The sequence below is a fragment of the Pleurodeles waltl genome, chromosome 1_1 (genome assembly GCF_031143425.1).
Source record: "Pleurodeles waltl isolate 20211129_DDA chromosome 1_1, aPleWal1.hap1.20221129, whole genome shotgun sequence".
Classification (NCBI taxonomy): Eukaryota; Metazoa; Chordata; class Amphibia; order Caudata; family Salamandridae; genus Pleurodeles; species Pleurodeles waltl.
In genome coordinates this window covers 934,445,176-934,517,264 of record NC_090436.1, presented here as the reverse complement: position 1 = coordinate 934,517,264, position 72,089 = coordinate 934,445,176, and positions in this window count along the sequence as shown.

Genomic DNA, 72,089 nt, shown 5'->3' with positions numbered 1-72,089 from the left:
AGATATGTCTTTTCACAAGCAAAATAACTCAGTGGTTGGGGTGTGATTTGGCTACTTGCGAATGATGAAAAGGCTTCTGCATTTCCTTTGGGTTCCAGATAGTATTACAGTGATTTTGATCCTAGTCATGCCAAGATTAGACTATGCCAATGCTTTATATGATGGTCTGCTGCAATACCTACTAGGGAAATTACAGACTATGCAGAATGGTACCACCAGGCTTGCCTTCAGTCTTCCTGGAAGAGAGCATGTTGCCGAACATCTTCACAATTTGTACTGGCTTCCCACATACAAGTGGATTCTGTTCAAGACTTCTCTGTTAACTCACAGCGCATTGCATAACATACCCTACTATAATCCTGTTAGAGCCTTGCATTCCACCAATAACAATTTAGCACGATTCCAAGATCTTGTCTTGCTGAAGCAGGCATGCTTTCCTATTCCTATCTGGGGCTGGTAGACAAGAGCAATCTTCCTCTGGATCTGCGCTTGAGGGACGAGGAAGTTTCTTTTAGGAAAAAGCTTAAGACATGACTTTGTTCAGTAGCCAGCCTTATTGATTTCATGTGCACTTCACCACATAGTGCATGGACACTCTCCTGAGTAACTGTGCTCTCTACAAACTTCTGCACATACAGAGATACGTGCAAAGGACTTTTCCGTCTCAACATAGATTTGCTATTGATGAACTCATAAATGTCCTCACATTGATGAACTACAGATAAAATGCACAGTTCAAAAAATTATGAGTGGGGCTTGCAGTGGTGTTGGAACAATGATCTGGGAGGGGTACTGCAGAGTGATGTCAGGCTGTTAGCATATTGAAGTGCTAGGGTTTTTATGTACTAGTGTGACAGAAATACCAAACTGCACAAGACAAACTAATCCAGGGCAGCATCAAACTATATTATTGTTGCAATTAACATCATAGCACTATTTTAACACACATATTTTCAGTCATATTGGTAAAATATATTAGTTAGAAATGTGGTAAAGTAGTGTGTGGTGAGCACATGTACAATGAAAACGGAGTGTCATCAAACTATCACTAGCCAGACATCAAACAGTTTTACCTACAGCCAAAAAGCTGGCAATCTGAGAGGAAACTTCCAATCACTGTTGAAGGAAAGTCCATCATAAGCATGATTCAGTGAGAAACACTGATCCCGAAAAATACTGTGATCTGATTTCAAAACACAAAGGTGTGCATGGGAAACATTTCAATCAGAATCACTGAGTTCAATGTATAAATACTTCTCGATAAAACCTGTGCAGTGAAATGGTGACCATGAGAATAATGGTCCACAGAACAAAGGTCCTTATCAGGTCAGTGCCCACTTGTTAATTGGCCTATTGTCGGTAGGCTGGAGTACTCATCATAGTCGTCTGCTAATATATGACTATAGCACAGTATATCGTTATTATCTGAATAGGTTTTAGGTCCAATTCAACAGTTTTGTTTTTAGGTGTATTGTTAATGTTGAAGTCTTTAAAAATGCACAATTTGGGATGACACATTTTCTGAATACTAGTGATTTTTTTAATGATAAAGTCGAGTTGTAACTGATGAATTGTTAACAATGCACTTTAGTAGTTTAGTTGTGTGGGTGTGTCTGACCTTATTTTATTTTGTATTATTGTGATAATGTGACACATAAAGGGTAAAACATCTATTACCCAAAGAGGTCGACTCAAATCTTTGGACTCAGACAGGAGTGAGAGAACATCCAATCAAACACTGTGAACCAATGAACATCAAATACATCATTCACTAATTAAAATATTAAATTTCGAGTCAATATTTTATATGCACCATGACTTCTGTGGCTATGAGCCACCACACCAGTTCAGTAAAGTTTAAGCATTTATTTCCCTTGAGACACACCAAAAGATCAATGCAAATTAACATCAGAATCAAGTGGAAAATAGAAACAGTAGACATTGAGGCCCAGATTGATACTTTTTCAAGCAAAACTGTGCTAATGCAGTTTAGCATGAAAAAGTATCCCGCCTACTAGCGCCCTTCCAATGCGCCAACCGGATGTCATATTTGTGGAATGACGGTAGCCGGTGGTAAGGCCCGGCTAGTGTCATCAAAAAAGATGCTAGCCAGGTGGGGGAGGCGTAGGGGGAACAGGAGGTTGTGCATCAAAGGATGACGCTAGTATGGGCAAAGGCATGAAAATGCCTCTAACCAGACTAGCATCATTTTTTGACGTAAACCCCCCATTGACATGAATCCAGTCTTAGGAAACACAGGAGTCATGCCCACCACCCCGATGGCCATGTCCAGGTGACATACTTCCCCTGGGCATGGCCATTGGGCTCGTGCCATATAAGGGGCCCAAGTTAGCCCCCTGTAGCACTTTAAAAAAACAAGAAAAACTTACCTGTACTTACTTTACTTACCTAGGATGGGGTCCCCCCATCCTCTGGCGTCCCTCTGATGTGGGTGGGGGTGTCCCTGGGTCTAGGGAAGGGAAACTGTGGGCCCATTCCATGGTCTCTGACCATGGAAATAGGCCCACAGGTTCCCTAATGCCTGCTCTGCCCTAGGCATTAAATAATGGTGCTAAGCAAGCTTTTTTTTACGGCCCCCTTCCCCTCGTGCTTGATTTTAGCATGGGGGGATAAATATTGTGCTTTGGCCATATCGTCATTTTTGGCCCGGGAACTCCTACCTTGCATTTCATTGACGCAAGGTAGTTTCCAGCTAGCAAAACATGACTTTAACTCCAAAGTATAAATTTGGAGTTCGTTTTTTGCTTAATTTACTCAAAGAAAATGATGCAAATTCGGCGCAAAGCTAGTATAAACATGGACCTTAGTTTGTGCAGTTGAATTAATTATAATAATTTCATAAACAATCACATTTAGACATTAGGTCGGGCATCCCTAACTATTATTCTAATTGGAATGCATGTGTGGGCTTCATGCAAAAATAAAAATAAGACAAAAGTTAATTTGGAAAACATCTATGGTGCTAATCAAAATCATACAATTGAATTTTCTAAGGAAGAGAAAAACCTGCAAGGAAGACAAATGCACATTTGTTATACCTCTCCTAAATGGATCAGCAATCAGTTGTGTCTTCATCAGCCGAGCGCAGGAACATCAGGTCTTCATTAATCAGCATAAGGCTATGAAAGGGAAACAGTTCAGTAAAGTCAGGCCTAATATAACTGAACTGATAGAATCAAAGAGCTAAACAACATCTCAAAGTTCAGAAAATAGGGAACTGGAGAGAAGCTCAGAAAATGAAAAAATAACTTACATCACCTTAAGCTTTGCTATATTAAAGCGCCAAAAGTTACTAACTAAGCCTCTATTGGACTATGAGGTGGTTTTAGTGTGCAGCTAATAAAACAGCATCTGTGCTTCCGATGTATCTCTTCTTGTTCTCTACATCCAGGGTTGGTTTACGCTGTCACTTCTTTCTCATCTGCGGTCATCAGCTTCCGTGGTTAAATACATTGTAGACTGCAACATGATACACGACATTGAGCACTGAGGCCCATTGTTTAAAACTAACAATTTTTATCTTGAAGAAATATGCAACACGAGAAGTAAGAGCAGGACAGAAATTTCTACTGTGCAAGTCACACAGGATGTTTGAAGAAACATTATTTTGAAAAGTTAGCACACATTTAAACAACATGCTTCTGGAAAATTACTAAAACGTGAAGCTTTTTAACTAATGCTACACATAAATAAAATATCTCATTATAAATGTAAAGCATTAACCTTTTCGTACATTTTAATAATCATCATGTGTCAATACATGAAATTATGATTAAATAAAATACATTTTCATAAGACATAGGCCCTCATTCTAAGTCTGGCGGGCGGCGGAGGCCGCCCGCCAGACTTCCCCCCTCCAAAATACCGCTCCGCGGTCCAGAGACCACGGAGGGTATTCCAAGTTTTCCCCTGGGCTGGCGGGCGGCCGCCAAAAGGCCGCCCGCCAGCCCAGGGGAAAACAACCTTCCCACGATGAAGCCGGCTCGTAATCGAGCCGGCGGAGTGGGAAGGTGCGACGGGTGCTACTGCACCCGTCGCGTATTTCACTGTCTGCTATGCAGACAGTGAAATACTTGCGGGGCCCTCTTACGGGGGCCCCTGCAGTGCCCATGCCATTGGCATGGGCACTGCAGGGGCCCCCAGGGGCCCCGCGACACCCCCTACCGCCATCCTGTTCCTGGCGGGCGAACCGCCAGGAACAGGATGGCGGTAGGGGGTGTCAGAATCCCCAAGGCGGCGCAGCATGCTGCGCCGCCTTGGAGGATTCATTTGGGCAGCGGGAAACTGGCGGGAGACCGCTAGTTGTCCCGGTCCGACCGCGGCGTTACCGCCGCGGTCGGAATGCCCAAGGGAGCACCGCCGGCCTGTCGGCGGTGCTCCCGCCCCCGTTGACCCTGGCGGTTCTGTACCGCCAGGGTCATAATGAGGCCCATAATTTTTTTCATGTCAAACTTTTCTTGTGGCTGACACCAGTGCAATCACATTTCAGGGAACATGTTTATTTTTCTTAAGACACGTTTTTCAGTTAGGCCTTTTAATACATGCTATTTCACAATATGTTTTAGTGACACATTTTCATAAATAATGTTTGCTTTTTGTAGGAAGTTGGCTCTGTATATACTATTTCTAAGTAAGAAATAGTGTGCACAGAGTCCAAGGGTTCCCCTTAGAGGTAAGATAGTGGCAAAAGCAGATAATTCTAATGCTCTATTTTGTGCTAGTGTGGTCGAGCAGTAGGCTTATCAGAGGGTAGTGTTAAGCATTTGTTGTACACGTACAGGCAATAAATGAAGAACACACACTCAAAGACTTACTCCAGGCCAATAGGTTTTTATATTGAAAAATATATTTTCTTAGTTTATTTTGAGAACCACAGGTTCAAGATTTACAGTTAATACTTTAAATGTAAGGTACTTCACTTAGATACTTTAGGAACTTTGAATGAAAGCAATATCACATACAGTCTTTGTAAAAATGGCAATAAGCTATTCTAAAGTGGCCACAGTGCAAAAATCAACAGTTCCTGGGGGAGGTAAGTAAAGGTTAGTTTTGAAGGTAAGTAAAACACTTACAAGTCTCAAGTTTGGGGCAAAGTCAGCCCATCGTTGGGGGTTCAAGGCAACCCCAAAGTTACCACACCAGCAGCTCAGGGCCGGTCAGGTGCAGAGGTCAAAGAGGTGCCCAAAACATATAGACACCTATGGGGAACAGGGGTGCTCTGGTTCCAGTCTGCCAGCAGGTAAGTACCTGCGTCCTCGGGGGCAGACCAGGGGGGTTTTGTAGAGCACTGGGGGGGACATGAGAAGGCACACAAAGTACACCCTCAGTGGCACAGGGGCGGCCGGGTGCAGTGAGCAAAGCAGGCATCAGGTTTCAGGTAGGAATTAATGGAGGGACCCGGAGGTCACTCTAGCGGTGCAGGCAGACACAGGGGGGCTTCTTGGGACAGCCACCACCTGGGTTAGGCAGAGGTTTGCCTGGGGGTCACTCCTGCATTGAAGTTCGTTTCTTCAGGTCCTGGGTGCTGCAAGTGCAGTGTTGGTTCCAGGCATCGGGTCTCTTGTTGCAGGTAGTCGCAGTCAGGGGGAGCCTCTGGATTTTCTCTGCAGGCATCGCTGTGGGGATTCAGCGGGGTCATCTCTGGCTACTCACAGCCTTGCAGTTGCCAGGGAGTCCTCCCTGTGGTGTTTAATTTCTGGATCTCGAGCCGGGGGCGTCGTGTGCAGAGTGTGAAGTCTCACGCTTCCTCCGGGAAACGTGCAATCTTTGTAAGTTGCTTCTTTGTTGCAAAGAAGTTGCAGGTTTTGAAATGTGCTGCTGTTCACGGGAGTTTCTTGGTCCTGTAGTCCAGGGCAGTCCTCTGAAGCTTCAGAGGTCGCTGGTCCCTGTTGGATGCATAGCTGGAGCAGGTTTTCGAAGTTGGAGACAGGCTGGTAGGGCTGGGGCCAAAACAGTTGTCGTCTTCCTCCTTCTCTGTAGGCTTGTAGGTCAGCATTCCTTCTTCTTTCTTCAGGTTGCAGGAATCTGATTTCCTAGGTTCTGGGGTGCCCCTAAATACTGAATTTACGGGGGTGTTCAGGTCTGGGAGGGAAGTAGCTAATGGCTACTGTCCTTGAGGGTGGTTACACCCTCTTTGTGCCTCCTCCCTGAGGGGAGGGGGGGGCACATCTCTATTCCTATTGGGGGAATCCTCCAAAATCAAGATAGAGGATTTCTAAAGGCAGGGGTCACCTCAGCTCAGGACACCCTAGGGGCTGTCCTGACTGGTGGGTGACTCCTCCTTGTTTTTCTCATTATCTCCCCTGTACTTGCCGCCAAAAGTGGGGGCTGTGTCCATAGGGGCGGGTATCTCCACTAGCTGGAGTGCCCTGGGGCATTGTAATGTGAAGCCTGAGCCTTTAAGGCTCACTGCTAGGTGTTACAGTTCCTGCAGGGGGAGGTGTGAAGCACCTTCACCCAGAGCAGGCTTTGTTTCTGTCCTCAGAGAGCACAAAAGCTCTCACCCCAGGGGGGCAGAAACTCGTGTCAGTGGCAGGCTGGCACTGACCAGTCAGTCCTGCACTGAAGGATTGGGTAAATTACAGGGGGCATCTTCTAAGATGCCCTCTGTGTGCATTGTGTAATAAATCCAGCACTGGCATCAGTGTGGGTTTATTATTCTGAGAAGTTTGATACCAAATGTTGCAGTATTCAGGTTAGCCCTTATGGAGCTGTGGAGTTCATTTTTGACAAACTCCCAGACCATATACTTAATATGGCCACACTGTACTTACAATGTATAAGAATTGGCTTAGACACTGTAGGGGCATATTGCTCATGCAGCTATGCCCTCACCTGTGGTATAATGCACCCTGCCTTAGAGCTGTAAGGCCTGCTTGAGGGGTGACTTACCTAGGCCACAGGAAGTATTTTGTGGGCATGGCATCCTGAGAGGGATGCCATGTCAACTTTGCCTTTTTCTCCCCACCAACACACACAATCTGCAATGGCAGTGTGCATGTTTTAGGGGAGGGGTCCCTTAGGGTGGCACAACACATGCTGCAGCCCTTAGGGACCTTCCCTGGTCACAGGGCCTTTGGTACCACTGGTACTTTTTACAAGGGACTTATCTGTGTGCCACGGGTGTGCCAATTGTGGAAACAATGGTACATTTTTAGTGAAAGAACACTGGTGCTGGGGCCTGGTTAGCAGGGTCCCAGCACACTTCTTAGCAAAGTCAGCTTCAAAACCAGGCAAAAGTGGGGGTAACTGCAACAGGGCGTCATTTTTGTACACATGTCCCCCCCCCCCACCAGCCCACAGGCCAGGAGACTCAGCAGAAGCTTGGAGAGTCTTCCTAGTCTGTCAGGCGAGGAAGAGTAGGGAAAATAGGCTGGTTTGTTGCAGGGCCTTTTCTGCCTTACATCCTCCTGTTCAGGTCATTCCCTCTGGGGAACTGACCTACATCCACAGTGATAGGACCTAGTCTGAATTGCCTCTTGTCTGAGCTTTTAATGTCTTCACCCATTCTCTCTATTTTGGGGTTAGAGGTATCCACCTCTGCTAATCTTATTTTAGCCAGGGTCACCCCTAGCTTAACCAAAGAGGTTATCCAGGGCTGGAGTAACCCCACCACAACCAACAGGGTCAGGGGGCCTAACTTGCTATTTGGCATGGGGTCAGACCACCATGCCAAGGACAGTGCAGCCATAAAGGCTAACACCCAGCAGAGGCCACTGACAGCTGTCAGTGCCCAGAACCACACCTTTAGTTCTTCACCTACAAGGCAAGGGGCAACGTTACAGGCTTCTTTGGGTTTAGGGTGCCTGTCTGCTGTGTTAGTGTGTGAGGGGTTACTACATCTTGTAGTAAACACCCTTCTTCCACTCTTTCTTCTGTTAACTAAGGAGACACCCACTCAGGTTAAACAGTTGCCTGACTAGCCAGGACTTCTTGTGGGTCAGGTTGGACTGTACCAGTGCCACTTTTGGGGTTCTCCCCTACTGGAGCAGAATCTCCTTGGCTTGCTGGAACCTTAGCTAAAGGTTGCCCACCTTTCCTACACTGTTTTCTTTTCTTTTTATTCTGGTGCCTTCTTTCAGTAACTGCAGGGGCAGCAACTCCAGAATACTTGGGAGAGGACTGGCACTGGACCAGTTCCTCTCTTGGGCTCTGACTAACCTCTGGGTACTCATTTCCAAGGAGAGAAACAAGGGGGAGGTCTGTACTGACTACCACCCTTCTCCAGCTAAATATCCCACCCACTTCTATGGGCACAAAAGCCACCTGCCTATCAGTGACCCTGTCTTGGATAACTCTTGCTCTGGCAGTCTCACCTGGGATGTACTGGTTTGAGAACACCAGCCTGTCATGCACAATAGTGTGACTGGCACAAGTGTCTCTCAGGGCAGTGGCTGGGATTCCATTCACCAGTAGGTGGTGGAAGTGTCTACTTCTTTCTGGAATCTCCAACTCACCTTTTGGGCCCTTTTTCCAGTTGAAGGCTATGAAGACCTCCTCATCTGAGGAGTCATCCCCAATAGCTACACTGGTCACCCCTGGGATTTTGCTAGGGGGTTTGTTTTTGGGAAACGAAGTGTCCTTGTTGTGGTGCCCTGTCTGTCTACAGGTTTGGCACCATGCCTTAGTGGCATCCCAGTTCTTACCCTGGTACCAACCTTTATTTTGAGTTGTGTAATGGGGCCCACCCACCTGGTCTGGTTTTTGGGGGCCTACAGAGGACTCTTTTTCTTTATTTCTAGTGTCACCCACTTTCTCCTGGGGAGGCTTTGTAACCCTTTTCTTTTGGTCACCCCCAGTGGAAGTTTTGGTTACCCTAGTCTTGACCCAGTGGTCTGCCTTCTTTCCCAATTCTTGGGGAGAAATTGGACCTAGGTCTACCAAATACTGATGCAACTTTTCATTGAAGCAGTTACTTAAAATGTGTTCTTTCATAAACAAATTATAAAGCCCAACATAGTCATGCACTTCATTTCCAGTTACCCAACCATCCAGTGTTTTCACTGAGTAGTCTACAAAATCAACCCAGGTCTGGCTCGAGGATTTTTTAGCCCCCCTGAACCTAATCCTGTACTCCTCAGTGGAGAATCCAAAGCCCTCAATCAGGGTAGCCTTCATGAGGCCATAAGATTCTGCATCTTTACCAGAGTGTGAGGAGTCTATCCATACGCTTTCCAGTGAACATTTCCCAAAGGAGAGCTCCCCAGAGAGATCTGTTTACTTTTCTGGTTGCACAAGCCCTCTCAAAAGCTGTGAACCATTTGGTGATGTCATCACCATCTTCATATTTTGTTACAATCCCTTTGGGGATTTTTAGGATGTCAGTATTCTCTCTGACCCTATTGTGTTGCTGCCACCATTGATGGGAGCTAACCCCATCTCTTTTCTTTCCCTTTCTATGGCTAGGAGCTGCTTCTCCAAAGCCAATCTTTTAGCCATCCTGGCTAACAGGAGGTCCTCTTCATTGAGGCTGGCCTCAATGCTTTCAGAGGTACTGGTCTCCCCTGTGGAAGAACCAGTCTCTCTGACCTTGATTTGAGGAGTCATGTTTGAGGGACCCTGTTCTCCCTATTTATGATAGGAGGGGGGAATCCATCCTCCTGTTCACTAATTTCCCCATCTGAAGAATTATCCTCAGAGGGGTGGTCCCTTTTGAACTCCGCCAAAAGGTCCTGGAACTGTACTTTGGTAGAGTTGGACCCAGTTTTTATCTTTTTTAGCTTGCAGAGAGTCCTTAACTCTGACATCCTTAGATGCAGGTAAGGGGTGAGGTTGAGTTCCACCACCATCTCCTCTGTGCTAGACATTATTTCTCTAAAAGTTGAGATTGCTTTTTAAGAATCTAAAAACTACTTCTAGAACTTAAATCCAAACTTTTACAAATTTTTAAACTCTAAAAGAAATCCTAACAGGGACCTATACAAAGGCCCCAGCAGGACTTTTAAAAATTTAGAAAAATAGCTCAAATTGCAAAAATCTGTTTCTAATGACAATTTTTGGAATTTAGTCATGTGATCAGGTATTGGCTGACTAGTCCAGCAAATGCAAAGTCTTTGACCAAACCACTGATCCACCAATGTAGGAAGTTGGCTCTGTATATACTATTTCTAAGTAAGAAATAGTGTGCACAGAGTCCAAGGGTTCCCCTTAGAGGTAAGATAGTGGCAAAAGCAGATAATGCTAATGCTCCATTTTGTGGTAGTGTGGTCGAGCAGTAGGCTTATCAGAGGGTAATGTTAAGCACTTGTTGTACACACACAGGCAATAAATGAGGAACACACACTCAAAGACTTACTCCAGGCCAATATGTTTTTATATTGAAAAATATATTTTCTTAGTTTATTTTAAGAACCACAGGTTCAAGATTTGCAGTTAATACTTTAAATGTAAGGTACTTCACATAGATACTTTAGGAACTTTGAATGAAAGCAATATCACATACAGTCTTTGTAAAAATGGCAATAAGCTATTTTCAAAGTTGACAGTGCAAAAATCAACAGTTCCTGGGGGAGGTATGTAAAGGTTAGTTTTGAAGGTAAGTAAAACACTTACAAGTCTCAAGTTTGGGGCATAGGCAGCCCACCGTTGAGGGTTCAAGGAAACCCCAAAGTTACCACACCAGCAGCTCAGGGCCAGTCAGGTGCAGAGGTCAAAAAGGTGCCCAAAACACATAAGCGCCTATGGGGAACAGGGGTGCTCCGGTCCAGTCTGCTAGCAGGTAAGTACCTGCGTCCTCGGGGGGCAGACCAGGGGGGTTTTGTAGAGCACCGGGGGACACACACGAGAAGGCGCACAAAGTACACCCTCAGCGGCACAGGGGCGGCCAGGTGCAGTGAGCAAAGCAGGTGTCGGGTTTCAGGTAGGAATCAATGGAGGGACCCGGGGGTCACTCTAGCGGTGCAGGCAGGCACAGGGGGGGCTTCTCGGGACAGCCAACACCTGGGTTAGGCAGAAGGTCGCTTGGGGGTCACTCCTGCATTGAAGTTCGGTTCCTTCAGGTCCTGGGGGCTGCGGGTGCAGTGTTGGTTCCAGGCGTCGGGTCCCTTGTTACAGGCAGTCACAGTCAGGGGGAGCCTCTGGATTCTCTCTGCAGGCGTCGCCATGAGGGTTCAGGGGGGTCGTCTCTGGCTACTCATGGGCTCGCAGTCGCCGGGGAGTCCTCCCTGTGGTGTTTGTTCTCTGGCTCTCGAGCCGGGGGCGTCGGGTGCAGAGTGTGAAGTCTCATACTTCCGCAGGTTTTCAAAGTTGGAGACAGGCCGGTAGGGCTGGGGAAAAAGCAGTTGTCGTCTTCCTCCTTCTCTGCAGGCTTGTAGGTCAGCAGTACTTCTTCTTTCTTCAGGTTGCAGGAATCTGATTTCCTAGGTTCTGGGGTGCCGCTAAATACTGAATTTAGGGGTGTGTTTAGGTCTGGGAGGGCAGTAGCCAATGGCTACTGTCTTTGAGGGTGGCTACACCCTCTTTTTGCCTCCTTCCTGACGGGAGGGGGGCACATCCCTATTCCTATTGGGGGAATCCTCCAAAATCAAGATAGAGGATTTCTAAAGGCAGGGGTCACCTCAGCTCAGGACACCTTAGGGGCTGTCCTGGCTGGTGGGTGACTCCTCCTTGTTTTTCTCATTATCTCCCCTGGACCTGCCGCCAAAAGCTGTGTCCAGAGGGACAGGCATCTCAATTAGCTGGGGCATAGTAACACAAAGCCTGAGCCTTTGAGGCTCACTGCTAGGTGTTACAGTTCCTGCAGGGAGGAGGTGTGAAGCACTAAAGCTCTCACCCCAGGGGGGCAGAATCTCGTCTCAGTGGCAGGCTGGCACTGACCAGTCAGTCCTGCACTGAAGGATTGGGTAAATTACAGGGTGCATCTTCTAAGATGCCCTCTGTGTGCATTTTGTAATAAATCCACCACTGGAATCAGTGTGGGTTTATTATTCTGAGAAGTTTGATACCAAACTTCCCAGTATTCAGTGTAGCCCTTATGGAGCTGTGGAGTTTGTTTTTGACAAACTCCCAGATCATATATTTAATATGGCCACACTGTACTTACAATGTCTGAGAATTGGCTTAGACACTGTAGGGACATATTGCTCATGCAGCTATGCCCTCACATGTAGTATAATGCACCCTGCCTTAGGGCTGTAAGGCCTGCTGGAGGGGTGACTTACCTAGGCCACAGGAAGTATTTTGTGGGCATGACATCCTGAGGGGGATGCCATGTCGACTTTGCCATTTTCTCCCCACCAACACACACAATCTGCAATGGCAGTGTGCATGTGTTAGGTGAGGGGTCCCGTAGGGTGGCACAACACATGCTGCAGCCCTTAGGGACCTTCTCTGGTCACAGGGCCCTTGGTACCACTGGTACCTTTTACAAGGGACTTAACTGTGTGCCACGGGTGTGCCAATTGTGGAAACAATGGTACATTTTTAGTGAAAGAACACTGGTGCTGGGGCCTGGTTAGCAGGCTCCCAGCACACTTCTCAGTAAAGTCAGCATCAATACCAGGCAAAAAGTGGGGGGTAACTGCAACAGGGAACTATTTTCCTACACTTTCTAATAGTTGTTGTTGCCTTTTCCTGAAGACACCATCTTTATTAACAAGAAAACTGTTCAGATGCTCTGTTGATCTTGCACCTGCTCATTCCCCACCAAATCACAGTCCACCTGCATGTCATCTTTCCCCTTAGTCTTTGCAGAGCACAGGACACTGTGACTTAATTGGTTATTTTCCTTAGAGTGCATGATTGTGAATGAACTTTGTTAGAAATGGGGTCGCTAGTTGGCAGTCAGTTTACACCCTCTCCAAGTAGGGACTGTTAGACTCTTCATCCTTGGCGTGGTCTCCCGTAACTTTCTGCCTCTGTTCCCCAGGTTGTTAATGTATGCTGGACTCAAATTCTGCTGTTTTTGTTACTCTGGGCACTTTACACTGCTAACCAGTGCCAAAGTGCAACTGCTCCTTTACAAAATGTGTATGTCATTGGCTTATCCATGATTGGCATAGTCGATTTACTAATGAGTCCCTAGTAAAGTGCACTAGAGGTGCCAGGGCCTGTAAATCAAATGCTACTAGTGGGCCTGCAGCACTGGTTGTGCCACCCACATAAGTAGCTCTGTAATCATGTTTTAGACCTGCCATTGCAGTGTCTCAGTGTGCAGTTTGAACTGTAAATTCGCCTTGGCAAGTGTACCCACTTGCCAAGCCTAAACCTTCCCTTTTCTTACATGTCAGACACCCCTAAGGTAGGCCTTAGGCAGCCCCAAGGGCAGGGTGCAGTGTATGGTTCAGGTAGGACATATAGTTAAGTGTTATATATCTCCTGACAGTGAAATATTGCTAAATTCATTTTTCACTGTTGCAAGGCCTGTCCCTCTCATAGGTTAATTTGGGGGCTACCTTTAAATCTGATTAAAGTGTAGATTCCCTTTGGCAGCGGATGGACATATGGAGTTTGGGGTCTGTGAGCTCACAATTTAAAAAATACATCTTTTAGTAAAGTTGATTTTCAGATTGTGTGTTTGAAAATGACACTTTTAGAAAGTGAGCCTTTTCTTGCTTATACCATTTCTGTGACTCTGCCTGTTTGTGGATTCCCTGTCTAGGTCAGTTTGACATTTGGACTGGTTGCACCTCACACTAGACAGTGACACAAAGGGAGCTGGGGTGTAGACTGCATATCCTGATGAGCCATCTGTGCTAGGTGGGAGGGGAGGAGTGGTCACTCACACCTGAATGGGCTGTGCCTGCCCTCACACAATGCAGTCTCCAACCCCCTGGTGAGTGTCTGGGGCCTGGCCTGGGCAAGGCAGGATTTCACATTCAAAAGAGATTTTACTTTGTAGTAGGCCTACTCCAAAGGAGAAATTCGTTATAAAAAGGGCATTCAAAACCACAGACTTTAGAACACTCCTGGAAACCAAGAGGAACCTCTGCCTGGAGAAGAGCTGAAGAGCTGAGGAAGAAGAGCTGCCCCGCCAGTGACTGTGTTTTGTGGAGTTATCCTGCAGTTGCTGCTTCTGCCAGAGTAAGAGGGCAAAGACTGGACTTTGTGTTGCCTTCGCTCTTGTGAAGATCTCCAAGGGCTTGATTTAGAGCTTGCCTCCTGTTGTTTGAAGTCTCAGGGACAGCAAAGACTTCTCTCTGAGAGCACCTGGAGAGACTCTTACTCTGCCCTGTGGTGCCCATCCAGTTCCTGAGACCCTGAAAAGAGAAGCTGGCAGCCTAAGAGGAAGAAATCCACGCACAGGATGCCATGCGTGGAAAAGATTGACGCGACTCCGATCTGCAGCTGAAGAAACGACATGCCACCGGCTCCATGGCTGCAAATCGGCGCTCGCCAGAAACGTGACCAGAAAATCGACACACGGAGCTGGAGAAATGACACGAAGCATCACTGACAGAGGCTGGGAGATCGCAACCCGCGCTGTGTGGTTTTCGGATCACTGTGCAGCTGAATTTCTGCCGCAAGCACTGCTGGGAATGTAAAAACAACGCAAGGCCTGCCCGTACCCAAGAGTGTTGACCGGATCTACGCATCGCTCTCCTGCAGACAGAAGAAACGAAGCACCCCGACGAAAGGAGAAACAACACAAGGTCTCGCTCGTGAGTGAAATCGACGGATCACGAGTCCTTTTTGACGCACACTTGCCCATGCGGAGTTATATTTGACGCACCCAAGGTACATTTTCACACTAACAGTGTTAGTGTGTGTTTTACACTACAGAAAGACTCTTTTTGCTTTTTAATTGTTAACTTGACTTGTGTATTGTGGATTTTTGTTGATTTGGTCTTGTTTTGTTTAGATAAATATTTCCTATTTTTTTCTAAACTGGTGTTGTGTCATCTTGTAGTGTTTCCATTAAGTTACTGTATGTGTTGGTACAAATACGTTACACCTAGCACTCTGAAGTTAAGCGTACTGCTCTGCCAAGCTACCAAGAGGGTAAGCAGGGGTTAGCTGAGGGTGATTCTCTTTTACCCTGACTAGAGTGAGGGTCCTTGCTTGAACAGGGGGTAACCTGACTGTCAACCAAAGACCCCATTTCTAACAGGGACCCTTACTCTAGTCATGATAAGGGAGATACACAGCTCAGATAAACCCTGCTCACCCCCTTGGTAGCTTGGCACACGCAGTCAGGCTTATCTCATTTGTACCAAAGCACACAGTAACACAGTAGCACAGTGAAACACACAAAAGCACTCAACACCAGTTTAGAAAAAAAGTCAATATTTATCTCAGTAAAACAAGACCAGAACAACAAAAATCCAACATACACCAGCTAAGATACAAATGTAGGTTAGGAGTTTTAAGATCTTTATACCAGGACATTAGATCAATTGGCTCTATTCCAGAGTCCTGGTGTGGTTCTATAATTAATCCGATCTATAAGGGAGGGGACGGAGCCAGCCCAGCTAACTATAGGCTCACAGCCCTCCTTGATGTGGAGGTAAAGTATTTCAACTTGCTGGTCCTTGCAGATCTGGTGGATTGGTCCAAAAGTAACAACATTGTCCCGTTCAATCAAACTGGGATTTAGGAAAAGAGTGGGGACAACAGTTAACATACTTGTGACAGCTTTTCTTGGAGAGCAATGTCAACAGCTGAAGAAGAATCTTTATCTAGCATTCATTGACTTCAAATCCACATTTCCACTGGTTAATCGGCAATTGCTTTGGAGTAAGTTAAATCTATGGGGCCTCCCAGATTCCCTCTGTAGGGGGCTGGCCCTCTCTGTAGTGTGCAAATCTAGCCACACTGTGCAGGGGGTCCAGGCACCACACATTGGTTTTCAGGGGTAAAAACTATATTACCTAATGCTTTAAATTTTGCTTGGTCGAGCAATTAGGCCAATCTTGGAGAAGTGTAAAGCATTTGTTGTACTCACAGTATCAATCTTGCCACTCACACACTCAAAGGAATAACTCAATTTATAACAATATTTCAGATTTTTGTGTAATTTTTAAGACCAAGATTATCAAAATTGGTTAAGCACTTTTTGAGATATGGATTTTTGAAGTTTAATAAAAATAGTCTATTTGTGTGTAATTACCACCATAGGAATCAATGGAAGTCCCCTCAAAAATACAAATAAAATCACACAGCTGCTTTACCAAGTTTATGTTTTGCAGGTTGATCGAGGGCGTCGGTGGGCACACTGTGCAGATGAAGAAGTTTGAGCCGCTCCTGGTTCCGGCAGGCACAGTGGTGAAAGGTCTCTGGAGCTGGTGCAGGGCCACTGAGGGGATCCACTTGGAATAGGTCTGTGCACGTAAGTTTAGAGGTGGGTCCTTGGGGTTCTCTTGAAGTGTCGAGGTCACAAGTGGTGAGGGACCCTTACCCAGGATATTATTACAGTTTAAACATTGGAGGGCACAGTGCCACCAAACTAGGCACACTTGCAGGGCTGGTCCTTGTGGTCATTGGTATGTTGTCAGGTCCAGCTGCAACTTCTGGTTTCGGGAGTTAGGGAATGGTCAGTGAAGTGACCCTTACTGGGTTGCTGGTTTCTTCTTTGTTGGAGAGAGATACCTCCACTCTGAAGGGAGTTCTTGGGTGATTGGCAAACCCTGGAGGTCCTCTGGGGTTCTTGAGGTCAGTCCAGTTGCCCAACAGCTCCACATCGGCTATTTTTGGGTCCTGGGTGCAGCAGGCAGAGTTTGTCACTGGTCCAGTCAGCTGGTAGGTGGGAGGGTGGGAATAGCGCTTCATGGGGAGAGGGGGAGGGGAGTGGGACCGCAGGGGCAGCAGTGGCACAGGGAGAATGCGGGAGGATGAAGAGGCAAGAGGGTAAAAACGAAAAAGAGACAGAATAATAAGACAAAGTAAAGGCAGAAGTAAAATGCAAGAGTAAAGAGAAACAGTGAGAGACAGAAGATACTTACTTGCAGATGGCCACTAGGCCACCACGGATGAGGCACCGGCAGAGGCCTGTGGGTGGAGGAGGGCCTCGTGTCAGACAGGCTCTCAGTTTGCTCCAAAGGCAGAGGCAGCAGCAGGAGGAGCTGGGAAGGGCAAAAGATGCTGACCAAGATTCAGGTGGTCTACTCCTTCATTGATGATGTTTATGACTTTGCAAAAGACCCATGCCAACAGAGATTAGACAACGTCTTGCAGAATGCTGCCGATGTTGTAAGTGGATATTGTTAAAAATGTCTTGCTAGCTCTGCTGTGTGCTGCTCGAATAGGAAATTAGCATTTACATTTTACCTCCATGCACTCTATGATCCCATGGTGTTTTGTATATGACAGGATGAACTATGCTAGATATTTTCTGTATACTATGCTGTAATTAATTACAGTGAAACATTCAGAGATACATCACAACTTCATTAACAGATGTTTTCAGTTCAACTGTCAGATGTTAATCCGTTTGAGCGAATTCTGGTCGATCAAGCGATATGGGTAACAGTCAACCTCAAGGTGGGTGCTGTGAAAAGATATTATATGTTGACTGAAGAGAGAAGTGCCTTTTTGGGTCAGATAAGGGAAATGGTTTGTAACAACAGAACAGATCTTACTCACGCAGACCTCCATGAGTCATGAATTGAAGAAGAAGATCATACAAGAGCTGTTAGTCTGGTTCAAAGCAAGAAAAACCCATTTGTTGGGCCACATGATCTCATTAGGTTCTCCACTGCAAAAAAGGCATCTCAAGACATAGGCCCTCATTATGAGTTTGGCGGTCAGTGGACCGCTGCAGTGGAGTTGACGGTTGCACCGCTGCAGGCCTGGCGGTGAAGACTACCATATCACAAGTACTGGGAAGGCACATGCAGAACACAGAACAGTTACAGTTTGGACTGCGAGTGTGGAGGGGCAGGCTCGGCAGGCGGCCACCATCTCCAGGACGGTGGTCAGGTAGTATCCCACAACCACATTACGAGGTTACACACCGCCAGGATTCTGGGCTGGATCCACTGCCACCAAAAGCCTGTCAGAAATGAACAATATAAAAGGGAACACCTACCTTCAGGAACACAGACATGTTTGTAGGCACCGTGGCATGTGAATTGCAACTCCCCTCAATGCTATACCTGGCCATGCAACTACTGGACCAGCGACGGTGATCAGGATACCAACTGTAAGTATACCAGCCTAGTACACACTGGAGGGAATGACGTTAGTACACAAACACACAACACACACATGACACAGGAAGCCACGCCCACACACATGCAAACAAACACCCATACCAACACACATACACTCACGTATGCACGCTAATACCCACAACCACCACACATACATGTGGAAGGAAAGCCAGGACTAAGTAGGTATCATCAACACCAGCGGTGTTGTGGCGCATATATAAATTATAATGGTAACATCAAGAATAAAACTATGGAGGTCCTTTGGTCTAGGCTTAGAAGAGGGTCCTTGTGGGCAGATTTGGAGAGGGGTCCTTAGGCTTGCCCTTGGAGGGGGTTTGCCTGGTCTTGGAAGTGGAGGGAGTGGGCTTGGCCTTGGAAGTGGAGGGAATGAGCTCGGCTTTGGAAGTGGAGGGAGTGAGCTTGGCCTTGAAAGCGGAGGGAGCAGGTTTGGGCTTGGGTTTGGCAGGAGGAGCAGTGTATGTGATAGAGGTGGAGGTGGCAGATGGTGGAGGGGCATTGTGAAGGGCAGTGATGGACTGGGAGGTGGAAGGCAGGGGTATTGGAAGGGTAGCAGAGCGCTTGGGGGAACAGGGACTAGGGCAGTGGTAGGGAAGAGGGGAAAACCCTTGGAGGAAATGTTTTTTGGGGACACAAGGGAGGTCAAGGTAATCACGTTTGGGATTGGAGGGAGTGGGTATGGTTGTGAGTTATGTATTTGGAGGTGCCTTGGGTGCAGGTGTTTGGGTGGATGAAATGTGTGTGCTGGGGGACTGTTGGGTGGGTGAATGTGCGTGTTTAGATGTACTTGGAGGAGGTGGGGAGGAGATGCAGGGAGATGGCAGAGGGGGACATGTGAGTGTATGTTGGGGTGGTGTCTGCAGGTAGGGTGGATGTGCTGCATGTGGGTGTGTTAACAGTTGTGATGTCTGCACCAGTGGTGTATGAGGTGCATGAATTGGAGTCAGATAATGTGGTGATGGTGGCAGTGAGGGCACATGTGGCAGGATCAGTGACTGATGTGGTGGTGACTGCAGGTGTGAGTGGTGTACTGACTGTGAGGAGGGAGGTAGGGGGGAGTTGGTGCAGGTTGTGGATGTTGCCATGTCTGCATGTGTCTGTTGTGTGTGTGCATGGCAGTGGTGGCATTTGTGGTGCTTATGTCAGTCCTTGCGAACAGTGTCTGTTGATGTGGATGCACGTGGGTCAGTATGTGTGCCTTGGATGGGTGAGGGGAAAGGGATGTGGATATGGGAACAGGTAGCTGAAGAGCGGCAGGAGAAGAAGGGACACTGGCTGCTGTCAAGGAGGAGGCCAAAGCTTGAAACAATCTCTGTAGACCAGGCAAGGCATTGTGAATGCCTTCCAGGAACACATTCCAGGTTCAATCTGGGATGCCAGTCCCTGGATGGCATTCATGATAGTTGTCTGCCCCCACAGAGATGGACATCAGGAGGTCGATAGCCTTCTTAGTGAGGGCAGCAGGGGCAGAGGTTCCTGCGGCAAAGGAGATGCCCACCCTCTTGGGTGAGCGGGCAACTGGGTGGGGATTTACAGGGAGGGTGGTGCTGGTAAGGGAGATGGCGGACAAGGATGGTGCTGAGATGGTCCCAGATGGTTCTGCCACTGCCAGGGGGCCGCCATCATAGATGGAATCAGAAGATGGTGTGGTCAACCCTGTCTCCCCGTGTCACTCCCCTCGCCCTCCATCCCACTGGTCCCCTCGGCTCTACTGGTGTCAACGTCCTGGGTCCCGTGGGCTGCAGCTTCCCCTCTCACTGGTGCCCCTTTTCCTTCACCAGCTTATGCACACAAAGACAGAGGAGGACCGGGAGGGAGGGAGAGAGGGAGAAACAGGGTGTAATGGGTCAATGCCAGCACAATAGTGACACTGGGTTGAACAGCATTTGATGCCATGCCATGATGCACTATGCCCACCCCTGCACATCCTACAACTAGGTAACACCATGGGGAAACCACAGCAATGCACATGTCAACCGCTGATGGTCTGACTGATGCAAATATGTACATGAGGAGTGCCATACCCACCACACTTGTCCACTACCTGCCCACTATCCATGTTCATTGAGAAAGGCATGTAATGGACTGCAAACCCAACAGACTCCTGCATGGCTAGTTGGCAGGCCTACTTGGCTATTGTCAATTAGCACTCTGAGCACTTGGCACACCCTACCTCACAACACATGCAGTGCCTTCCAGCTGATTGCCAGCTGATTGAGGTCCTGGGATCCATCCCTGGCACAGTGTTTGGCAAGGACTAATCACAACGGCCTGACACCCCAGGTCTAATCATCCTGTTGTCATGAGCTGGAAAGCACATCTAGCTAGTAGGTGGCCACACAGTTTCAATTTTGGAGGAAGCTGACCCGTTACCAAGCTGACCGCATGGCATTGTAGTGCAGCCATTTTTAATGCGGCCTTTGCGCGTTTGCTTAAAGCATTAGGCCTCTGTGCACTTTGTTCTAGATGCATTTTATTCAGCCTCGTACTGTTATTTTTCAATAACCAGTTTCACGGTCTTGTTTTATTTTCTTCTATCACACTGTTTCGCTTACTTCAGCACCGGAGTTCTCAAACAATACATTCTTGCTCGCTCTGTGCTTCAGTCAAGGATACAGTCTGGTACATTGCCGATAGACGTGGTAGGAGTTTAGTCTTTAGGGTTAATAGAAAGTACACATTCTTACGTAGGGACGTTTCTCAGAACACCGGCGTGTTGATTATAAAAACACTTCCTAGTCCTAGTACACGTAAGAGGGAGATTCTGACCAGGGAACCACAACTAGACGCTGACTGCCCTGTTGCAGACGCTGATCCAGATCACAGGCCTTTGCTCAGGTATGAGGGTTGATGTCCTCCTGGGGAACCTGAAAGGCAAGCTTAGAGCTTAACATGCTGTGCTCAAAATAGAACTTAGAAGAGAGAACGTAATCTGAAAGCACTATGATAGCGTTATTCTTATGTTTTACTCTCCTCGTTACTATTTCAATCCTACTGTGTTTTATGGTTCTGGTTATTGCGGCTCACGCCTTGTTATCTAAAATGCAGTCGTTTTATTAAATCAATCTGTAAAACTTAAACTGCCTCTGTCATTTGTATATGAGACCACACTTGGTATGAGAGAACTGGTTGGGATCTGAGTGACCACGACTTCCCTGAGAAGCTCTAAGATTTCATGCACTCGGCTGCCCAATCATCCCTTCCCTTTGGGAGAGATGAGGCACTGCTAGTTAGCCAGAGCAAAACCGGATTAACGGCGGCAAGGGTCCTTCTCCGTGGGTTAGTCTTAGTCCACCGCACTGAGAACGACCCTGTCACCCACAAATCCAGTAGTCTCATTAGGATAATGAGAGCCAACATGACAGCATTACCTACATCTGTGATGCCAATCCTGCCCAGATGGACACTACCAATGGTGGACATCATTGTATCAAGCACCCATGCTACAGCTACCCAATGGTGCCCAGCCAGAGCCACTATGGCAAAACATGTAGCAAATGAGAGTGGGCACTTACCACCATGTGACTGCTGTGCTGCCCTCAAATGCCCATCCACCTCAGGGTAGGCCACCGACTGAGATGCAGGTATGTGTCAACTGTCTGGCATGTGTCCTCTACAACTGTCTGCCTTGGCCCTTCTACCACCTGTTGTCTGTGACAACTGACAGTATTGGTTGCAGCAATGCATCTGGGTGGGTTGGGGGGGTGTCACATGTGCCTATGACTTAGGTAGTCACAGTGTACAGGTCAGGCCTATAGTCAGGCAGCTGTTGTGCTGGTGCACTAGTGCTATCAACATGTATGTACAATGTTTCCTGAGCTGCCAGTTCAAGTGTTATGTGTGTGCCACACAGGGTTGTTGCATCTGTGCAGCATCTATCCGGGCAGTCGACATTGGGTGGTAGTGCTACACTGTTGTTGGTGGCAGTGGGTATGGGGTCAGATCTGGCACTGGGTGCTGAGAGGGTGGTACCATAGGGTTGGTACGTGTTTTTTTTTGTATGTTGGTAATGGCCGTATTGTTGTGGACTTAACTGCCATATCTGCCTTGGATACCTGCTCCTACAGTGCATTTGTGTTGAGTTGGCACCTGTGACTCCTACAGTGATTGTTGTAACTGTCTTGCTCTACATTCAGGACATTGTAGTGGTGTACTGTGGTCCCTATCTGACCTGTTGCCTCCATTGACACATATCTCCAGCCACTGGCTGCTTCACGATCGACCTCCTGCATTTTGCTCCCCCCATGTCACCCTCCCATGCTTGTGCTGGGTGATGGGTTACCAGTTGCACATGTATTGGCAGTTCAATTCGTACTCATGACAAAGAAAGACATAGGCAGTAACTGTGCTCAATAGTGTTTATTTGGGAGGGACAAGTGCAAGGGGTAATGAGTGGGGTCATGGTGGCTGAGATCATCAGAGTGGTGAGGCCAGCTGTGGGTAGTCCAGGTCCAGTATGCTGGCCATGGAAAAATGGAGACATAAGAGTGGACAGTGAATAGGGTGTCTCAGTCACACACAAGGGAGAATTTTTAGGAGAGGGCCACTGCCCGGCGGTGGTCGCGGTCTTGACATCATGTCTGACTGGATGTCTAGTTGGACGTCCTCGCTTGCATGGGGGTTCCTCAGCTACAGGAATAGGGGTGCTGGAGTCCTGTGTGTCCTGTGGTGGGGCCTCCCTACCACTGGCTGCCACTGATGTGGAGGGCTCTGATGGGATGTGGCCAGTGGAAGGGGCCTGCTGGTGGGTGGTGGATCACGCATGAAGGTGGTCAGGTCCTTGAGCACCCCTGCTATGGAGGCCATGGTGGCATTGTGGGCTTGCCTCTGTTGCTTGGCCTCCTGATGCTATTCCCCCTGCAGCCTCTGGGTCACCTGCATGGTAGCGAGGATCTGGGCCACTGTGTCCTGGGTCTGCTGGTATACATCAAGGAATTGGCTGAGGGTTTCCTGGGCAGTCAGTTGGTGGGGCTTTCCTGAGCTTTGGACCACAGTTCCCCTCCCACTACCCCAGGCCCCTTGTGCTGTGCCCGTGGCACAGTGTCCCACTCCCAGTAGCAACAGGGCCTTCATTGTCTGGGGTGTGTGCCCTTGACTCTGGCCCCTGTACTATGAGGCACACCTCTGATTGTGTGGTCTCTGGGGCACAGGTTTGGGGCTCAGGGGCTGACTGTGGTGTAGTTGCCACATGGGTGGGGACGTCCAGTGTGTCCAGGGTGGGTCTGCTGTTGATGGACTGTGCAGTGGCCCCAGATTAACCAGGCAAGTCATCCCCATCCAGACATCCAGTCTGCCCTTCATCCTGGGAGGACTGTCTGAGCCTGGCATCTTCTGCAGGCTGGCAGTGGCAGGGGTACCTGTAGATGGAAACGGTAGGTATTAGTTGTGTAACTGTAGTTGTTATGTCTCTGTTGTGATGCATGCAGTGGCTCGACTTGCTTTCCAGTGATGGCAATGACAGCGGCTGCACTGCACACATAGATTTGGTGTAGTGGTCTGTGGCATGCTTTCCATGTGGCATGGGGGTTGTGGATGGTGGCTGGCATTGATGTCATTGCCATGTGCTGGCACGAAGTTGTGGCAGCCAGTTGGTGTTGGCTGTGGTATGGTTGTCCATGCAGATGTTCCACTTTGCAGTGGGTCTGTGGTGTGTTGCTGTTTGGGATGTGCTGGATTATGAGAGCTGTGGTTCTCCACATTGTGGTTGTCATCCGTGCATTAAGACAGAGTGAGTAAGGATGGTGGGGTGGAGTGGTGTGGCATGCAAAGGAAGGGTGTTTGGTGTTTGGGACAGGTGCAGTGGGGTAGCTCGTAGTAGGTTGGAGGTTGGTGGGGAGGCATGCAGGACAGGGGTGGTTGGTGCTTGGGGGGTACTGTTGACTTACCAGAGTCGAGCCTTCCGCTGATGCCAGTCAGGCCCTCGAATTGAATGATGTTCAGGACCTTCTCCTTCCAGGATATCAAGTCAAGGGGTGGAGGTGGGGGCCCACCACCAGTCTTGTTGATGGCTATCTGATACCTAGATGCCATGGAACATGGCATCCAGGTCGTTCCACCTCTTCCTGATGTCCTACCGTGTGTGTGAGTAGGTGCCAACTGTGCTGACCCTGTTGATGATCCTCTGCCATAACTCCGTTTTCCTGCAGATAGATGTTTGCTGTACATGGACTCCCATGATCTTGTCAACCATGACCCGCAACTCACTGTTGGTGAACCGTGGGTGCTTCACTGTGACATGTTGTGGGGCGGGTATGTGGTGTGTGTGTCGGGTGCAGTGCGGGGAATGTGGTGATGTGGGGGTGTTTGGCTGTGGGTGCTGGTGGGCTGTAGTGGTAATCTGTTCAATGTGTGCTATGAGATTGTTTTTGTTGTGTTTGGGGTGTGCTTTGTGTCAAGTGTGTCTGCTTATAGTTGTCAAGAGGGATTGTGCGTGTGTGGAGGGGTGTTATATGGTGGCATGTGCAGGTGTGTGTATGAGTTTTAGATGTGGGGTATTTGAACAGGCCTATGTGGTGTTGGCTACTTTCGGCGGTCCCTTTTTGTACCGCCCCAGTGCGCCGCTGTGCATGTACTGCTGGAGGTTGACTCTAAATATCACTGTCGTAATGGTGTCAGCGTGGCTAGCTAGCGGTTGATCAGTCACTCTTTCACTGTTGGATGGCCTGGTGGTGTTGGCTTTGTGTCTGTTTTTGGGCAGTTTGTGTTTTGTGACTCGTAATCCAATGGTTGCTATACCACCACTACTGGCGCTATGGTGGTGCCATTTCACATGGCAGTCTTGCCCGAAGACTGCCAAACTCATAATAAGGGCCATAGAATACAGCATAATGAAGGCATATGAAATAGGGGACCAGTAGGATACAGACTTCAAACTTGAGCGACTTGAGAATAATCCACAAATTAAGATGTTTTATGACCCAATAAAAATTTACAAACTAAAAACCTTCACTAACATGTCCAAGAAGAAGGCAGTGAACAGCAATGGCAGGTCAATCATCATGAAAACAGATAAAGCACTATTTGGTCAAATTAATGTGAAAGCACAGAATCAGGAACCTTCAAATGGCGGATGTACTCTCTCATCGCTTAAGTCCTTTACCATGGAATTTAGCAACTCCAGAAGGTCTGTTATGAAAGACAAACAAAGCTATTTTAGCAAAATACCTGCAGAATTTTTTTAACCCTGGTGAGGAAATACTTGGAAATTCAGCCACGCTGATTGATTGTATGGTTCTTGTCAGACAGAGAGTAAAAGGAGAGGAATCAAACTTTGGTGTAGCAGCTATGTCTATCGTGTCTATAGCTTTGTGGGAAGGAAATAGAAGTCAAAGAATCCATGGTGTGCTTAATATGTACAAAGAGACGTCTGTTAAGAACAGTGAAAGGACAATCAGAGGGGAAGAACTCGGGCAAAAGTTACAGAGCATCTCACCTTTCCAGATTGTCAGACAGTGGAGGAAATTCCTAACCCACGTAAGGAATAGAACAACTCTCCATTTCTATTCATCATGGCTAAATTATTTCTGAAATGTGTTTATGAAATGTGCATGTGAGTCCTACATTATGAAAATAGCTTAAACTCTTAAAGAAAAGGTTTGTCAAGGTATGATAGGTCTACATACATTTACTGTATGTGACACAGTAAGTGCATTTGCGGGAAAAGGAAAAGTAAGTGCATTCAAAATCCAGTCTGCCAAAAGACATACACAGGAAACCTTTTCACAGCTCAGAGACAAATGGAATCTCTCTGAATAACTAATGGATAAATTGGAGCAATTCTCATGCTTGCTGTAGGCACCAAACCTTTAGTTCAACACATGACTTGAGATATCACCTATTCTGCACAAAGAAGGATGAGATAGACAGTCATCAGCTTCAATCTTGCAGGGACTGTCTGAAGAAACATGCCAAATGTGCAAATTATCAAGCCGTTATAAGCAAGATTTGTCCTCTGAATGATCCACAAACACCTAGTCCCTTTGAGTGGAAGTTGGAGGGAGCAGAGCAACTTATAGTTGACTAGATGGAGGGGAAACCAGCAGCTCAGGCTGTGTTAGACTTACTAGCTTGCAACTGCATTATTATGAATAAGAATAGACCTCATGGAGTTCTACTCTGCAACATTTCGCAGGATTAGCTAAAAACTCAGTGAAATTCCATGGAGTTCCTCCTATGGCAGAATGCCACCTGCCCTACCACCCTGACCTGAATGCGCCTGAACTCAGAAGCGGTAAGCAGGGTCGGCCTGGTTAGTAGTACTAACCAGGCCCGACCCTGCTTACTTCTTCTGAGATCAGGGCACATTCAGCACAAAGTGGTATGCCGTATGCAGGGAAAACTGCTGTTTCAGGTCTCTTGTGCTGTGACAACCCACAGGTCTAGAGCCTGCGGCTCTCAACCACACCTGCCCATTTCCTCCACCAACTGCCCTCCTTCACAAACTTGCATGGAGGGCCAAGCACACCCCCTGTCATTCACCAGCCTTGCAATTGCTACCTCTGCACTTACGCTCAACTTCAGACCTCCCTTTCTTTAGGGCCCAGCACTAGCAACAGCAAATCAGCTCACTACCAACAGACTGGTATTTTCACAAAGTGTCTAGCCTTTCTTACCACTGTGCTCTAAGGCACTCTCTCAGGCCACACATATCTCTAACTGGTGGGGGCTGGCAGACTACCACTCAGCAGCTGATGCTCCCCGGTCTCTAGCTCTTCCTGCTGGCCTCAGCACCGTACCCTGGGTCATAACACCACTTCCTTTCCCAGGGACTCTGGGGAGAGATACTTTTCAAGTGGAACTCTGACTGTAAGATTCCCTTTTGCCCAGGACAGAGCCCCCTCATATGCAAATACTGTCCATGCCCAGGGCCAGCCCCCGTGTGCACATAGAAGAGAAAGCAAAACAAGGGTCTGACCTGAATGCTGGGACCAGGCTACTCGCTGCCAGTGGCCTGGCTCTCTGCCCCCTGCTCCCAGGCTGCTGAGAGCAGTTAAAGGAGGAAGGCCTGGATCCGGAGCTGGTGCCATTGCAGCCCCTCAGCACCAGCTTGCAGCAGCCCCATTCCACCGACAGGCAGAAAGCAAAGCTTTAGCTAGGGGTCTCATTGCATGTCGTAGAGCAAATGTTGTCTTCATTTTAGGCCGAGTGTAAAGTGCAGCCCAGTTATGGGTCACACAGCACAAGAGCAGACTGCATTTTTTTGAACTACGCACCAAAAACTCCATTAACTCTGCTAGCGTAGCGCAGCTCGCCGCCCACCCATAATTAGGAACTGCAAACTGCCAACATGTGTCTGCTGTCTTAATGACCTCAAGTGCACTGATATTTACAGACTTCCCACCTGTAAAGATCAAACAGCGCAAAGAATGGTGACACCTCTTCAGAAGAAGAAGATGACGACAAATGTGAATGATAACATTTTGTTTATGTTCACTCATGACATACATTGCCAATGTAAGATATGACAACTGCTAGTATTTTAAATTGTAGGTGAAAATTGTGAAAATTGTGCATACAATCTATATCAATATATGAGGAATACAATGACGTTTTATTGTTATAATTTTAAGGACGATATTGTTATTATTACAATTAATTTTCAATACATATATAGAATTTAACCAATCTGGTGGAACTAGATTTACTTTTCCACATATTAAGATGAATTTGTATGCTATTTATCAAAAGTATGAAAGCCATTATTTATTTTTTGACTCTTGCTAATCCAATAGTATCAGACAAAAGGCAAAGAGTTATGACTTGCTTTCACAAATTTTCTATCTCAAGGCTTCCATACCTTGCAAAACCTCATGTTAGAGCTCATCCCACAAGTGGCACTAATTACCTAAATTTGGGGTCGTGGCTCATGGCCTACAAGCCATAACTGTAATACCTTGTTTTAAACTGACCCCCAAACGTGTCAGCAAAATTACTTTGTGATTGGAGGTGTTTATACATACTAATTGTGAGCCAAGTATGGCTCCTCTTGCTGACTTGTTGCATGCTATTTAAAAAAGGAGGCATATTTAACTTGTTCTTTAAATACTTTTTTAAACCCAGGTACATTTTGTCCCCACAGATGTTCAGCCTCCAAGTGCACCAAGCATTTTTTCTCCCCTAATTGCATCTCCTTCCAGATAAACTACCTCAGCAAAAATGTATACTTGAGAAGGGCTGCATTCTGGGCTAGTTGCTGACTGATGGCTGGCAGGGTAAAATATTTGCATGGGTGGGTGAGAGAAAGAATGGCTGGAATGATAAAAAGCTATATGAAAAGGTAGATAGATCAATTGATGTCTGGATGGAAAAATGAAAGAATGGATTGGTGAATTGATAGAAAAGGGTGAAATAGTGGATGGATGAAAGGAAACGAATGTTTGCATTAGCAATGATGGATGAATGGCTGGAAGTGTGAATAAAATGATAGAAGGAAAGATGTAGCAGTATAATGATGAAAGGGTGGATAGACAGAATGGCAAAGTAAGGATGGGTTGAATGGTAAAAGTATGGATAGATGAAAGCATGAAAAAATGGATAGGTGGATGAATGCATGAAAGGCTGGAAGGATGAAGAGATAGACTGACAGAAGGTGGAATGACAGTACCTTGTTTAGGGTGAGTATGGGTTACTTGTTTCACTCACTCGATGGCATTTAAGGTATGGATTGTATGATAATGATTGAAAAGACTTACACAAGGGAAATTACTTTATGGAAAATAACTAATGGCCAAAGATTCAGTTGTGGCATGTCCTTTTGCAGAGAGATGAAATACCTGCCAGTCACCAAATCAATTAAAGAGTGAAATTAGTGAATTGGCTTTGTATGCCCCAGAAGACGTATTTTTTCTAATCATTAAGATTCTTCCTAGGGTATCCTTTGGAATTTGCTTGCAAACCTGGGGAAATGAATGAGATATTGATGACATGATTCACAAAGATAACTTACACTTTTGAATAATTTATACTTTTGATTAAGTTTACCACTTTTTGGCTATTTACAAAATTTGAGTGGAAATTTAATCTGAAAGTTAATCTTACATGCATCCACTAAATTGAAGGTCCTGGGGTTACACTTTTGAGTAATGTTACATTCAAATTTCATGAGTAGCCAACAGTAGTAAACATACTCAAAAAGTGTATGTGTAAATTGCTCAAAACTGTAAGTTACCTTTGGGAATCACACCCTATATGTATGGTCTTAGTGTGGAGGCAGATCTCCATCCCCAAAATGTAATGCACCCCAAAATCTAGAAAATCCCAAAATCTACCTTCAGCGATTTTGCTCCAGAACCCTGGATCTTGTGATAAAGAACACCCTCCTCAACATCAGGCCAATATTGGTTTAACAGAGTAATAAGTAAGTTACTGGTACCACTCAATAACTGAGCTTCAGATTAGGGAAAAGTTAAAGATTTTAATTACAAAATGTCAACTACGCAGTACAGAAAAATGTACAATATGTATCATGAAGAGTCAAATACTGAGGTCCAGATTGAACATTTTTTAAGCAATGCAATGCAACAAGTCAACTTGCTGTGCTACGTGGAAGGGCAGGAATGAATGAATGAGCGATATCTATCAAGATATGGCACGTTGCTATCCTCAGTCTGTTCTGGTGCACAAACTGCAGCCTAGCACCAACGTTGGCATCCTTGCAAGGGTGCCTGCATTGCAGGCAGGATTGTTTTTGTGCAGTAAGCAACACCTCTCTACACAAAACAATCCTTAGAGGTGTTTTCTTCTTTCTACTTGTGCTGCAGAATGCAGCACATTTTGTTAGAGAAAACAAGGGGAAGTAATGGATATTTGTCCTCATTGCTCCTCTCCTGGGAACAAGTACAATTCTGACACATTCCCAGGTCTCCTAGTGTTGGTATATCAGGGAAGACTTCTGAATAAATGGGTGGATGCATGGGAACACCTGCGCTACACCTGTATAATGCCTTCCCAGCACAGTGTAATGCAAGGCAGCGACTTGTGATGCCTTGTGTTACACCGGATTTACCAAGCTATGGAGACCCATGCAGTCTTCATGGCTTGGCATATCTCATTCTAAGTTTTGCCTCACCCTACATTGCCTTGTGTGGTGCACGGATAACCAAACCTTGATAAATCTGCTTCAGAGTAGGTAGTCAAAAAGACTGAATTATTTTAAGTACCAATGAACAGCAAAAATCACAAGAGAAACAAATAGCACCCTAACTAGTAGATGTCCAAGAACATCTATAACTTTCACATTAACAAGGAACAGAAACAGCAGCTCTAGTGAGAAAGGGAAAGGCTCTCTCTTAAATACACTGCACAGATTTCTGGTAGAAAGGAAAAGTCATCTAAAATTTCAAATGGACAGAGTCCCTAGTAAACAGAAAAGTCTCTTGGCTGACCCCCAAAATCAAGGGGTTTTATGCACATTTTATGAATAGATAACAAGCAAAAACTGCGAAGTCAGAATGGCATAACTAATGCTAACACATATTGGACAAATTTGAGGGTAAATAGTCAAAATAATGCACAAAACACTTTAAAGCAAGGCTCCCACAGCTTTTGCACTGTCTGGAGATGCACAACGCAATATGAAACGTTTTTACAAACAATAACTCACACATTGATGTATTCTACCAGGCCCACATCGAAACTTCAGTGAAAATGTCCTTGGGGTTGCTACACATAGAAAGTTTGTTGGACCTGGCCCGTTTTGCAGGGAAATAAACAAACTTTTTGTCTCCTTCTTCCTACTTTTTCTGACCTGCTTTTTGGCTTTAGCACTCGGGCACCTTACCACTGCTAACCAGTCATAATGTGCATATGCTCTCTGTCTAAATTGTATTGGTGATTGGTTTATCCATGATTGACAGATTTGATTTTCTGGTAAGTCCCTAGTAAAGTGCAGTATGTGTTCCCACGGCGTGTAAATCAAATGCTACCAGTGGGCCTGCAGCACTAATTGTGCCACCCACATAAGTAGCCCTGTAAACCTGACTCAGACCTGCTGCTGCAGTGTCTGTGTGTGCGGTTTTATACTACCAGTTCGACCTTTCAAGTGTACCCACTTGCTACTCCTAAACCTCCCCTTTTACTACATGTAAGTCACCCCTAAGGTAGGCCCAAGGCAACCCCATGGGCAGGGCACAGTGTATTTAAAAAGTAGGACATGTACTGGTGTGTTTTTTATGTTCTGGTACATGTGAAATACTGCCAAATTTGTTTTTCACTGTTGCAACACCTATCTCTCCATAGGTTAACATGGGGATCGCCTTTAAATATCTTTTCAAGGTCAAGGTCATATTTATATTTTAAGTTAATTTTTAACCATACCAATTTAGACAATCATCATTACTTAAATAAAATCCATTATGACAATATAAAAATAATATTTCTTCCTGTCAGTACGTTAATATAACAATCAACAGCCATGTTATCCAAGGCACTGTTATAATAAAGTGCCTATGGTCCTAACCTCTTCATGACATTCATTGAGAAGACAAAAATGAATTATCTAGAAGGTTTTTGACTAATGAATATATCAATAAAACAAAAATCACAAATATGAGAGTAAAAACAGCTAGAAAACTTCAAGCCTAGTGATAGCGTCCATTCTTAATTCTTCGTAACAACTGAGAAGTGCATTTTAAAGTGCAGTTACCGAAAATCTAATAAATATTTAAAATGCAAGAATAAGGAAAAGAAGAGAAAAATGATACCATTAAAATATAAACAGGCCATTTGATTTAAGCTTTTAAACATTGGGTTTCCCACGTAGGTTCAATATTGTAAATACACGTACTGCCTCTGTGTTACTGACCTGTGCTTAAGCATGTAGTTAACATAATTTCCTTCTACATTCATATGTTTAAGATAAAGCTAAGGTCGTGAATCTCACAAATTAGCAGTTTAGCTGGGGGTCCTGTGGGTTTAGACATGCTATGATAACAGCTCTGCAAGTCCTAATAGCACGTTCTTTAAAACTTGTTTTAATTTTTTTTCGCTGAAGTACTTGCAGGCTGGGGCAGATACAAACAATATGAATCAAGACTTCCTTATGCCAGCCACATTGTCTCAAGGTATGTAAGATCGAATTTCTCCACAATGGAATATTAGCCCTATTTGGAATTTTACCTCACAGCAGATGCAGTAAGGTGCGTTTCATTGGTGCAGGAAGGGGATTGAGATCTAAGATACAGGAGACAAGTTAGTAAATTGGTTTATTAGTATCCATGCATGTGAACCAGCACTAGACATAACTCTTTCGTGTAGAAATGATGAACGTTATTGCCTTGTTCGCACCCTTTTTGACGGAACAGTACTCGGGCCAACATCCCACAATTCTTGCAGACTCAGTTTATTAATGGCTAACTGCAAGTTTTTGCTAAGGGGAGACTTTCGGTCATTCTGAGGAGCTTTTCAAAGGGCCATATTTAGTTGTTCGCCCGCTCAACTGATTTCATACCATGTTTTGACCACAGCAGCTTCTATTGCTAAGTCTTGCCGTTTAGCCCAAATTCTAATCAAAGTTGTGGTGGCGAGGTTGAACGCGGCATATTGAAAACACACCTAAAAACCATCAGCTGGATTTTGTCTACTAAAGCAGCATACGAGCCAGTCATTGCAATAATGGTGTGAAGGAGTGTAGGCAGTAATTTTGAGGAGATTTCTGTTAGCAACGGATAAAAGGAAAGACCATCTAGCTGCCTGCCAACATTGAAAAAGCATGAGTCAATGATGCTGCCTTATTTTTGATGTAATGTTTTTGCTGTGCAAATGAACCCCGGGCCTCCAAGTTTATACCCAGGTATTTATAGTGTGACACAATGTCTAGTGGTAAAATAGTCTGGGCCAGGTGAATGGAGAATGACCGGCAAGATCCGACTAGCATAACTTTCATTTTAGCCACATTGATCTCCTGTCGGTTTAAGGTTATGTAGGCGGATAATGAATTTAGAGACTGTGGCAAGCCTACCTTAGTGTGGTTAAGCAACACTAGTTCATCCGCATAAAACTAGTGGGTAAGAGAGAGGGATCTCAGATGCGGCAGGTGTGAGCTCACATTATTTGAAATTGGAAAAAGATCTGCCATAAAAAGATTAAATAGGTATGGTGCCAGCTCACACCCTTGTTTCAAGCCGGAATACATGGGAATTTAAATTGACAGCTTTGTGCCATCACCAATTTTTACCTGAACCCACATATATGAATAGTTTTATTGCCTTTAGGAGGGTGAGAAAAGGCCTCTTTTTGACATGGTTACCCCCCACTTTTTTCCTGATGTATGATGTAGCCTAGACATTGTAATGCCCAGGGCCCCTGCTAATCAGGTTCCCTGGGCCAGAGCTCTTTCCCTAAAACTGTTGTGATGCATTGCACAATTGGATGCACCTTTAGCTACCACTATAAGTCCCTAGTAAAAAGTACCTAGGTACCCAGGGCATGAGTTACTATGGGTAGGCCCCTGAGGGCACCAGCACTGATTGTGCCACCCTCTAGGGTCATGCATCCAGATGCCCCCAGCACTGCCATTGCAGGCTGACTGTACTGGTGCAAACCTAAAACACAAACTTGACATGGCACATTGCCTGTGTGCCCTGTCCACCATACAATGCATATACTATGGGTATGACACCCCTCTGGCAGGCCATACAGCCCCATGGCAGGGTGCACCATATTATATGTGAGAACATAGCTGCATAAGCAATATGCCCCCACTGTGTCCTTGCCAAACCTGGGATATAGTGAGTGAACAGAGCAGCCATTTTAATACATGTGCTGTACACTGGTCAATATGAGTTTCCCAGCTACATGATGAACACTTGGAACCCTGGGTTGTTTGGCATCAAAATGATAAATCCAAACTAGTAACAGTATTGGATTAATCTCTAAATGTACTCAGGGGTCACCTTGGAGGTACCCCGTGCAAAAGCTAACTACCCTGGCATGGTTGCTGACTGGTTCTATCTAGCCTGCCACCTCCAGACACCCAATCTACAAACCTTGGGGGAGAGGCCTGCCTCTCTAATTTGTAGAACAATGCCCTTCCTGGGTGGAGGTGCTAACACCCCCTACCTCAGGAATGTGCACTGCTCTGGCAGTGAGCTTCAAAGGGCTTACTGTCTTTTAAACTTGACAACCAGACCTACTGCTAGCAGTAGATGGTCAAACTCTTTGCAACCCCCCACTTTTGGTGGGAGCAAAGGCAGGAAAGTGCAAAAAGGGTAGGAGGAGTGACCCCACCTGGCATGTACCACCTCCAAGGTGTTGCCTGCAAGGTGGACACTCCATTTCATTTTCCTCCATCTTACATGGAAGGAAAATAGCCAATCACAGATAGGGAAGTGACCCTTCCCACAGGAAGTGTCACTGTAGTGGGTGTAGCCACTCAAAGGTAGGTGTCCCATTGGCCACTACCAGGTTTCCCCTAAAACATCCACTAAATTCAGTAGAATTCAGAGTTTGTCACCTTTTCTTTGTGCAGCAGGTCCACAGTTCTTGTACCTTGGATCTTCTTGGTGCTGGTCTTCTTTGTGTACTTCAAATCTGATTACCTGTTCTAATGGTGCACCTACCAGCTGACTGGACCCCCACCTCCCTCCCCTTCTTAATGGCGGCCATGCATCGGACGCACGCAGTGGGCGTGCCCAAGGCAAGCCTGTCTGCACCAGTCTGCGCCTGTTACTCACCCAGCACCACGGACCCTGGTCCTCGCCCTCTCTGCCGGTTCGACGCCAGAACGCTATCTGCCCTCAACCAGGGAAGATCATCAGCAGCCCACCAAGCTGACCCTAAGAACACCCATTGACCTCTTACATGACGCTCCTGTGACAGCACCCTCCAAGGACCCCCCCATGATCTCGTGCCAAACACGGACAGCCACCGCAAGTGCATACTCCTCAACTCACCAGACACAACGGACACTAGTGAAGCCACAAGCAACCTTCATCCCTGGCACTCAAACTGCACCAACAATGTAGCCCCCCCCTAAGGAATTCAGCAGGAAATTGACAGAGCAAAATACCCAAGTGGTTTACGCCAGACCTACCGGAATCCAAGTGTGCCTGCAGATGATTAAAATGTAAATGGAGGCTCATCAAATCCACAGAAGACCACACAGCCTACAAAATAGCAGTCACCACGCACCATCAGAACATCAGTGCCACCAAACGCACGCCTCAACACCAGCACTCACAACAGCACAGAGCTCTTCGCCATTGTCAAAGAGTTCACCAATCACTGGGCACACATCTTATCCATCCATACCTCCAAAGACTTCTGCAATGTCCTTGCCATCTTCTTTCACCGTAAGATCAAGGACATCTACAAGGGATTCAGGAACCAAGGCCCACCAGCACCGCTCACCACCATGGACCTTGCACCCCTCCAGATACTGAACTCCTGGAACCCCATCACCATAGAGGACACCCAAAAACTGGTGAACTCCATCCACTCTGGAGCACCCTCGGATCCATGCCCTCATCATATCCTCTACTTGGCCAACGCCTCCATAGCACTGGAGCACTGCTGAACCATCATCCTATCCTTCAACACCGCCACATTCCCCTCAGACTGGAAGCACGTGGAAATCAGCCCGCTACTCAAGAAACCCACTGCCAACCCTAGGGAGCTGAAGAACTACCGACCCATCTCTCTGCTCCCTTTCCCTGCCAAGGTAACGGAGAAAGTCGTCAACCAGCAACTTACCAAGTTCCTCGAGGCATTCCATATCCTAGACCTTTCCCAGTCCAGTTTCAGAAGCAACCATAGTACCGAAACCACACTCTTAGCATCCACTAATGGCATACGCATCATACTGGACCATGGAGGCACTGTTTCACTCATCCTTTTCAACCTCTCTGCTGCATTTGACATGATCTCCCACTCCACCCTCTGTGACAGACTGCATCTGACACCTGACACAAAGCCCTGAACTGGATCAGGTGCTTCCTCACTGGAAGAACACAGAGGGCCAGACTACCACAATTCACATCAGAACTTAAACATACTTTCTGCGGAGTGCCCCAAGGATCCTCACTCAGCCTGACGCTTTTCAACACCTACATGGCCCACTAGCTAAGATCACCAAACAACACGAGCTAAACGTAGTCTCCTATGCTGATGACACCCAACTGATTCCTTCCCTGTCTGAGGACTCTGCTCAAGCCAGGAGGAATTTCCACAATGAGATGAGAGCAGTCACCGACTGAATGGAAGCCAGCTGCCTCAAGTTCAACTCGGACAAGACAGAGATCCTCGTGATTGGCTCCACGCCTTCTGCCTGGAATGACTCCTGGTGCCCCACTGCTCTGGGTAACGCCCCCACTGACCATGCGCGTAACCTGGGCATCATCCTGGACTCCACTCTAATGATGACCTGCCAAGTTAACACCACCTCCTCATCAAGATTCCACATCTTCCATCTCCTGCGGAAGATTTTCAAATGGATTCACCCTGACACGAGGAAGACAGTCACCCACACACTCATCACCAGCAAACTAGACTACAGCAATGCACTCTACGCCAGCATTAACAAGAAGCTTCAATCAAGACTACAATGAATCCAGAATGCAGCAGCCAGACTCATCCTAGACATCCCCAGACACAGCCGAATCTCCTCCCACCTCAGAGACCTACACTGGCTCGCAGTAAACAAACGCATCACATAAAAACTCCTGATCCACACCTTCAAGGCACTGCACGACATAGGACCAGCATACCTCAACCACAGCCTCACCTTACCTTCATACCCAGCAGACGTCTCTGTTCCTCCCAGCTTGTGCTTGCAGCCGTCCCCAAGTTCTGGAATAGTTCAGCAGGAGGAAGATCCTTTTCCTACCTGCCCGCCCAGACATGGAACACATTTCTCCTCAAGCTCAGGCAGACCACATCTCTGAAGCAGTTCAAGAAAGACCCCAAGACCTGGGTCTTCGACTGAGCAGCACGCCTACATTCAGCGCCTTGAGACCCCATGGGTGATTAGCCACGCTTTACGAATCCTTGATTGGTTGATTGCCTGAATGTTCTCTTCATGATTCTTCTCCACCCAGGGGATACATTTCAACCAAGCCACTCGCAGTATAGCTTCAAACATGCACTTGTGTACTTGAATTGCACAATTGTACATACAGCTTTCTAGTACTGATGATATTGACCCTTCTGCTATCATGCCTGCTTTAGTGCAAAGGTCACAAAGGCCAGCTTCTTGAAAGCATTTTCCAAGAATGGACATGACATTGCAAATGGTGTGAAAGTTGTCCTTTCCAGGAATGATTCTATTGTACATTGCTTTATGCTTCCAGACAACCTTAGTTGCTTTTGCATAGAGAACTTGATCCATGACCATTCCAATATTCGTCAAATGCAGTGATTCTCTTATCAGCTTTGACTGTTTTAAAATTTCAGAAACAATTGTCAACTTAGGTGCAGGGGCATTAATGGATGGCAAGTAGCCAATGAATTCTTGTGATATACTAACTAGGTCTCTCGTACTGATGTTAAATCCTGTCCAACTTGGTATTATCTATGTGAGGTCTGCTTCTCATCCTGTGACAACCCAGATTGTGTTGTGCAAGATTCAATTGAGCAACACTTTCCAGCATGACTTCAATACTTGTCATCAATGGCTGAGGACCAACTTGTTCACCAGAAACATACATAAACTATTCTTCAGTATTTGTGGTGGTCAATGTTCTTTGCTTTTGTTTCTCAATGCTTGGGAAAGGAGCTTTAAAAGATTGTGGTGCAAATAACTTGGGCTGCACAGCTATACCGTTGACTCAATGAGTTGTCCCCTTACCAGTAAGAGTCTCTTCCAGCCTCTCAATGTTATCCCATGCTAAGTTATTAAAGACATGAGGCTGAATGTCATATGGAAGAACAATTTGTTCTTTTAAGGTAGCAGCAAGTTTCTGAAGACACAAGGTTGTATCATTTTCTTTCAGTTGTGCATATGAAATCTCATGACCAAGTCTTTTTAGAGTGTGAATGATTTCAACATTGCCTGTCAGCGTTTTTACGATGTATAGGAGCAACAATTGTGTGGGGGTTTCTTCTGGCCATTTGTGACTGCATAAATAGTTTCCTGACTGACTGATTGCATAAGTAAGACAACCCTTTTGGACAGTTTTGTGTTTCCTGGATCTCCAGTCAGAAGCCCTAATAGGAACAAAGAGTTATGACGTGCTATCACATATTTTCCATCTCTAGGCATCCGTACCTTGCCAATAAATCATATTAGAACCCATCCAACCAAGTGGTATAGATAACATGGTTGACTCAAGGCCTATTGGTCAATTTTCCTCTTGTTATTTATTGCCAAAATGGTCTCATAAGCCTGATTCAGAAGTATGCAGACTGCCTCTAATACTGTTAATTCACTTACAATGAAAGAGCACCTTTCTGCTGAATGGACATAGGTAGTGGCTCTGTAATGCTTTTAACCAATTTAGTACTTGAAATTGTCACCAAGCAGTTGCCGTGGTGACTATAAAAATTATGGACAGAATAGGAAAGCTATTAACAGCAAAAGAGCTGTAATGAATAACAGATTTAATAGTGAAACATATTTGTTTAATATGCAGAGTGACTGGTGGGGGCTATTTAAGCTATTAGCATTAAAAGTTCTTCGATGTTTGTACAGGAAGTTCACATCGTGACATATGCCTAAGCAGTATACCTACTAAGTGCCATCCTCCCTTTGCCTCAGTTGTTTATGTTGAGTTTTAGTTTACCTATGGTTTTTAGAATATGCAAAATGGATTTTAAAGTTTTATATCAATATTTAGCAACATGCCTTTCTGCACGATTTGCTGTCATATGTAAATTATAGCAACAAATTGCCTAAGCTGGGCACTTTTGAACACTTGCACTTTTATTGTTATGTAGAATGTTTATGGCTTTCATTTGCTGAAATACAAGATTTGGGGCCATATGTACGAAAGCTTTTTTCATAGACACAGAATGGGTAAAATCCTTTGGTACATCTGGCCCTTAGTTACTTGCTTGATTAGTTTTTAAAGAGCTTTTGTCTACAGAGCTGCATAAGTAACTATGTCCCAGTTTTACAAGAATCTGGTGCATCAGAAGTGAGGCGTCAGATTTCTTGGGCTCCCCACTGCCACCTAACACCATTCGTGCACCATATTTACAATATGGAGCACAATGGCACATGATAGGCCAATAGCGTCAACTTTTTTTATGCTATTGTGGCGCTTTGCTGCACTAGCGTAAACATTTTTGACGCTAGTGCAGCAAAGTGCAAGGAGGCCAATTGATTTCAATAGGTGCGCCCTTTTAATGCCTCCTTTGAGCAGGCGTTACAAATGATGCCAAAAATGGAGCAATGAAATCTTGTATATCTCAGGAAATGGAACAAGACATGAGTCTGGCATGATAAAAATAGGAGTGTCTTCCCGGACATTTGAATGCGCCATGAAACAAACAATTGCACATTGTGAGCTATATAGATGAAAATAAAGCGTTTGTTTAAACTTATAAGGTCTCCAGTTTCTCAGTGGCAGTTCATCAGTCCGGCAAGTCTCGCTGAAAAGCTGCAAAATAAATATTATTAAATGGGCTGAAAAGCATCTGTACATACAACACACTGCCTTAGAAGCCTGGACCAACTGCTCATCCACGTGAAGTCTTAGGCCCATATTTATACTTTTTTTACTCTGGATTTGTGTAATTTGTTTACACAAAGTGGCGCAAACTTACAAAATATAGAGGCATATTTATAATGCCCTAGCACCACCTTGTGCCACATTGATGTCACTGTTTTTGACGTTAATGTGGCCCAACAAGGCCGAAATCCCTGCACCTTATTTACAGGGTGGCGCAAGGTATGCATCGCGCCACCCTGTAACCCTTTGCACCTCATTATGCCTGTGTCAGGCATAATGTTTGCAAAGGGGCGTTCCCCCAATAGGGGAGCAGTTAAAATGGCATAAGGAAATCTATGAGATTTCCTTGCACAATTTTTTATGGCTCTTTTAATGCCTGCTCAAGAGGAGGCGTTAAAAGGGGGCTTCCATTCTTTAGAATGGAGCCCTATGTACCAATATTTTGGCGCTACTCCTGCAGAGCACATCAATACTGTCATGTGAAATGATGATATTACCCCCTGCCCTGTGCCATGGTGCACCGTATTTTGAATATGGCACACACATGGTACTTAGAGGCGTGGGAAAAGTGGTACTGCACTCAGTGCAGCACCACTTTCCATAAATCTGCCCCATAATTGTATTTTGTATGCTTCTGCCGCTTTTGTGTCAAAAAGTTATGCAAATGCGGCGCAAAACAAGTATAACTATGGGCCTTAGTTTTATGTACCAAAGGCTTCTTTTCAGTGAATGTTTGGTAAAAAGTCCGCTATTTCTCCCAGTCACAAGTCTTTGTTAGATTTTTTGACGCTGCAAATATGCAATATGCGACAGCGATATTAAATGTACAATGTGATCAATAAAGGCTCCAAGATTTAAACTGTATACATCCGTTTCTCGTCATGATCACCGCACTTACTTTCCCCCTTAGTACGAAGCGTTCGCATTTAGCCCACTAGAGAGCAGTATTTGCTTCCAAATGCCAGTTTTATGAAAGGTAATTTGATTTGTGTTCTTTTGTACTTTATCAGGGTTTCAGCACCTGAGCCTGCAGAGGAAGCTCATTTAGCAAGAAGGGAATTACAGTATATTGCCTGGTGGAAATTTAACAGATAAAGCTCTTAAATATAGATGTTGCTATTGGGAATTGGAGAAGGTGGGATCGGTTTTTGTTTTGCGATGAGAGCAACTGATTTATTGCCTTCTGTTGAAGGTAATAAGACCAAGCAACGCCATAAAGAGACATGCCTAAATAGTGTCTGTAATTTCATATTTGAAGCAGCCAGTTTGCACAACAATTATTCCAAACCCATTGCACAGTTTTAAAATAGTAGCCTCTTTTGAAATACAAGGGCGCATTTAGGCCCATATTTATACTTTTTGACGCTAAACTGCGCTAACGCAGTTTAGCGTCAAAAAATTTTGCGCCGTCTAACGCCATTCTGAAGCGCCATGCGGGCGCCGTATTTATGGAATGGCGTTAGCCGGCGCAAGCAGACCGGCGCTGCCTGGTGTGCGTGGAAAAAAACCACGTAGACCAGGCAGCGCCGGCGTTGGGCAAAAATGACGTTAGGGCGTCTTAAAATGGGGCAAGTCAGGTTGAGGCAAAAAAATCGTCTTAACCCGACTTGCGCCATTTTTTAACGACGCCCATCCCCCATCAACATGACTCCTATCATTGTAAAGATAGGAGTCATGCCCCCTTGCCCAATGGCCATGCCCAGGGGACTTCTGTCCCCTGGGCATGGTCATTGGGCATAGTGGCATGTAGGGGGGCACAAATCAGGCCCCCCTATGCCCAAAAAAATTATTAAAAAAATAAATAAAAATACTTACCTGAACTTACCTGAATGTCCCTGGGGTGGGTCCCTCCAACCTTGGGTGTCCTCCTGGGGTGGGCAAGGGTGGCAGGGGGGGTCCCTGGGGGCAGGGGAGGGCACTCTGGGCTCATTTTGAGCCCACTTGTCCCTTAACGCCATGCCTGACCCAGGCGTTAAAAAGCGGCGCAAATGCGCCGTTTTTAGCCACGCCCACTCCCGGGCGTCTCTTTTGCCCGGGAGTATAAATACCACATAAAGGCCTGGGAGTCATTTTTTAGACGGGAACGCCTCCCTTGCATATCATTAACGCAAGGAAGGGGTTCACGCTAAAAAATGACGCACATTCCGGGAACTTTGGCGCTATACGCCTCTAACGCCATAGTATAAATATGGCGTTAGTTGGCGTTAGTTTAGCGTCGAATTTGCGTCGAAAAAAACGACGCAAATTCGGCGCAAACGGAGTATAAATACGGCCCTTAGTATTTTGTATAATATAAAGGCGCACTATGTACTGTGCGGCTATTAGTCCAGTGATATGGCTAAAGTGGATTAAACAGGACCATGAGAAGGCATGTAGCCACTAAATAGACTTGCTATAATCCGAGGATGTCAAGGCCCATATTTGTACTTTTTTGCGCCACATTTGCTTCATTTTTTTATGCAAAATCACTGCAAACTCCTAAAATACAATTATACTTTGTAAGATTGCGCCGCTTTTGCATAAAAAAATTACGCAAATGCAGCGCAAAAAATATAAATATGGGCCTAAATGTCCTTCTTCCTTAAATAGATTTGAGTACCACAGCCTATATTTATATTTTTTTAGTGATGCATTTGCGCCATTTCTTGACGCAAAAGTGGCGCAAACTTACAAAATACAATTATGGCCCATAGTTACACTTTTTTAGCGCCACATTTGCATCCTTTTTTGATGCAAAAGTGGCACAAAATTCCATTATATTTTGTACATTTACAGCGCTTTTGCGTAAAAAAATTATGCAAATGCAGCACTACTAAAATGTAAATATGGGCCTATATTTTGTAAATTAGTGTCGCCTTTGCGTAAAAAAATGACGCAAATGACCACGTTTGTTTAAATGTTGGTATATTGCTATGTAGTGGAAAGATGCCAAATGAGAAAAGCATAGAAACTTCCAAGGTAGCTGTTAGAAATGGGGTCTTTGGTTGGCAGACAGGTTACCCACTGTCTTAGCAAGGACCCTCACTCTAGTCAGGGTAAAAGAGAATCACCCCTTGCTTACCCCCTTGGTATCTTGGCACGAGGCTTAATTTCAGAGTGCTAGGTGTAAAGTATTTGTACCAATACACACAGTAACTTAATGAAAACACTACAAAATGACACAACACAGGTTTAGAAAAATAGGAAATATTTATCTAAAGAAAACAAGACCATAACGACCAAAATCCATACTACACAAGTCAAGTTATCACAAAAAATGCAAAAGGAGTTTTCATGTAATTTTAAACACACACTAACACTGTTAGCGTGCAAATGTACCTTGGGCGTGTCAAAAATAACCCGCTCGGTGAGTGTGCGTAAAAAAGGGCTTGCGCTGTGTCTATTTCACTCACGAGCGAGACCTTGCGTTGTTTCTCCTTTTGTTGGGTCGGCGTGCGTCGGTTCTTCTCTCTGCAGGAGAGTGATGCATTGATCCGGTCTGTACTCTCGGGTCCGGGCAGGCTTTGCGTCGTTTTTACATGCCCAGCGGTGTTTGCGTCGGAAATCCAGCCGCATGATGATCCGAAAACCACGCAGCGTGGTTTGCGATCTCACCAGCCTCCGTCAGCGATGCTGTGTGTCATTTCTCCAGCCCCTGGTGTCGATTTTTGGGTCACGTTGCAGGTGAGCATTGATTTTCAGCCACAGAGCCGGTGGCGCGTTGTTTCTTCAGCTGCAGATCGGAGTTGAGTCAATCTTTTACCCGCACGGCGTCCTGTGCGTGGATTTCTTCCTCTCAGGCTGCCAGCTTCTCTTTTCAGGGTCCCAGGAACTGGATGGGCAACACAGGGCAGAGTAGGAGTCTCTCCAGAGACTCCAGGTGCTGGCAGAGAGAAGTCTTTGCTGTCCCTGAGACTTCAAACAACAAGAGGCAAGCTCTAAATCAAACCCTTAGAGATCTTCACAAGAGGGAAGGCAACACATAGTCCAGTCTTTGCCATCGGACTCTGGCAGAAGCAGCAACTGAAGGATATCTCCACAAAGCATAGTCACAGGCAGGGCAGCTCTTCTTCCTCTGCTCTTCTCCAGGCAAAGGTTCCTCTTGGTTTCCAGAAGTGTTCTAAAGTCTGTGGTTTTGAATGCCCTTCTTATACCCAATTTCTCATTTGGAGTAGGCCTACTTCAAAGTAAAGTCTCTTTTGAATGTGAAATCCTGCCTTTCCCAGGCTAGGCCCCAGACACTCACCAGGGGGTTGGAGACTGCATTGTGTGAGGGCAGGCACAGCCCTTTCAGGTGTGAGTGACCACTCCTCCCCTTCCTCCTACCACAGATAGCTCATCAGGATGTGCCGTCTACACCCCAGCTCCCTTTGTGTCACTGTCTAGGGTGAAATGCAACCAGCCCAGCTGTCAAACTGACCCAGACAGGGAATCCACAAACAGGAAGAGTCACGGAAATGGTATAAGCAAGAAGTGCTCACTTTCTAAAAGTGGCATTTTCAAACACACAATCTTGAAATCAACTTTACTAAAAGATGTATTTTTAAATTGTGAGCTCAGAGACCCCAAACTCCACATGTCCATCCATTCCCAAAGGGAATCTACACTTTAATCAGATTTAAAGGTAGCCCCCATGTTAACCTATGACAGGGACAGGCCTTGCAACAGTGAAAAACAAGTTTAGCAATATTTCACTGTCAGGACATATATTACACATTACTATATATCCTACCTTAACCATACACTGCACCCTGCCCTTGGGGCTACCAAGGGTCTACTTTAGGGGTGCCATACATGTAAGGAAAGGGAAGGTTTAGGTCTGGCAAGTGGGTGCACTTGTCAAGTCGAATTTACAGTTAATAACTACACACACAGAAACTGCAGTGGCAGGTCTGAGACATGATTACAGAGCTACTTATGTAGGTGGCACAACCAGTGCTGCAGGCCCACTAGTAGCATTTGATTTACAGGCCCTGTGTACCTCTAGTGCACTTTACTAAGAATTTACTAGTAAATCAAATATGCCAATCATGGATATGCCGATTACATACACATTTTGTATAGGAGCACTTGCACTTTAGCACTGGTTAGCAGTGGTAAAGTACCCAGAGTAACAAAAACAGCAAAAACAGAGTCCAGCACACATCAACAACCTGGGAAACAGAGGCAAAAAGTTAAGGGAGACCACGCCAAGGATGAAAAGTCTAACAAGTGTCCTCCCCAGCTGAAAGTGGGGAGCAACTACCCATCCTCATGGGAGTTCTCATCACTAAAGTGGAAGAACCTGGACAGACCATCAGCATTGGTGTGTTCTGTACCAGTACGGTGTTCCACTGTAAAGTCCATCCCCTGTAGGGAAATGGACCACCTCAACAGTTTTGGATTCTCACCCCTCATCTCCATTAACAATCTGAGGGGCCTGTGGTTGGTCTGAACCCGAAATGAGTCCCAAACAAGTAGGATCTTAGCTTCTTCAGCGCCCAGGCCACAGCAAATGCCTCACGTACTATGGCACTCCACCTAGGTTGCCTTTGAAGTAACCTCCTGCTAATGAAGGCTACAGGTGATCTAGGCCCTCTTCATTAAACTGTGAGAGTACTGCTCCAATACCATGCTCTGTGGCATCTGTTTGCACAGCAAACTCCTTGGAATAGTCAGGTGCCTTCAGCACATTTGCTGTGCACATGGCAGCCTTCAGGGCATCAAAAGCGTTCTGGCAAGCCTCTGTCCAGATCACTTTCATGGGTTGCTTCTAAGAAGTCAACTCAGTTGAGGGGGTAACAATGGTACCATACCCCATGACACACCTCCTGTAGTATCCTGTGAGACCTAAGAAGATTCTCACTTCTGTCTTGGTCTTGGGAGGCTCCCAAGCCAGAATGGTATCAATCTTTGGCTGTAGGGGTGCCACCTGGCCACCCCCCACCTGGTGTCCCAAGTACACCACAGAACCCTGCTCTATTTGGCACTTGCTTGCCTTAATAGTGAGGCCTGCCTTCTGTAGGGCCTCTAACACTCTCCAGAGGTGTTGCAGGTGTTCCTCCCATGTGAAACTGAACACAGCAATCTCATTCAGGTAGGCAGCACTGAACTCATCCCGCCCAGCCAACCCCTGGTTCACCAACCTCTGAAAGGTGGCAGGGGCATGCTTCATCCCAAATGGCATGACTTTAAAGTGAAAGTATCCATCTGGGGTAGAGAATGCTGACCTCACCTTGTCTCCCCCCCCCCCCCAGTTAAGGCAATCTGCCAGCATCCAGATGTTAAGCAAAACTAACTGAGGAACTTGGCAGCTCCCAACCGGTCAATAAGCTCATCAGCTCAGGGGATGGGGTGTGCATCAGTCTTGCTGACTGCATTGACTCCCCGGTAGTCCATGCAGAACCTGAGTTCTGGAGTGGCACCAGATGCAGCAGCCTTTGGGACCAATACCATTGGGCTGGCCTAGGACTGCTGGAGTGCTCAATAACCCCTAGGTTAGCATTTTGGATACGTCATCCTTAATGCAAGCCCTGACCCTGTCAGTCACTCTGTAAACCTTCTGTTTAATGGGTGGACTATCCCCAGTGTCCACATCATGTGTGCACAAGTGTGTGACCCCTGGCATCAGGAAAAACAGTGAGGCAAACTGTCCCAACACGTCGCAACAGTCACCCTGCTGCTCTTCAGTCAGGGAGGGGGAGAGGATCACTCCCTCCATAAACTCATCCTTCTCTCCTGCAGATAGGAGGTCAGGAATAGGCTCACTCTCCTCCTTTACCCCATCATCTGTTGCAAGGAGCATAGACAGTTCAGTCCGCTTAAAGTGCAGCTTGAGGTGGTTGACATGCAGGACCCTTAAAGGGTTCCTCAGAGACTGCAAGTCTACCAGGTAGGTTACTTCACTCTTGCACTCCACTATCTCAAATGGCCCAGTACACTTATCCTGGAGCACCCTAGGCTCCACTGGTGCCATCAACCCTACTTTTTGTTCAGGTTGAAACTCGACTAGAGTGGTATTCTTGTCATACCAGCGTTTCATGTCCTCCTGGCTTGCTTCCAGGTTCTCCTGTGCGAGACTCATGAAGCGGGCAGTCTGGTTTCTCAAAGCCAGCATGTAACTGAATACATCATGGGGGGGGTTACTAGGAGCTTTTTCCAAAGTCTCCTTGACCAGACTTAAAGGTCCCCTCAGAGGGTGGCCATATATCAGTTCAAAGGGATTAAACCCAAGTCCCTTTTGTGGCACCTCCCTGTAAGCGAACAGAAGGCATTGCAAAAGGATGTCCCACTTCTGCTTCAAGGGCTCTGACAGGCCCATAATCATGTCTTTCAAGGTGCAGATGAATCTCTCAACCAGACCATTACTTTGGGGGTGGTAAGGGGTGGTGAACTTGTAGGTTACCCCACACTCCTTCCACAGAGACTTCATATATGTGGATATGAAGTTGGTACCCCTATCAGATACCACATCCTTGGGAACCCCATGTGGGTAAAAACCCCATCAAAGCACAACCCACCACAGGGGAAGTGATTGATCTCAAAGGATTGGCTTCTGGGTACCGGGTGGCGTGGTCCACCAAGACCAGGATAAACCTGTTGCCCATGGCTGTCTTTAGGATCCAGAGGCCCCACAATGTCAATCCCTACCCTTTCAAAGGGAGTACTGACAACAGGTAAATGTTGGAGGGGAGCGTTACATTTCCCCTATTATTGCCACTTGATAGACAAGTCTGGCTAGACCTGCTATGTGCAAGTGAGTGCCTGCGCATTAGAGGCCAGTAAAAGTGAGTGACAAGCCTCTCAAAGGTCTTGTCCTGCCCCAAATGTCCTGCTAAAGGCTTATCATGAGCCAACCCCAGAAGGAAGGCCCTAAAGCACAGGGGTACAACCAGCACACGGGCTGACCCAGTCTCAGGAGACTTAGGCTCACTACACAGGAGGTCATCCTCCCAACAAATCAGGTGAGATCCTGGCTCCTTGTCAGCTGCGTGGTCTGCAGCCTGCTGTCACAAACCCTCTAGAGTAGGGTATGTCCTCAGTGCTGCACAGAATGCTTCCCTGGTGCCCCCCCCCCTTCCTGCTGCCACTGCGACAGCTCAGGGACCTCACCCAGTTCAGCCACCTGTTCCCCTGTAGGCTCTGGGGCATCACCCCCAGGTTCTGCCTCCTCCTAGACCCTGGGAACTTCTGGGGCAGGTTTCCTGTGTCCCCTGCCCATGCTCTTTTTGTCAGTCCCCTGGGCCACTGTTTCAGGCTCCTGGGGCTGCCATTGACCGGGTGGATACCATACCCATCCAGGAAGACCCAACATCTGAGACCTGTGTTCCATCTCCTTCCAAGGGGAATCCTGCATATCATTGCTTAGCAAATAACCCAGCTCGGGCGAGTGTGCGTCAAAACGGGCTTGTGATGCGTTGATTTCATTTATGAGCGAGACCTTGAGTTGTTTCTTCTTTCGTCGGGTCGGTGTGCGTCGGTTCTTCTCAGGAGGAGGGTAATCATCCCCCAACTTTTTGCCTGCCTCCCTCTACTTTTCTGACACAGTTTTTTTCCGGTTTTAGGACACTGCACACTTTACCACTGTTAACCAGTGCTAAAGTGCATATGCTCTCTCCCTTAAATATGGTAACATTGGTTCATCCCCAATTGGCATAATTGATTTACTTATAAGTCCCTAGTAAAGTGCAAACCCTGTGCCCACAGCAATGTAAATTAAATGCTACTCGGGGGCCTGCAGCATTGATTGTACTACCCACATAAGTAGTTCCCTACCCATGTCTTAGGCCTGCCATACCAAGGCCTATGTGTGAAGTTTCACTGGCACTTCGAATTGGCATTTAAAAGCACTTGCCTAGCCTTAAATTACCCTTTTTCTACTTTTTCTACATATAAGTCACCCCTAAGTTAGGCCCTAGGTCCTTAAAGGAAAACGAGCTGCACTTTGAAAAATAAACCGAAACCTTTTGTTTCGGTATTTTTCAGGGCAGGTAGTGGTCCATGGGACCACTGCCTGCTCTGAAAAATTATTTTAGGGTCCAGTCACAAAGGGGAAGGGGTCCCATGGGGACCCCTTCCCGTTTGCGAGTGGGTTACCATCCACTTCAAGTGGATGGTAACTGCGAGTCCATTTGCGACTGCTTCTGCGGTCGCAAATGGAATTGCATACCACTGCGACTCGCAGATAGGAAGGGAACACCCCTTCCTATTTGCGACTCGGAAATGCATTTTGCGAGTCGGTTCCGACTCGCAAAATGCATTTCTACATAGCAACGATGCATTTGCGACTCGCAAACGGCGTCGCAAAGTCGTTGCTACATCTGGCCCCAAGTCACAACTGCATTCATCTGCACATTAAATGGGTCTTCCTGGACTGGAGAGATGGAGGGCTTGACTTCCATTTCAAAGGCCTGTGGCCTGCCCACACAATGGACTGAAAATTGATGCACTGCCTGCCGAAGCCGAGGCCTGCATTTCTAGAGAGAAATCGCCGCACAGCTGACTGGAATGATGCAGCCTCGACTTCCGGACTGGAAATTCAACTAAACACCTGCCTTGCGATGGAAAATTCGATGCATTGCCTAAACATCGATGCAGCGCCTGTGCCTTCTTCCAGTGTGTCAAGGATTGTCTCCACATTGTCCCTGGCATCAAAATATCCCCGCACCGCAGTGAGGAACCAAGACTCTCCCCCGAAAAACAACGCAAGCCGCTTGGAGCATGGAAAGAAATAACACATCGTCTGTGCAGCAACAGAAAATTCGAGGCGCACCATATTTATCCATGCATCTCCTCCTATGCGGTCTCCATGTGTCATTATTTGTGACGCATAACAAGTACTATGTGTAACAAAGAGACAACTGTTTATTTCTAAGGATTAAGGGGGTCATTATGAACATGACGCTCTGGGCCGCCATGCCGGCGGTGGCGGTAATTACTGCCACCGACATGGCAGCCCAGACCGCCATATAATGGACGTGGCAAAACCGCCACTGGCATAACTCTGCCACCAGGCAGCCTGGCAATGGCAGAGTTACTTATCCGACAGTGCAGCGCTGCGAGCAAAACACGGACCGCCAGCGTCCCCGGACCCTTGCAGGCCATATGAGGAACATTCCTCTGGGCCGGTGGGTGGAAACATTGTTTCTGTCCACCGGCCCAGAGGAATACCTGGCCGGGACATTGCCAATGCCTCTGTGCAGCAGGGCAGTGACCTGCGTGATGGGGCACTGCACAGGAGCCCCTGCACTGCCCATGCCAAGTTCATGGGCAGTGAAGGGGCCCCCCGGGGCACCCCCTCCACCAGGCTGGAGGTTCAGGGATCATTATCTGAGGGGCAGCACCTCTGATGGAGGCAGTCTGGCAGTGAGTGAGGGCTGCCGATGGCGGCCCTCAAGGTGTTCTTTATGTGGCGGTGTGGCCCGCCATGTCTGCTGGTGGGTTTTCCCGCCACGGCCGGCATGGCGGGCCACACCGCCAATATCATAATGACCACCTTAATCTTTGGGTGGCTACACCCACTATAGTGACCACTTCCTGTGGTGAGGGTCTCTTCCCTATCCCTGATGGACTATTTTCCTTCCATCTAAGATGGAGAAAAATGAACTGTAGTGTCCACCTCAGGGGCAACACCTTAGGGCCTAGTGGGGCCACTCCCTCTACTCTTGTTCCTACCAAAAGTGGGGGCTCACAAAGGGCTGACCATCTGCTGCTAGCAGCAGGCCTGGGGGTCGAGTTTCAAAGAGGGTAAGCCCTTTGAAGATTGCCACCAGGGCAGTGCACATTCCTGAGGGACCGGGTGTTAGCGCCTCCACCCAGGAAGGGCATTGTTCTACAAACCAAAGAGACATGGCTCCCCCCAAGGTTGGTAGATTGGGTGTCTGGAGGTGACAGGCTGGATAGAACCAGCCAGCAACCATGCCAGAGTTGTTAGCTTTTGCAGGGGCACCTCTACGGTGATCCTTGGATACATTTGTGAAGAAATCCAATACTGGTACCAGTTTGGATTTTTAGTTCCGAGTTGTTTGATACCAAACAACCCAGGGTTCAGAGTGCCCATCATGTAGCTGGGAAATTCGTGTTGACAACACATGTATTAAAATGGCTGCTCTGTTCACTCACTACGTCCCAGGTTTGGCAACGACACAGTGGGGGCATATTGCTCATGCAGTCATGCCTTCACAGATAATATGGTGCACCCTGCCTTAGGGTTCTAAGGCCTGCCAGAGTGTGTCATACCCATAGTAAATGCAGTCTATGGTGAACAGGGCATACAGGCAGTGTGCAATGTTGTTTTTGTGTTTTAGGTTTGCACCAAGATGCTCAGCCTGCAATGGCAGTGCTGGGTGCATCTGACCCAAGCAGTGCTGCTGCCTACCCATAGTACCCCCTGCCCTGGGTACCTAAGTACCCTTTTACCAGGGACATATAGTGGTAGCTAGGGGTGTATTCAATTGTGCCAATGCATCACAACAGTCTTAGGAAAAAAGTTATTGTCCAGGAAACCTGATTAGCAGCGTCCCTGGACACTTCAATTTCTAGTCTACATCATACATCCGGCAAAAAGTGGGGACTAACCATGTCAATAAGAGTCCTTTTCTCACAGGCAAGAAAATGCTCACTTTGGAGGAAGCTGTCATCCTTTTAGGTGGCACCCTGTACCTCATTGGACTGGGGTACCCCCTTGCTTGTCACCCCAGATTGTTAAAGAAACATGTTAAAGCTACATAGCAACTCAGATCTGCTGCTTGAAACTACAAGGAGAAGAAGGACTGTCCTGCTGGAACTCTGGTCTGCACACTAAAGGACTGTTCTTTGCAGGACTGCAGATTTTCCATGTGAATGAGACTTCTAGGAGTTGACCGGGAGCTCATGCTGAGCCAAGCCAATGATGTTGCATTAGAACCTGGCCTGACGAGAAGCCTCACTCGATGATGAGAGAAAAAGCTCCAGAAAAACAAGGATGTCCGAAGGTAAAACTATGACTGGAGGGTATTGCTCAGTGTATCTGAGACGGGCTCCGTCATGGTCACCCTCAAACTTTGACTTTGTCCCGGTCAAGCGTGACTAGACATCCCAAGCTGGCACTATAGGTTTTTAAGCACTAGAAAGTGTTTAATTTTTAAAAATTCATATCTCAGGTTTCCTATAATGGATTTTTGCCATTTTTATGTCATTATGAAGATAAATGTATTGCTATTTTTATAAATTAGTGAGGGATTTTAATTGTGTGTTGTGTCTTAATTATTTAATGTATTGGTGTATTTAAATGCTTTACATAGCTGTTTCCTGAGTTAAGCCTGCCTGCTTCCAGCCAGCTACCAAGGGTTGACCCAGGGGCTAATGTATTGAGACCTTGATTGCACCTTAAATTGCATTAGTGGCCTTATTGCTAATGGTTATGCATACTCACCCCTACTAATAATCCACCTTGCAACAAAGATCCTTGCACCGATTGGCTTTGACCTTGTCCTTTGTGTGGATTTTAGTGTTGTTTTGGCTTTCAGCCGATAACGTAGATCAATTTCCATTATGAGACCTGATTGTTAGAGTGCATTAAGCCCTTTCACAGTCCTGTTACTTCTTTTTACTCTGTACTCTTAACTTTAAACAAACACACAACATATGTTACTTAAATGCAGCTATTATTAGTGGTATCAAGAGTAAACAAATAAAGAGAGTAAGCATAAAGTTTGTTGAGACTGACAAGGTAAATAAGTTACCCTTTGCTACTAATGTGTGTGTCCTTCCCATCCATCCTGTTCGTCCCAGTTCGAACAAAATGAGGATTTGCTTCATTATTGATTGATAGTTGCCACTTGTAAAGTGCAAACAGACTTCCATGGAAGTTTCCTGGCACTGAAAGGGAAACGTAAGGCAACCATCTATCACTTCACAGACCCAACATAGCTCACAAAAAAACTTAAAATGTGAAACATTCCTGTGATCCCTAACCTAAGCACCCCCTGTTCCTGGATGAGAGAAAAGAGCAAACAGCTGCCATAATTTCCTTTGTTTTTCTGTCTACATGACAGATGTACTCCTGTCCATGAAACTTCAGTTGGTGTTAACATATTCATTTGCAATGGGTGTATATTTTTTCTGGGCCAGGGGTTCCATTTATGGTCGCGTACATTCTTAGTTGTTAGGACTGGAATGATGAAGCCAAATTAGGAGGCTATTGCTAGGTTAATTAGCAATAATCTTCATTACTCCTCCAGCCTGGCGTGGGTACAGTTTGTATACCAGGTAGAAGGTAGTCAAAATATGCTTAAACTCCTGCAAGAGCATTCGTAGCACACTCTACTGGCTTCTAGTACACCCTACAATACAAATTAGGGTACTATGCAACCTAAACTTCAAAAATATCTGCAGAACTTGGCACAGCTCTGTTCCCCAACCACAATCCTTCATTTAGCATCTGCCCATTTGGTTAACCAACACCCCTTCAACAGGCTGAACTATGGAAACAGAAACCTCAGAGTATATGGCCCAAGATTGCCCTAAACTCCGACTTCAGGCATGAACCCAATCACAAGAGGATCAGGAAACTTCTGAAAAGTAAACATTTTATACTTGATTTCAGTTAAACTACATAAGGGACAAGGGTGGTGTTGTAAAGTGGATTATTGGTAAGGGCAGGTACCTACAACTAGAAATAGGTCACCAACCTCCACGTACGTCCATTTAGGTCTCAATAAATTAAGTGAAAAGTGTGTAAAGCATTTAAAATTCACAAAACAGTAAATAAGTAAAACACAAAACACAATAAAAATGCAGCACCAATTTAAAAAACAGAGTATGTCTTTATCATTTAAATGACACCAATACTATTAAAATCAGATAAGGGGAACAGGAGATATGAATTTTTAAAGAATTAATGTTTTCTATCACATAGAAACAAAAAGTGCTCAAAGGGTTAAAAGAGGTCATACTGGACAGGGACAAAGTCCAGAGTTCAGGCCACCCATGAGGTAATACTGTTACACTTACTTGCAAAAGTGTTTCTTGATTCAGGAAAGTGGTCCACAGCACCAGCCAAGGGTTCAGAGGCTCTGATTTGCCTCTTTGGGTTTGGGACTACAACTCCCACAATGCACCTCTTCAACGTATGGAATTGCTCCAAACTTCAGAATCTTCTTCCAAAGGTCCTTTTTAGGTCCTTGAAGTGTCCACAACTTGATCCAAGGTTCCAGAAGCTCTGAGTTTCTCCTTGGGAGTTGGGATTATAATTCTCAGAATGCACTTGATCAGAATCCTCAAATGGCCATTGGAAGCTGGTCAGATAGGCTCTGCTTGCAGGACTTGATGCAGGGGACTCTGGGCAGCTCATTTGTACCTGTAGCAAACAGGGAGTCCATTCTTGAAGCAGTAGAAGACAGGCAAAGTCATTTAAGTGGTGAAGCCCAAGTGTGCAGCTGGTGCAGTCCTTCAGAGGGCAGTGTCCAGGCTGCCAGAGGCTGGCCAATCAGAGAAGGACACTACAGAGCTGAAGTTGTCAACTTTACCTGAACATTGTTATATTGAATCAAACAATGGCAAGTTATGGGATTTATTATAATAATTAATTTGATGCCAAACTCAAGGTATCTGGCATGTATGGGGACTTTGTTAATTAAAATAAAGTCTCCCATTCTAGCCTATGGAAGCCATTCACTACAGTGAGGGAAAAACGAATTTGGCTATTTTAACTCACCAGGGCTTATAACTCTGCTTATAGTTACATGGCACTCAACCCTAGGGGCATTTAGGGCCCACCTTAGGGGTGATTTATATGTACAAATAGGGTAGTTTAAGACTCTGGAAGTAATTTTAATTTTGTATATAACTTTAGTTTAAAAGCAGGGAGCAAGGCCAGCCTGCCTTTAAAATGACACTGAGCACCTCAGCAGTGCACCCATGGGGGCACCCCATATGCTGGGGACCCTAAGCCTACATGTCTTACCACGTACTAGGGACTTACAGATATGTTGATACTGCAAATTACAATTAGCCTAATTTGAATACTAATTTGCATACTCATTTACACGGAGCACAGGCCTTGGGACTGGTTGGAAGTACCCAGGGAACCATCAGAGTCAGGAAAACACCAGCAGAAAATTAAAATGGTGGCAAAAAGTTAGGGGGCCTCCGCAATCAGCCCAGTTTTCTCACATATGGTAAATGAATAATATTATATATGCTAACTCCACCTATCCAGTTAGATCATAACTTTGCACTTACACTCAATAAGCTGTATTTTTTAGTAATCTCTTTCAGTATTCTAAAAGATCCTAAATCAAGACAGCAACTTTTGAGACCTTTAAATAAAACAATAAATAGCAAAACTAATACAATTATACCCCCACGCGTCTCTCTGTTTGTGACGAAAAGTAACTACGCAAAGATCTCTAAATATTTTAGCAACTTACAAATGTGTAAAATATATTGTGCAGGAATGGGTTCAACCCCAAAACATTGCGTCTTGTACAATCCAGTAGCCAGTAGCAAATTAATGATTCCTTTAAATTTGACTCTTTTGTTATGATTATCATAAACAAAAACAAACTCAGATGCTTTCCCTTACATTTTGATGCTTCCATATCATGGAATGATGTTACTTGAAAAGTGCTATTGTGCGTCATTCAATTCAATGTTCTCGGCTAGTCCAAATGTAAGCCATAGTGATCTGGTTCTTTTGTCTTGCAGGTGAATCTACACTACACATATTCTTTGTGCTATTTATTTTCCCTGAAAATAACACATGGATAAAATGGCCGCTATACAGCATCTAGATGCAAATTAAGTGTGCGTAAAAGTATTTAGTCTTGTAGCTCAGCTTCCTGGATAGTATATTACCTTGCACTATTAAGTGGTACTTAAAGTTCACAGTTACGAAGAAAGTGCTCCAGTCGCATCGTCGAAAACACTTTTACCAAAATAATCTCCGCCAATCCAGCAGGGATCTCTAATGTGTTGATTTGCCTTCAGTCGGATCTACAAGGTATGTTATAATCACCTTGTTATCATGCACTTTCATAGGTTTATGGTAGTTCTTTCCAAAAATGATGAAATATATATATTTTTTTCCATAGAAATACACAACTTTGGATGGGCTTTAGTGGCGCTGGGTGTGAAAGCACTTTGCATTCTATTCCATCATAGCTTGACTCACCCGGTCTTCATGTGGCAATTCACACAGCTAGTTAGGTATCCTTGTCCTCTTTAATGAAGTCAGTATGAATGTCTATCCTGTTGATCACCAGTGATCCTACCGACATGGTAAGCCTACCTCTGTTTCAAGTTTCCAGTCACAATATTAATTGCGGCTCACTCCACTGATGCAATTATATTAAGTTATTGCATTCGCTATTAAGGATGTCTTGAGGATGGTCCCACCCAAAGATTGTTAGGACCACGAAAACCTTGTTAGTCTGCACTGTCTGACAGTCACAAGTTATCATCTTGCATCACTATAAATTCAGTCACATTGCTACATCTTTTTACAGCTGTTTACTTGTGATGATGTGCACTGATAACTTCACATTTTCTAACTCTCTAGTTATGTGCACAGTAAAAGCTTTTTATTGTCTATGACATTCTAAGTTTGATTTTCTTATTTACATTGATGAAGACATTTCAATGCTTGTCTTCCAGGGTCTTTTGGCTTTAGGGTGTTTTGGGCTGTTTGTTGATATATTCCTTGAAACGGAGAAGCAAGCTACGAAGAGGAGAAAGTCATAGTCCACTGACTCTGAGGAAGGGAGTGAGTATCAACAGGAAGTGCCAGCAAGGGTTTCTGGTGGTGTCCAGGCCTGGGCGTTGGTGTAATGATCAGCCTTTGAAGTACAGGTAATGATTGATGCTGCTGTTGCTAAAGCCTTGTCCTCCAAATGAAAGGCTAAGTGTACTTCGGCCCTGCTGTATGATGATGAGGATTCTGAATCATCTGAAGTCTCTGAACCAGAGAGACATGTGGTACCTGGTAGAAAGTTCACATCCAGGGAGGAACAAGCATACATACTGTTGCATATCAGAGACAACCTGGGCATGGGGAGGGGGCTACTGAGGATCTTTTTCCACAATCTGCTAAGTCTGCAGCTCTGGCTTTGCCATTGCACCCCAAAATTACAAAGGTAAGTTACATGTCCTGGGAAGAGCTGGAACATAGCCAGATTCCCCGTTTTCTTCAGAAAGTGTATGCCTTGGAGGAAGGGGATATGCTGTTGACAAATTCTGTCAAGTTTGATTCCATTCTGGCTCCTCTCTTTGGTTGCTCCTCTTTAAATCCCAATGATTGTTTTCCCTTGGATCATGTTGACCGCAAAGTGAATAGTGGACTTACGAAGCATTCCTCCTGTAGACACTCCAGACAATACAGAACTCAGCGGCAAGACTTGTGCTCAAACCCCCCAGAAGGATCCACATCACAACATATTTAAAAAAACTACACTGGCTCCTGATTCTGAAGAGATAACATTTCAAGATGCTGACCCACGCCTGTGAGAAAGTAGCCTCTTTCTAGCCTTGTTACCCCCACTTTTGGCCTGTTTGTGAGTATATGTCAGGGTGTTTTCACTGTCTCACTGGGATCCTGCTAGCCAGGGCCCAGTGCTCACAGTGAAAACCCTATGTTTTCAGTATGTTTGTTATGTGTCACTGGGACCCTGCTAGCCAGGACCCCAGTGCTCATAAGTTTGTGGCCTATATGTATGTGTTCCCTGTGTGATGCCTAACTGTCTCACTGAGGCTCTACTAACCAGAACCTCAGTGGTTATGCTCTCTCCTTACAAATTGTCATTAACAGGCTAGTGACCAATTTCACCAATTCACATTGGCATACTGGAACACCCTTATAATTCCCTAGTATATGGTACTGAGGTACCCAGGGTATTGGGGTTCCAGGAGATCCCTATGGGCTGCAGCATTTCTTTTGCCACCCATAGGGAGCTCTGACAATTCTTACACAGGCCTGCCACTGCAGCCTGAGTGAAATAACGTCCACGTTATTTCACAGCCATTTACCACTGCACTTAAGTAACTTATAAGTCACCTATATGTCTAACCGTTACCTGGTAAAGGTTGGGTGCTAAGTTACTTAGTGTGTGGGCACCCTGGCAGTAGCCAAGGTGCCCCCACATAGTTCAGGGCAAATTCCCCGGACTTTGTGAGTGCGGGGACACCATTACACGCGTGCACTGGACATAGGTCACTACCTATGTACAGCGTCACAATGGTAACTCCGAACATGGCCATGTAACATGTCTAAGATCATGGAATTGTCTCCCCAATGCCATCCTGGCATTGGGGAGACAATTCCATGATCCCCCGGGTCTCTAGCACAGACCCGGGTACTGCCAAACTGCCTTTCCCGGGGTTTCACTGCAGCTGCTGCCAACCCCTCAGACAGGTTTCTGCCCTCCTGGGGTCCAGCCAGGCTTGGCCCAGGAAGGCAGAACAAAGGACTTCCTCAGAGAGAGGGTGTTACACCCTCTCCCTTTGGAAAAAGGTGTCAGGGCTGGGGAGGAGTAGCCTCCCCCAGCCTCTGGAAATGCTTTGATGGGCACAGATGGTGCCCATCTCTGCAAAAGCCAGTCTACACCGGTTCAGGGATCCCCCAGCCCTGCTCTGGTGCAAAACTGGACAAAGGAAAGGGGAGTGACCACTCCCCTGACCTGCACCTCCCAGGGGAGGTGCCCAGAGCTCCTCCAGTGTGCTCCAGACCTCTGCCATCTTGGAAACAGAGGTGCTGCTGGCACACTGGACTGCTCTGAGTGGCCAGTGCCAGCAGGTGACATCAGAGACCCCTTCTGATAGGCTCTTACCTGTGTTGCTAGCCTATCCTCCTTCCTAGGTAGCCAAACCTCCTTTTCTGGCTATTTAGGGTCTCTGCTTTGGGGAATTCTTTAGATAACGAATGCAAGAGCTCATCAGAGTTCCTCTGCATCTCTCTTTACCTTCTGCCAAGGAATCAACCGCTGACTGCTCAGGAAGCCTGCAAAACCGCAACAAAGTATCAAAGACGACTACTGCAACCTTGTATCGCTGATCCTGCCGCCTTCTCGACTGTTTTCCTGGTGGTGCATGCTGTGGGGGTAGTCTGCCTCCTCTCTGCACTAGAAGCTCCGAAGAAATCTCCTGTGGGACGACAGAATCCTCTCCCTGCAACCCCAGGCACCAAAAGAACTGCATCACCGGTCCTCTGGGTCCCCTCTCAGCACAACGAGCGTGGTCCCTGGAACTCAGCTACTCTGTCCAAGTGACTCCCACAGTCCAGTGACTCTTCAGTCTGAGTTTGGTGGAGGTAAGTCCTTGCCTCCCCACGCTAGACTGCATTGCTGGGTACCGCATGATTTGCAGCTGCACCGGCTCCTGTGCACTCTTCCAGGATTTCCTTTGTGCACAGCCAAGCCTGGGTCCCCGACACTCTAACCTGCTGTGCACAACCTCCTGAGTTGTCCTCCGGCGTCGTGGGATCTCCTTTTGTGACTTCGGGTGAGCTCCGGGTCACTCTTCTTCATAGTGCCTGTTCCGGCACTTCTGCGGGTGCTGCCTGCTTCTGTAAGGACTCCCTGGGGCATATTTATACTCCGTTTGCGCCAGAATTGCGTCGTTTTTTTTTACGCAATTTCGACGCAAAACTAACTCCATATTTATACTTTGGCGTTAGACGCGTCTAGCGCCAAAGTCCATGGAGTTTGCGTCATTTTTTAGTGTGGACACCTACTTTGCGTTAATTATATGCAAGGTAGGCGTTCCCGTCTAAAAAATCGACTCCGAGGCATGTGCGTCGGATTTATACTCCCGGGCAAAATTCACGCCCGGGAGTGGGCGGGTCAAAAAAAATGACGTACGGCCGCTTTTGCGCCGTTTTTTAGCGCCTGCAAAAGGCAGGCGTTAAGGGACCTGTGGGCTCTGAAGGAGCCCAGAGGTGCCCTCCCATGCCCCCAGGGGCCCCCCCTGTCACCCTTGCCCACCCCAGGAGGACACCCAAGGCTGGAGGGACCCATCCCAGGGACATTAAGGTAAGTTCAGGTAAGTGTTTTTTTTTTTGTTTTTTGTGGCATAGGGGGGCCTGATTTGTGCCCCCCTACATGCCACTATGCCCAATGACCATGCCCAGGGGACAGAAGTCCCCTGGGCATGGCCATTGGGCAAGGGAGCATGACTCCTGTCTTTGCTAAGACAGGAGTCATTTCTATGGGGGTTGGGAGTGAAAAAAATGGCGTAAATCGGGTTGAGGCGAAATAATTGCCTCAACCTGACTTGCCCCATTTCTTGACGCCCAAGCCCCATATCCCCCTACTGAGGTACTGGGTTTTTCAGAACCGGTACTGATCCGGTAACCCAGCGGTGCCAGGGTACACCCAAAGACCTCGGGTACTTTCCTGATTCAGACCACAGAAACTCAGAGTCTTCTAGGTGAAGTCAAAGATCGAATTTATTGGCTGCAACCAAGTAACAAGCGTCCTAGAAGTACAACAGCACGGTTTGTATGTTCTCAGGAGACTGTGTGTCAATGCAAAATCGGGTTTCCTTATATACAGTTTTTTAAGCTTCAGGCAAACATTCTTGACATTTTGGTTGGTCATTCACATGTTTTCACTACAAAGGAAAAAACAGTGTCATGATGAAACCTCATATTTCATGTCATCCAACCCATAATAAATTACCTGGCAAGGCCTAGCATTTTACATCAGATAAGTGTGGACCCCCAATAAAAACGGGCACCTCCCCCTCGTAAAGTAAGAAGAAGAAAAGAGCAGGTGCAGGTGTGAGCAAGATTAGGCAGGGTGTGTGAGCGATAATAAGGGTTTTATGGCATGGTGTGCCTTGATGCTATCTGATTCGGCCACTGGGAGAGGGACTGACCAAACAGGTTTGGCCTGAGGCAATGGTTCCAGCTTGCCCAGGTCAGAGAAAAGTCAATCAAGGTGTACGTGTCCTTGGAATCAAATCTGACTGTATTATAAGCCTATGTGAGGGCAACTTTTAAAAATGGGAGCCACGAGTGCAGGACGAAAATGGCGATTTCGAGGTGAAAACGCTGCTGGAATTGAGCGAAAATGCTCATGCTTAGTGTACTAGTCATTGTCGGTCTTTTGATACTAAAATCGTACTGCTGTGGCAAAGTAAATTACATGGGTCCAGAATTTTTAGAACCACAAACCCTCCTTTTGCCCTTACATAGGCAATAAACCTATTCTCATGCTAATCTGAGTCCAGGTCTATGTTTCTAAAGTCGTTGAGATGTTGCTGTAACATCATCCTAGTATTTAGCTCGTCTCTTGGTGCAGGTTTCCTTATGCATGATGTAACACAGAAACCACATATCGCAGGAGCACACTGCACGCATAGACAGAACAGGAAAAGAATGGCCAAGATCATCCCAATGACCATCAGAATCTTCCATCCCCATGCTGATATCAGTTCCCAGAACCATCCCATTAATGACCAATCTCCTTTATCTAAATGAATAGATTTGGAAATTCTATGCAGTTTGGAGATGGCCTGGTATACTGTTGGAGCGTTATCTGGGACAAAAACACAGCAACTCGATTGGATCAATGTACATACTCCACCCCGGTCTGCAAGTATGACATCTAATGCGACCCTGTTCTGAAGGGTCATAAGACGATCCGACTGGAGCTCAGCAGTCAAGTTACCAAGGGCACCAGCGGTTTCAGCCACGGTGGATTCAACCACTCTTATCAATTGCCTTATGCTCCTGCTTTTACTTATTTGTCCCCAGAACGGCAGAAAACCCTTTACGAAGTCCCCAAATTCTTGTCCTGCATTGTCTTCTTCACTGAAGACGCCTCTAACTATCCTTGTCTTGTGGTAATCTGCCGCTGCTGTGTAGGTAGGGGGGAACAGGAACGAAACGAAGCATGTGCCCGAAAAGTCAGGGGGCAACCATGTAAAGGCTCTATCATGGCAGATGAAATAGGTACCCTTAGCTGCCAAGAGCGGAGGGGAGGTCTGAGATGCGAAGACATATGTCTCAGTGCAGACGCTTTCCCCTAGCTGAGCTCTGGGATTCTTGCCAGTACCTTGCAGACACAGATGACCCTGATGGGGTACAACCCAAATCAGGGAAGATATCTTAGCTTGCTGTTTCTCACTCATTGTGGCTTCATATCCGGTCATGTTCCATCCTATATATGCCAATGTCTCATCTCTGGGGATAGTCTCGTAGAAGATATTGTCCTTCATCATGCCTATGATACCTTTAACTAAAGCATCTTTCTTAGGGTTGTCTTCCGCAAAACGTAGGGGGTAGTGTGCATAGATGAATATCGTTCTGAATGCCCACACGGAACCATTGTGGCTGAAAGGCAGGATCAGATAAGGGATACCTTTATCTGCTGTGTGAGGCATAAGGCCACACACCCAACAGTTAGTTGTATTTATCACTAGTTGGTGTTGGTGCAAAAGCTGGATGAAGGAGTTATTAATGAACTCTAGTCTCCTAGCAGATTCATGTTTAGGGAGGAGTTGAAAAGAATGTGGGGAAACAGTGGAAGGAGGAGGTGTAGACGAGGTAGTGGGTGCCAATATCACGTTAAAACAGAATAAAATATATCCTATAAAAAACATAAGTATACTAAATAACATAAAAATGCACAGCAGCAAAAAACGTTTCCTGGTTATCGTTTCACATATTCTCTTCTTGAAACTAAGTCTTTCAACATGTTCTCCATTTTGGAAAGATTCCATCCTCCAACCGTTGCCGTTCGTGGCGGTTGGTTTACTTCACTTAGGAGTGTTCTGAATGTTCCAGGCCGCCCTAGAACAAACCAGACCTGTAGACCTTGTGTCCATAGGCTACCCCCCTAAGTCTTTTCAGCCACGATCCTACAGCTGAACCCGGATGGAGGTTCAAAAAAACACCCAAAAAAAAGCAAAAAGTCATTCAAAAATAATTTTCCATATTGGAGAACTTTGCTAAAGGGAAGAAAAGTAAACTGTTTTATTTGTCCTTTATTCTTGGTCATAGATTATAACGGTTAGTCCCAGGTATCGTGTGGTCCTGAAAAAGGAGTTCAGGTTCTGTAGTGTCCAATCGAACTGACGGTGATACTGCTGATTGTAAAATATCATCACTTTCTTTCTCAGTGAGTGTTCCTTTTATTCGTGCATCGCTGAAAGGCAGAAAACGTGGCACGGTTTCAGTCTCTGAGTCGGCGACACCTTCCTGGACCCACCGGTCATATGGCAGAGGTAGGGGTACCCTTTTGCAATGGGTCCCATGGATCCAGTGTTTCTTCCCTTCTACTCGAACAGCTGATCTTGTGGAGTGAAGAACGAGGTGTTGTCCGGTCCACCTGGGCTGCACGTTTTTGGTTCGCTGAAAGTTCTTTATTAAAACCCAGGATCCAGGCTCAATGGGATAACCTGGAGATTCAGAGACCGGAGGCAGGGTGTCGTGGACCTGTTGATGTAAGACACGCAATTTAGCCGTCAATTCGTACAGATAGTCAAGCAAAACAGGATGCTCTATCTCGCTAAACTTCTTGGGCCTAGGCACTCCCCATATATTGGCCGGGCGGCCGAAGACTATTTCATAAGGACTAAGTTTCACTCGTGAATGCACAGTCATTCTGGTTGATAGGAGTGCTAAGGGTAGAGCGTCAGGCCATTTGAGACCAGAGCTCGCTTGTATCTTGGCCAATTTTAGCTTTAGAGTGCCATTATAGCACTCCACTAATCCAGCTGATTGGGGGTGATTTGCAGCGTGAAACTTTTGGTTTATGCCTAGCCCTTCGCATACTTTCTTCATCACTTGACCCACAAATTCACTTCCATTGTCACTCCAGATCATTCTCGGCATTCCGAATCTAGGGAAGAACTCTTTCACAAGGGCTTTGGCTGTGGATAGCGCAGTATTGTCTTTTAGGGGATAGGCTTCCACCCATCTTGAAAAGGCACAAACAACAACGAGTACGTATTTTAAGTTGTTGCACCTCTCCATGTGGATGAAATCTAGCTGCAAAACCTCAAACGGATACGTAGGAGGTGCAAAATGACCAGCTGGAGTTGGGGTTCCTCTACCAGGGTTGTGTTTCAGGCATACCATGCAATTTTTAACCACATTTTCTGCGCACTTGGGAATTCCTGCATTTTGCCATACTGGGGCCAACAACTTACAAATCCCTTTCACACTGATGTGAGCCATTCCATGAGCCATTGTAACTACTGCAAGCACATACGCATCGGGTAGCAACCATCTTTGATGTTCTGACAACTCGACCCAACAACCATTCGCATCCAATTTACCCGTACTTTCTCTCCACACACTCAATTCTCTCTCTGTGGCTTCAGCTTGAATCGATTTCACGCTTTCTATCGTGTCTTCACACATTCCAACATCACCAATCCATCTTTCAGGGCCCGCGACATACATTCGGCTCATCACATTCCTTGCCATTTCTTTTGCGACCTCGTCAGCAAATGCATTCCCACGACCAACATCATCAGTCACCTTTTTATGTGCGCTACACTTCACAATCGCAACTTGCAACGGTAAAGTAAGTGAATCAAGGAGCTCATTTACCAACTGACCATGCTGTATTTTAGTTCCATGCGAGGTCAGGAACCCACGTTCCTTCCACAAATGCCCAAAACTATGGGCCACACCAAACGCATATTGGCTATCGGTATAGATAGTCACTTTCATTCCTTTTGATACTGTACATGCTCTTGTTAGGGCTATTAACTCAGCTGCTTGGGCTGAATTATGTGGGATACGTGCAGCTTCAACAATCGTACACAAAGTTGTCACAGCATACGCCGCAGTCGTGTCACCATTCGGGAGCTTAAAGCATGAACCATCCACCCACAAAGTACCATCACTCTTTGCAATGGGAGTGTCCAGAAGGTCTATTCTCCCTTTCGTTTCTTCTTCTGTTCTATGGAGACAATCATGTTGTTCAGAAGTATCTAACTCCGTCACAATTGGCAATAACGTAGCTGGGTTAAGTGTAGTGCATCTTTTTATATGTACATGGCTTGCTAACAATGTCAACTCGTAACCTGACAATCGAGCACTAGTTAAATGCTGTGTCTTGGTTCTGTTTAACAACGTGTCCACTGCATGTGGGACCATTACGATTAATGTGTTATTCATCACTAAACCAGCAGACTGTCGGATAGAAACAGCAGCTGCCGCTGCCGCTGCCGCTCTTAAGCAGCTCGGTAGTGCCTTAGCTACTGGGTCTAAGGTTGAAGAGAAATAGGCGCATGGACGCTCCCTGTCTCCAAACTGTTGTGTCAAAACTGCTAACGCACAACCTTCTTTCTCATGGACATACAATGTAAAAGGCTTGCTGTAGTTGGGGGTACCCAACACAGGAGCTGAACATAATGCATCACGTAATTCGACAAAACTTTTCTGACAATCTTCAGACCATGGGACGGGATTTGGTATATCTTTACAAGTTAATTCCACCAAGGGTTTGGCTATTAACGAAAAATTAGGTATCCATTGTCTGCAATATGTTGTAATACCCAAGAAAGCACGCACTTCTCTTTGTGTTCTTGGAACACTCATTGCTGCAACAGCCCTGATTCTCTCTGGGGTCAGTTGCCTTCCCTCCTTCGAAAAGAGATGACCTAAATGGGTCACTTCTTTTTGACAATACTGTAACTTTGAAAGGGACACTTTGTGGTGTAAATCAGACAAATGACGCAATAATGACAATGTTGCTTCTTTGCAGATCTCCTTAGTATCTGCGGCAACTAGCAAATCATCGACATATTTAATGAGAGTGGCGCCATCAGGTAACATAAGAGTGTCAAGTTGTGCTTTCAAAGCCTGACTATAGATAGATGGACTTTCACAATAGCCTTGAGGAGCTCTCTTAAATCTGAAGCTTCGTCCTCCCAAATTGAAGCCAAAAATGTCCCTGCTCTCTTCTGCAATAGGGATGCTGAAGAAAGCATTTTTCAGGTCTATTACTGAAAACCAAGTGGCTGAAGCTGGAATCATTGTCAACAATGCAGTGATATCGGGGACGACTGGAAACTGTGGCACAACTATTTTGTTCACCTCTCTAAGGTCAATTACAAACCTATAAACAGATGGCTGAGTAGGGTCAGTATGCTTCAAGACAGGCAAAACAGGACTATTGCAAACGTTGCCTCTTGTCTCTTCAATTACATCCTTCTCAATCAGATCACAAATAATTGCCAACAACGCTTTTTCCCCTTCACTAGAGATCTTGTATTGGGGAATACGTGGCATTTTAACATTGGCTTTTAATGTTATCACATATGGCTGAATTTCCAAAAGACCTACATCATTAGGTCCAGTAGCCCAAAGAGTATTAGGAAGAGACGAAAATTCTGGTGGAAATCTGTCCTTTGACAAATACATTGGTGAAATCACTTTCTTACCCAATGTGAGTTGCACTCCAGAAGGAGAGCAATACAATGTTGCATACAATCTCTTGAACAGATCTAATCCTAACAAGTTCTCGCCACAACCTGTCGTCAAAATAAGGGGTGTTTCAAATTTACAAGGTCCAACAGAAAGAGATATAGGGTTAGAAATCGGATTTCTAACTGGGGCGCCGGAAAACCCTACTGATACATTTGTTTCGCCAGACAAAGGTGCGCCAGGGAGTTTTGAGTGCATAATAGAACTCTTGGTAGCACCAGTATCCAACAGAAAAGGTTCTGACACACTTGATGCAATCACCTTAACATAAGGCCCACTCTGATCTACTGGAACTGAAACAACTCCCTCTCTTTGTCTATGGCTGTCCTAGCAATCATTACTGTCCAAATGCTCATCCTCTGTATAGTAATCATCAGTATAGTACTGAGCCGTCCTACCAGATGCATTAACCTGTTGATCAAATCTGTTCATTGAGTTTTGAGGGAGGAATGGGCGCGCGCTCTGGGGAACATATCCACGTCCTCTTCCTCTAGATGCTTGTGGAACACCTCGACCTCTTAAACCGGAAGTACCATTTGCACGCTGTAGCAAAGCAGGGCAACTATACTTGAAATGACCCTCTTCCTTGCAATATGAACACTGATTGGGACCTACTGGGATACGTGGTTGAGCATACTCGGCTCTTTGCGAGTTTCTCTGAAACGGTTGGGGCTGATAGTTATTCTGATAGTTGTTCTGTGCACCACTATTCTGACCACCACGTGGCGGGTACGCTTGTTGTAACAGAACCTTCGTTTTCAATTCTTTTGTTTTCTTTTCTACTCTATCTCTCTCATTTTGATCTCTATTTTCGTAGTACTGTGCAGTAGCCAATATCTGTGCTGAAGAGGAAACTGCCCAAGAACTTTCTGAGTCTTTTAACTTTTTACACAACTCAGGAAGCAGATTATGCACAAATTTATCGACGAACAAAAGTTGACCACCTTCCGTGCTCATATCTTGACCACTGTGGTCCACAAACGTTTCTTCAAACCTGGTGAAGAAATCTGATACCGTTTCTTCTTTCTTTTGCTTACATGCAGACAATTTATCCCAGTTTACACGCATCGCAGGCATTATAGTTTTCATGTAATCAATAATCCTACCAGGAAGCTCTGTCACTAAAGGCTCAGGTTTAGCACCACCAATTTGTCGGGCATCTGCAGCAGCAATATTAGCCCATGTGTCACCTAACTCTTGAGCATGGTCTGTATGGCGAATCTTTCCCCATAAAGGCTGTGGAACAACATTCCTAACAACATGTCTATGTCAGCTAAATTCATAATGCAAGACCCCGCAGTCTATGACAATTCCTTGTAATACCCTGTAGGATTCTTACGGGGATCAGGCAATGTCTGCTTAAGGGCTAAAACTTCAGCTCGCTTCCATGGAACGTGTACCCATACACGCTGGAAATGAGGCAGGACAGGTGGATTAGCATTTGCGTCCCCTTCCCTCCACTGTGGGGGAACTTCTCTCATGGGGTACTGTTTCCCTTTCTTTTTAGCAGAAGAATCATATTTAAACAATAACCTGGAAACACCTTCAGTCCTAAACGACAATAACATCGCAACTGCTTTCTCGACATCTGAACCCACAATCAAACCTGTCGCAAAATCGAACCGTACACGACACAACTTAGGCGGATTGGGCTCCAAACCATTTTCCTCTAAATCCTCAGAAAGAAAAGTACACATTTTCTCAAAAACGTATCTCTGTTTCGGTTCTTCCCACTGATGGAAGACATCCATAACAGACTCTAGTTCATATCTCGCTGGTTCAGTAACCCATTTATGCGCCAAATAATTCAGTGTCTCTTTCTCCATACCATCAGGCAATTGGCTACGCAATTGTTTACGCTCTGAAACTGGGGTCGTAGCTAATGACCCAAAGAGAGGGGATAAAAGACTAGTCACAGTGTTTGTCATTCTCTGACGGATAGAGGGAGAGGTTGACAAATGAACAGGAGGAAAAACAGAATGAGACAAGGCAGAGACAGAAGCAGTGTCAGAAACAATACCAGGAGTGGTAGTCGCTATAGTAGTCAAAGTTGTAGGAAGTAAAGGCAGAGCAGATGTCAAAGCCGGTGGCCCTTGAGGAGGCTGCACCGGAGGAATAGGAACCAACTGAAGAATAGCTGGTGGGTGCTGGGGAGGAGCAGGAGGCAATGCAACCACTGGTTGTGCAACTAGAGGTTGCGGAGGTGCCGTGGCATTCTGCGCATAGGGTGGTGGCGAACTTAGCAAATGCGACATTAGGGGATATTTTTCAGAGTCTTTTGCTGCATCTTGCTGAAGAGGCGGCAAAACTGGATAGCATTTATCTACTGTCATTTTATGTCGCCTATGCAACTGCTCATTCAACTGTTCTACTTCGTTATCTTTAAACTGTATAGCAGCTTGCATAATCGAAATACCTTTTTCTCTCTTATTTTTCTTAGCTAATTTAATTTCCTTTTGCTTGGCTTCCTTACGCCATAAGCGGAAAGAATCAAACATTGCCGGCCGGGCTTTCTTCTTAAAAAGTCTAACTTCGAGGTTATCTAAGATTTCTGTGTCAAAGCTACCATTTTGGGGCCATTTTAAAACACCATCTTTTCTGGTGTAACGGATCCATACTTCATTATATGTGATGGGGCCTACTCCGTGCTTCACATATAATTCATAGGTTGGAGTTCCAATCGGAAGAACCGGACATGAGTCCTCCAACCGGGAGTCCCTTTTACAACCTCGCTCACTAGTCTAGCTTCAAACTTCAAAGGATTATCATTTACGATAGCCTCGTGAATACACGAGTCCTTCGGCTTTGGTACTTGCAAGTTCCAAATCAAAGTGATCCCGAAGGGATACCAAACCAAATGTCCAACTAAGGACCAAACCAAGTGTCCAACTAAGGACTGGGAGACGCTCCACTGATACTTAACTGAAAATATCGATGACGTCACCAGAAGACTCGTCTTATCGTTTCGCTCTACCAAACATCAAGGGTCCAAATCAGGGCGATAGCCAGGGCAGCAGTCCTTCGTAGCCGTTGGGAAGCGGGGAACCTCGCAGCAAAGACTTTCGGACCACGTCGACATGCAGGGGTCGATGAAGTGGCGGCCTTCCTCCAGAATTTTCACACGAAGCTCCTCACGGACCTCAGACTTGGGCGCCAACTGAGGTACTGGGTTTTTCAGAACCGGTACTGATCCGGTAACCCAGCGGTGCCAGGGTACACCCAAAGACCTCGGGTACTTTCCTGATTCAGACCACAGAAACTCAGAGTCTTCTAGGTGAAGTCAAAGATCGAATTTATTGGCTGCAACCATGTAACAAGCGTCCTAGAAGTACAACAGCACGGTTTGTATGTTCTCAGGAGACTGTGTGTCAATGCAAAATCGGGTTTCCTTATATACAGTTTTTTAAGCTTCAGGCAAACATTCTTGACATTTTGGTTGGTCATTCACATGTTTTCACTACAAAGGAAAAAACAGTGTCATGATGAAACCTCATATTTCATGTCATCCAACCCATAATAAATTACCCGGCAAGGCCTAGCATTTTACATCAGATAAGTGTGGACCCCCAATAAAAACGGGCACCTCCCCCTCGTAAAGTAAGAAGAAGAAAAGAGCAGGTGCAGGTGTGAGCAAGATTAGGCAGGGTGTGTGAGCGATAATAAGGGTTTTATGGCATGGTGTGCCTTGATGCTATCTGATTCGGCCACTGGGAGAGGGACTGACCAAACAGGTTTGGCCTGAGGCAATGGTTCCAGCTTGCCCAGGTCAGAGAAAAGTCAATCAAGGTGTACGTGTCCTTGGAATCAAATCTGACTGTATTATAAGCCTATGTGAGGGCAACTTTTAAAAATGGGAGCCACGAGTGCAGGACGAAAATGGCGATTTCGAGGTGAAAACGCTGCTGGAATTGAGCGAAAATGCTCATGCTTAGTATACTAGTCATTGTCGGTCTTTTGATACTAAAATCGTGCTGCTGTGGCAAAGTAAATTACATGGGTCAAGAATTTTTAGAACCACACTACGCCGCCGCTGCCTGGTGTAAGTCGTTTTTTTTAACGCACACCAGACGGCGACGGCGGCTAACGCCGGCTAACGTCATTCAATAAATACGGCGCCCGCATGGCGCTTCAGAATGGCGTTAGCCGGCGCTAATTTTTTTGACGCAAAACTGCGTTAGCGCAGTTTTGCGTCAAAAAGTATAAATATGGGCCCCTATATCTTGCTGGGCGCCCCCTCTGTCTCCTCACGCAATTGGCGACATCCTGGTCCCTCCTGGGCCACAGCAGCATCCAAAAACCCTAACCGCGACCCTTGCAGCTAGCAAGGCCTGTTTGCGGTCTTTCTGCGTGGGAACACCTCTGCAAGCTTCTTCACGACGTGGGACATCCATCCTCCAAAGGGGAAGTTCCTAGTCCTCTTCGTTCTTGCAGAATCCACAGCTTCTACCATCCGGTGGCAGCATCTTTGCATCCTCAGCTGGCATTTCCTGGGCATCTGCCCAATCTCGACTTTGTCTCAACTCTTGGACTTGGTCCCCTTGATCCACAGGTACTCTCATCCGGAAATCCACCTTTGTTGCATTGCTGGTGTTGGTCTTCCTTGCAGAATTCCCCTATCACGACTTCTGTGCTCTCTGGGGAATATAGGTGCACTTTACACCTACTTTTCAGGGTCTTGGGGTGGGCTATTTTTTGAACCCTCACTGTTTTCTTACAGTCCCAGTGACCCTCTACAAGCTCACATAGGTTTGGGGTCCATTCGTGGTTCGCATTCCACTTTTGGAGTATATGGTTTGTGTTGCCCCTATACCTATGTGCTCTCATTGCAATCTATTGTGACTATACATTGCTTGCATTACTTCCTTTTGCTATTACTGCATATTTTTGGCATTGTGTACATATATCTTGTGTATATTTGCTATCCTCATTCTGAGGGTACTCACTGAGATACTTTTGGCATAGTGTCATAAAAATTAAGTACCTTTATTTTTAGTATATCTGTGTATTGTGTTTTCTTATGATATTGTGCATATGACACCAGTGGTATAGTAGGAGCATTGCATGTCTCCTAGTTCAGCCTAAGCTGCTCTCCGTAGCTACCTTCTATCAGCCTAAGCTGCTAGAAACCCCTCTTTTCCACTAATAAGGGATAACTGGTCCTGGTACAGAGTGTAAGTACCCCTTGGTACCCACTACAAGCCAGGCCGGCCTCCTACAACGTCTACAAAGCATACATCAACAAACGCCTGACCTTCCACCAACCAACCAAGCACCTCCGATCAGCTTTCCTCTCGCTCACAGACACCGCATGGATCAGTCGAGATAACAGTGGCACACACTCCTCTCACCTGCCAGCTAAGGCTTGGAACAACTTCCCCCTGTACCGCAGGACTGCATGCTCCTTCCAGCAATTCAAAAGAGAACTAAAGGCCTGGATGGTCGAATGATCATTCCTCGATGCAGCAGCATACAGCGCCAGTGCCTTGAGACCCTCACGGGTGATATGCTGCACTGTATAAATGTTTGATTCATCGATTGAAGAAGTATATTACTGCCTCTACTCTGGTTCTCAGAGAGGCATTGTATGGGGCATATTATGGGGCATTGACTGCTCGGTCCTTGGTGAAGGATCTTGAGGCTCTTGTGGAAGCCATGCAGGAGGGTTCAGGTGTGACAGATGTCCTCATGCATATGAAACAAAAGACAAAGGGGATCATTCTGACCCCGGCGGGCGGCATTCCCACCTTCCCGCTGGCCCAGCGGGAAGGAGGCCTGCAACACTGAAGCCGGCTCCGAATGGAGCCGGCGGTGTTGCCGGCGTGCGACGGGTGCAGTTGCACCCGCCACGCTTTTTACTGTCTGCTAGGCAGACAGTGAAAAGCATGCTGGGGCCCTGTTAGGGGGCCCCTGCACTGCCCATGCCAGTGGCAGTGCAGGAGACACCCGTTACCGCCAGCCTCTTCCTGGCGGTGACAACCGCCA